At 46.4% G+C, this 71,534-nt stretch overlaps 1 protein-coding gene and 1 long non-coding RNA gene across 8 annotated transcripts; one reads left to right on the top strand and one right to left on the bottom strand.

The window, feature by feature from the left end:
* Nucleotides 1-14,618: 14,618 nt before the first annotated feature.
* Nucleotides 14,619-52,309, bottom strand: LOC122435954. The gene is made up of 3 exons (XR_006267750.1): nt 52,107-52,309; nt 35,188-35,239; nt 14,619-14,742 (listed from the first exon to the last, which is right to left on the bottom strand). It is a non-coding gene; the product is annotated as an uncharacterized LOC122435954 (long non-coding RNA).
* Nucleotides 20,500-69,246, top strand: RTL9 (retrotransposon Gag like 9). Of its 7 annotated transcripts, none has more exons than XM_043460051.1 (5): nt 31,550-31,600; nt 45,873-45,976; nt 58,067-58,220; nt 63,475-67,574; nt 68,122-69,246. In XM_043460051.1, the coding sequence occupies exons 4-5, from the start codon at nt 63,552-63,554 to the stop codon at nt 68,236-68,238; spliced, it is 4,140 nt and encodes a 1,379-aa protein (XP_043315986.1). In that variant the 5' UTR covers nt 31,550-31,600; nt 45,873-45,976; nt 58,067-58,220; nt 63,475-63,551; the 3' UTR covers nt 68,239-69,246. The 7 variants fall into 7 exon arrangements, with proteins under 7 accessions (XP_043315989.1, XP_043315994.1, XP_043315988.1 ...); XM_043460052.1 differs by lacking the exon at nt 31,550-31,600 and adding an exon at nt 43,902-43,977; XM_043460054.1 differs by lacking the exons at nt 31,550-31,600; nt 45,873-45,976 and adding an exon at nt 20,500-20,564.
* The last annotated feature ends 2,288 nt before the right edge of the window (nt 69,247-71,534 follow it).

Genomic DNA, 71,534 nt, shown 5'->3' with positions numbered 1-71,534 from the left:
GTTTGATAGGAAGGAAGGAAAAGACAGGCCATTGCAGGCCATGATTCCAACTGGAATGAACAGGCTGAGAAATGTAGGCACATCCTGTGTTTATTTGATTCCTGGCTCTTAGGGAAAGTTTTGTTTCACCAAGGACACTGAGTCAGCTTGTTTGTTTACCATAGAGCATTGGAAGTGTGTCTGTCCCCCAATTAATCATTCTTTGTTGCGTTTTTTTTTCCACTTGAACAAAACACAAACTTAACCCAATAGAGAAACACTGCAAGTTGGATGTGGCAGGATACTGCAATTTTACATTGATATATATATATATATATAAATATATATATATAAATCACGTGCCCACATTAAACAATCGTTTGAAAAGAAAATGATGGGATTTAAGATTCAACCAATGAGAGCTGTGTGCTCAGTCATGTCTGACTCTTTGAGACCCCGTGGATTGTAGCCCGAGAGGCTCCTCTGTCCAAGGGCTTATCCGGCAAGAATACTGGAGTGGGTTGCCATTTCCTTCTCCAGGGGATCTTCCTGACCCAGGGATGGAACTAGCGTCTCTTGCACCTCCTGCATTGGCAGGCAGATTCTTTACCACTAGTACCACCTGGGAAGCCCACAAGATTCAATTAATACTTGCTGAATTTCTACAAGGTGCATTAATATAGGCAAAACAGGGTCCCTTACACATCTCTGTGAAAACTTAAAAAAAAAAAGGGTCAATTCAGGTTAAAAATAGAATGTTTTTAAGTTTTCTGTTGCATTTTTATTTCAAAGTGCAAACAATATTTAATAGCATAAAATATATATATTCTAATATAAGATGAGCTATGTGATTGCATAGAAGAATGTCAAAAATCATCAGCACTCCTTTTAGCTAAAGTATTTGAAATACTGACCACCCCGTCCCCCGGGTCTCCCTACTCCTCTTTACTTGCCACTCATCCAGAGATGGGCCCCCAACTCAGCCCTCCCATCTCCCCAAGGGATTCTGCCTGCAGGAAGTTCCCCCAGCCCTGTAGACCAGCCCCACCCAACCCCCAACCCCAGTCCGACCTGCGTGGGCAGCAGGCATGGCCCCCAACAGCAGGGCCGTCAGGACCAGCGCTTCTCCGGTCTCCAGGATGGATCCACTGGCTCTGCCGGCGGAGCAGCAGCCACTTCTCCTAGGCTGCTCAGAAAGCCCATTCCCCATGGGAAGATGATGAGATTCCCTAGCAGATCCAGCCGGCCCGGGCGAGGCCCCTCAGACCCCAGGCCTCTAGGTTCAGCCTTCCAGCCTCAGCTCGCTATAAAGTGCCTTCTTTGTCTCCCTTTGTACCCCAGGTCCCAAAGACCCAGACCTGGGGTGGGAGACAGACCCTCCTGGTGAAAGGCTCGTCACTGCTCAGCTCTTGGACGTGCCAGCCAGGTATGGCTGAGCTCCTGCAGGCCTCCGCCCACCGTGGGCCCGGTGCCCACTGCCCCAGTCCTGTGGGTCCCCCCTGGGGTGCTGCCTGCCTGCCTCTCCCAGGAGCCTCAATTCCTGTTCCCCTCACTGCCTGGGCGGTCCGTGCTGACCAAGGTAGCCCAGCCAGTGCCATCTGCTCCTGTTCCATCACCCCGGGCCCTGGTGGCTCCACCTTGCCTTCACCCTCCCACTAAGCATGTTCTACTAACCCAGGTAGGTGGCAAGTGGAGGCGCCCAGCTTCAGTTGCCTCCAAGGGCAGAACATTAACTCCACCACGGTGGGCCTGCTGCACTCACCCCAACAAAAGCAATTCCAACCTCAAGTAAATAAATAAATAAAATATTTGAGAAGTAACAACTCAGAAGTAGCTTACATATATCTTCTCTTGAAATTAAATCTGTATATCTTGCAACTGGGTGAACTGAACATGCTCAAAATGTCTCAGGAGACCCCCTACTGCTGTAGACCCCCCAAAGCACAGGGCTGAAAAGAAGTAGTACAGGCTACCATACAGCATAATAGAGGTGTCTCTGTTGAGTTCTTGGATCATTGTCTAGATGCTGGAGGGGTTGAGCTGTATGGACTAAATTGGTCCCTCTAACCTAGCAGTCAAACTACCTTATCAGTCAAGGCAAGAAAGTGAACTTGGCTTTTCATCTAGATTTTGACCTTTATTCAAGATAGAAGCTTCGTAAGTCTCTCTTATAAATCCTTTTTATGGGCCTCTCTTTCCCATGGCTGTTGAAAGTTATTTACTCTTGAGCCAACCTCAGTGGTGAACAGCAGATGGCCGCCACTCTCCTCTCTTCACATTTGTCAACTGGAACTGAGTTATTCTGAGTAGTCTCAACTTCAAAAGAAGATTGGTTCACTCTCAAGTGGGAAGTGCAGAGAATCCCCATGAAGCTCTTTCCCTTCGTCTCTTGCCTTCTATAATCTTAAGTTATTTTCTATTGATCTGCAGTTCTAAAATGTGTGCTGAAAGCTTTGCTCTTCTGGGCTACTTTTCACTGTTTCTGCCAAGCTTTTCTGGGTTTGTTTTTGTAGAATGAAATCCTGTTGTTTGGCTTTCCACACATTCACACTGAGGCTGTGAATGTCCACTAACTCAATTCAGAGCTACAACTGAATAGTGTATTAAGTGCCCATGTGACTGCCTCATGGGCCCTGGTCTGCCGAATTCATGGGAAAGTCATTGTTTCCCCTAACCACCATGTTCAGGGGCACCCTTTCAGTCTATGGCAACCATGGGTTAATCAGCGCTGACTTAGACTCAATACTTTTCTGATAAGTGGTGTAATACTGATGATTTCTCCTCCACCTTTGTTGTTCTGTGTTATTCTAGACACATTTTCCTACATCATTATGGCAGCTTGGGCTCCAACTCCATGGCAGTGGCAGAACCATTTTAGGAATGTCTTCTGCCACATTTTCTCCTTTGTCCTACCCCTTCCTTTTTCAACTTGTCATTGTTTCCATATATTCTTCCGTAACAGAGGCACCCAAGTTGTTTAGTGAGAAGCCATCTATATACACAAAGCCATAACATGTGAATGCAAAGAAAATACTCTGAACTCTCTCAGGCCAAACACCCAGATGTTGGCAAGTAGTATATGGACCAAACAGACTAGTCATTGAACAATATCACCTCCTCCATTTTTATTCATCCGTATCTGTTGATATCATGCATATCCAGCCAGTTTTTACCCGTGATTTTGTCAGAGACTGAAAAAATATGGAAAATATTATGCTTCTCCTCTGATGACCAATTATCAATGAACTCTCTGTTCAGAAGAGCGACAGATAATGTTTCACTTAGACCAATAATACTGAATTAAGATGAAATTCCCATGGGAGTATGTTTTTACATTCTTGTGAATCACAGATGAGTTTATTATGATCCATACTAGTAGGAAAGAATGACAAATGAATTCATATTGATTATTCATTTAAAATAACATGTCTAAAAATGTATAGCATCACGTTAAATATCAGGCAATTAATCATCTACTAACTCTGAATGTGAGTGGAAGGAAATGGGGTCTAAAACCTGAAACTGTAGTGGAAGATTTAAGTGTTCAGTTTCCTACAAATGTTTTAATCTGTGTTTGATTGGAAATACATAGTCAGGTCATTTTGCTTGGAGTAGACAGAAAGTACCTACCTGTGAGTTACAGCAAAGTGACCTGATTGATGTACCAAGCCATTGATTTCTGTGACCCTCAGAGAGACTGAGAGGGGCCTGAGAACTCCGGCACCTTAAAAATACAGTCTTCTATGTTTTCCATGAAATTAAAAAGGCTGGGAAGTAATGAGGAGGAACAGTCAAAAAGATTTATGTCATGTGTGTACATGAGTGTGTGTGTGAGCTGGGGTGGGGTTTGTGGGTGCCTTAGAGAGCCCAGGCCTTGGTCTACCTTCTGCAACTTCTTTATGGGTGCCTGTGTTCGCAGGAAACTTGCTTCCTGGATTAAGACCACATTTGTGCTATTTGCACATTGCCCCTCTATTTCTGGGCCTGCCTCTGACAAGAGACCACATCTCCCATGGAAACAGGGAGACAGTAGAGAACCTAAAAGCTTGGCTTGAAGTCCACTGCCTGGGTTCAAACAGTGGTACCATCACTCACTAGCTGGATAATCTTTGCCAGTTTACTTCCTTGAACCTTACTTCCTTGCCAATAAAAAGGGCTAAAACAGTACATACTTCATAGTTGTGGTGAGGAATAAATGAATAAAGGCATGTAAACTGCTTATTCCAGTGCTTGATCTAGTGCCTGATGTAGATTTCTGGGAGAAATATCAATAACCTCAGATATGCAGATGACACCACCCTTATGGCAGAAAGTGAAGACGAACTAAAGAGCCTCTTGATGAAAATGAAAGAGGAAAAAAAAAAAAAGAAAATGAAAGAGGAGAGTGAAAAAGTTGGCTTAAAGCTCAACATTCAGAAAACTAAGATCATGGCATCCGGTCCCATCACTTCATGGCAAATAGATGGGGAAACAGTGGGAGACTTTATTTTTGGGGGCTCCAAAATCACTGCAGATAGTGACTGCAGCCATGAAATTAAAAGGCACTTACTCCTTGAAAGGAAAGTTATGACCAACCTAGACAGAATATTAAAAAGCAGAGACATTACTTTGCCAACAAAGGTCCATCTAGTTAAGGCTGTGGTTTGTCCAGTAGTTATGTATGGATGTGAGAGTTGGACTATAAAGAAACCTGAGCACCGAAGAATTGATGCTTTTGAACTGTGGTATTGGAGAAGACTCTTGAGAGTCCCTTGAACTGCAAGGAGATCCAATCAGTCCATCTTTAAAGGAGATCATTCCTGGGTGTTCATTGGAAGGATTGATGCTGAAGCTGAAACTCCAATACTTTGGCCACCTGATGTGAAGAGCTGACTCATCTGAAAAGACCCTGATGCTGGGAAAGATTGAGGGCAGGAGGAGAAGGGGACGACAGAGGATGAGATGGTTGGATGGCATCACCGACTCAATGGACGTGAGTCTGGGTAAACTCCAGAAGTTGGTGATGGACAGGGAGGTCTGGCAGTCCATGGGGTCTCAAAGAGTTGGACACGACTGAGCAACTGAACTGAACTGAACTGAACTGAACTGATCTAGAGCAGGCCCACATTCACTGTTGGCTCTCATGACCAATGACTTTGTACTAGATGTTTTATTTACATCCTCAAGCACCACAACTAGGTGAGGCAGATACTACCAGTCTTTATTTCCATCTTGCACGTGAGGAGGCTGAAGCTAAGTGAGATAAAGTCCCCCTGCCCCAAGGCCTCACCACTAGGAAGAACAGCAACCAGGCTTCCAGCCCCTCCCTCCCTGATTCCCAGAGCCCATGGTCTTCCCATGATGATCCCTACACCCACACTTCTAAAATTTCCTCTGCCTCATTAAGAGCACCAGCCAGCGCAAGACCCACCCGACTCCAGCATCTCTACAGTTTCCAGGTATATAGAAAATGGTAGAAGATTTTGAAATGTGCAAAGGAAATGACTGGATATCCTCTCAGTGCAATTCTGGAGGTTTTGGGGATTGTGTAGGTCCTGTGTCTCATGGAATACAATTGATTATTGCCATGAATATCGACCAGTTTTTCCTGTTTTACTTGCATTTGTAAATTCATTTTAGCATTCCTTCCCTGACTATAAATGTGTGTTGAATTCTCCTTTGCACCAATTGGGATGTCTTTCTGATTTCCTCCTGAATGACTTAAATCAAACCCTATACATGTGTTTATTTAAAACAAACATACAGGGAATTCCCCAGTGGTTATGACTCTCTGCTTTCACTGCTGAGAGCCAGGATTTGATTCCTGGTCAGGGAACTAAGATTCCACAAGCTGCGTGGAGGCTAAAATAATAATAATAATCAATACAAACAAACCAGGGCCAAGTCACATGGCTCTTGAAAAGGGGGATTTTTCTTCTAGGAATCATCCCTGTTCTCTGCTCATCCAGCCAACGGCCTACCCTAGCCTGAGAGGGGTTTGCCACAAAGCTACCCTTGGAGACAGTGGGAGTCAAGGGCAAGAATGCTGGTGGGAGGATGGGGAGACCTGCAGGATAGCTCTTGCATGTGAGTTGGACCACAGTGGGTGACATACTTAAGCTCTCCAAGCTTGTGTCCCTTCACATGGAAAGTGGAATCTGCAAACTGTAGGTCAAGGTGGCCTCTGGGACATTTTGCTTGGCCTTCAGGGAGAGCGGGCCATCCCTCAGTATGTCCAGTCAGCATATGCTGAGCAGTTGGGGCCTGCGTGTGATTCACTCAGCTGGCGGGGGCCCACTATCCCAGGCTCATAGTCCCAGATGCTGGTTTATTGGCTGGGCTTTCTGGATCTGGAACAGTGCTGGACCAAAGAGCCTGCTCCAGTCAGGTGCAACTTCTAGATAACTACTGGGATCTGGGCAAAGTATGTGGTCTGGAAGGCAGGGAATGTGTCAGGTTGCTTCAGGGGTGCTTTATTGGAATTAGTCTGAAACCTCTGGTGTGAGCTCAGAACTGGGTTTCCTTTTTGGGTGTCCTGTAAAATCCTAGTGCCCCCTGAGGCCAAAGGGTTTCCACCTCACTGGGGGCCTCTGGATTCTCCCTGGTGAAAACGTGCACTGGGTGTTTTGCCTCAGGGCCCATGCTCAAGGGGAGCCCTGAGCTCTGGATGATCAGGCTATGACTCAGAGATACTTCAACTCCTGTCCCTTTTCCCCACCTCCCATTCAGGCAGAGAACAAGCTCTTTTTTCTCCTCTCCCTCAGCAAGAGCAGTGCCTAGGTTTGGGAGAGCTTACCTTGTACCTGGAACCATGTAAGCACTTTCTTCACTAACCCTCACATGACCCCATGAGGGAGGTGCCATTTTGTCATGATTTTACAGAAGAAGCAATGGAAGCTCAGAGCATTGAGGTGATGTGCTCAAAGGTTACATTGGTAGTCAGTTTGTGGAGTCTGGATTCAAATACAGGTCTGTCTAACTTTTGAAATGCCTCCTTGCTCATGTGATTTCAATGACACAATCTTGGGCAAGTGTGAGGGAGAGGGACAGACAAGGGAAGGAAAGGGTAATTTGCTTGAGACTCCAGAGTGTCCCATGGAAGCCCCAGAATCTCCTTGGAGTTAGGATTGGGTGGGACTTAGTGAGTTGCTCAGGGCACTGGGAAAGCAGCCCACCCCAGCTTGCGGTGGTCCTCCCTAGCCATTGGCTATAGCAGCGCAGGTCACAAAAGAGGGCTCCAGTGCTCTTTTGGGGATCATGGAAGAATTCATCAGAAAGCACTCTGGGCTTTCAAGCAGAAAGTGGCATCAGAGGCATCAGAGACATCAGAAGCAGTTTAGAAAGAGTCTAGATAGATGAGGTGGACATTTGTCACTTTTTTCTGGCCACCTCATATTGAAAGCCTTTCCTCTGTTTGGGACCCCTGACCTGGTCTGTTTTGTGCCTCTTGTACCACCACTGCTGAGTCAAAACACAGGGTCTGCTAGCCAGGATTACTCCATTACACATTTATTGCTTGAATAACTGGGGTCAAACTCAGGTCTGACTCTAAAACACATGCTTTAAAAATTTATTATGAAATTTTCATACAGACAGAAGTAGCATAGTATACTACTACTATATATAAAATAGGTAAACAACAAGGACCTATTGCAATAGCACAGGGAACTATATTTAGTATCTTATCCTATAATGGAAGAAAATCTGAAAAAGAATGTATGTATGTACATGTAATTGAATTACTTTGCTGTACCCTTGAAACTAACACAACATTGTAAATTTACTCTTTGTTATTGTTGTTTAGTCACTCAGTCATGTCCGACTCTTGCAACCCCACGGACTGCAGCCCTCCAGGCTCCTCTGTCCATGGGATTTCCCAGGCAAGAATACTGGAGTGTGTTGCCAGTTCCTTCTTCAGGGGATCTTCCCAACCCAGGGATTGAACCTGCGTCTCCTGCACTGCAGGTGGATTCTTTACTGCTGAGTCACCTGGGAAGCTACTTTAATTTAAAAAAATAGGAGAAAGAAAAAAATTAGAATAATGTAAAATCCCTGTGTACCCATTACCAGATTCAATAGCTATCAAGATTATTTTCATGTTAGCTTTATTTATCTCTTTCTTTTTCTCTTTTCTTTAAGGCCTTGCCTTAATATTTGGAAGGAAATCCCAGGTGTTATATCATTTACCTCTACATACTTCATGACACATCTAAAAAAATTAGGGATATTTTTATATCCAATGACAATATTACCATTGCCCCTAACCAAACTAACAACAGCTTTAAAACCATGCTCTTGAGCACTACAGGCTAGCTTCTCCATTCTGCTTTCCCAGCCCCCAGCAGGAAGCATTTCTCAGGCATCTGCTCTGTTCCTCCTTGAAGCTGGAATTACAGTTTGATGTGTATTGGGTACTCACAACGTGTCCTCTTAGGCAAGCAGGGGGCCTAACTGCCCCCTCTCTGTTTCCTCCAAGGTGACGCAGTCAATTAGTAGCTGATGAATGAGACTCAAGCACTGCAGCTGGGTCTATACAGCCCCAAACACAGTTTGCAATGAGATGAAGTGAAGGGACCTCAGTCCTGGGGACAGTCCTGCATGGTTTCTGTTGCTGTTGAAATCCTGACACTCAGCCTCAAGCAAGTCCTTCGTCTGGAACAGTTTGATCATGACCCTTCAGGACTGCCTGATTGAGGGGCTCCGTGGGGCTCCTAGGGCTGTTCTCCTTCATCTGATTGGAATGTATCCGCCGCCTACAGCCAGGCCTGCCACAACCTGGAACTTCTCTCCTCTTCTTTCCCTGTTCTAGAGCTGACTCAGAGGAGGGTGGGGTGCTCATCTTTCTTCTCTTTCTAGGCTTTGACTTGCTCTCTGCCAAAGCAGAGGACTCAGAGCACCACAGGTCAAAACAGGGCAAATTCAAGAAGCAGTAAAACTAGCTCCGCTGCTTTTCTGTTCTTGCTCCCTTCTTTTTTCAGAGACTTTACTTAGGTGACCGGGCTCTCCTGAGCTTGACCTCCATTTCTAATTCCTCAAACCTCTTCCACTCCTCTTAATCTCCCACCCAGATTTCCCAGATAAATCTCTCAGAGCATTGCATTCCAAAATGAAAATTGACTAGTGCAGAGCAAGAATCCTGGCTGTGGGCCGGTGGAGGGTTGATCAGTCTGGTCCAACTGGGACAACAGGAGTGAATCACTGAGTATTTAAGGGAGAAGGAATTCAGTGCAGGGAATTGGTTACCCAGCTGATGAGAGAGCTTCAGTGCCAAGCCAAGGACAATGAGGCTGCCCAGAGATTAGCCACAGCAGGAAGCTCCTACACTAGAAGTGAGGGGGCTAGGTTGCTCGGTGGAAACTGGAGCCACAAGAGAGACACAGTTACCGTGGGGGACATCACATGAGGCAGGGAGGGAAGGAGAGAAATAGCTCAGCTTCTCTCTCCCTGCTTTCCAAGTCCTTCTTGTGCCTTCCATTGGCCAAACCCACCGGAACCTGGGAAACAGCCTGCAGGGGTCCACTCATCCCCCTCCCCTCTCTGTCCTCTCCTGCTACAGTATCAGCAGAGAAGGGAAGAGGAAGGGATGGATGTGGGCAAACAGGCCTGGGAACAGCAAGAAACTACTGATTGGTTATATATTCCTCCTTCCGCCCCCCACCTCCAATGTATTTGGATCTAACAGGGTCTATCTGGAAAAAGTGCTTTTACCCAAAGTCGACAAGAAAGAGGGTTGTAAGTAGGATGGTGGGAGTGGAGCTTGAACCTGCTTCCTTGACTAGCTACCTGCAAGTCTTATCCAGATTCTACCTGGTTCTCTTATTTCGCCTCCCCCTGCACGCACCCTTCTGCCCTCCTCCCACCCCTCCACCCCCACCCCCCAACACACACACACTCAGAGTCCAACAAAGATAGGCCACTTTGCTTTCTGGCAATGTGTGACACATTTATTAGATCCCAGGACCATGTAAAACCAACCTTCTTGCCTGCAGGATTTTGGCTTGGCAGCAAGGCTCTGAATTACAATGCTGTCAGGCTGGTGAACCTACTGGTATCACAGTCCAGAAAATATACCTCCTGATTCTCCAGGTGTTCAGCAAGTTCGAAGGTGAAGGTGAAGGGAGATGCCTGGAAGGGGCAAAAGAAAAGCACCGAACTACATGCTTTCCACCCTCTTTATCTCATTTCATCTTCACAGTCTCTCAAGGTAATTGCCCTTCTGCCTATTTTTTTTTTGAAAAATAAAAAAAAATTTAAACTTTGGAATAATTCTGGATTTATGCAACAGTTGCAAGGATAACCCAGTTTTCCCCGATGTTAACACCTTACATAACCATCTCAGGTCTGTTTTCACAAATGAGAAAATGGGAGCTCAGAGAGGTTAAGTGATTTGCCCAGGGTCACAGAGCAAGGACACAGCAGAAGAAACAGACATAAATCCAGGTCGCTCTTCTTGCCTTACACCTTTGGGTTGAATTATTTGTTTCCATCTCATTAGGTGGGAAGTCACTCTCTGATCCCGGAGCCCTTCACTTCACCTTGGAGTTGACTTGCAAACTTTTATCAGAAAGCACTTCTTCCACAGAGCCACAGAATGGTAGCACTAAAACGTATGTCTGAGGCCATTTAATGCAGGGAAGGCAAATAAACTTCATTTCACTTGCCAACTTTAACTGAGCAGTAGAGGCTATTTGGGATCCGGCATCGAGAATGATTCTGTTTGCTCCTCAGGAACGAGTGCTGTGATTGATTATTGATGCCTGTCTTGAATGTTGATTAGGAGACTGGAGGAGGTCATGTGATGCACTAGCCACCCTTCAGCAAATCTCCACATTTTACAGAGTGTCTGAGGTCAAGAGAGGAGACAGTGTCTTTGCCTCATTAGTGGTGCAGCTCAGAACAGAACCCAGGCTCCTGACTCAGAGTCTTGGGTTCTTTCTGCTTTACAATGGACGCAGAGTAACAATAATAATAACTACCACTTGATGAGTGTCTGCTCACTGCCAGGCATGAAGCACCTTCCAATTTCCATTCCTTACCTTCAATCTTCACAACAACCCTGTGAGGGTGGTATGCTGCTGCTGCTGCTGCTGCTAAGTCGCTTCAGTCGTGTCCGACTCTGTGCGACCCCATAGACGGCAGCCCACCAGGCTCCTCTGTCCCTGGGATTCTCCAGGCAAGAACACTGGAGTGGGTTGCCATTTCCTTCTCCAATGCATGCATGCATGCTAAGTTGCTTCAGTTGTGTCCGACTCTGTGCAACCCCATGGACAGCAGCCCACCAGGCTCCTCTGTCCAGGGAATTCTCTAGGCAAGAGTACTGGAGAAGAGTACTGGAGAAGCCATTTCCTTCTCCAGTGAGGGCGGTATATTTATCTCCAATGTACCTAGACTTGGGGAAGTTAAAAAAAAACTTGCCTAAGGCCCACAGCAAGCAAATACTAAAGCTGAAATTTAAACAGAGACCAGTCTGGTTCCAAAAGTGTAAAACCTGGGTTCCCACTTCCTACAGACATACTGTTGCATTTGCCCTCACAACGTATAGCAGGTGGAGATGACCCTGGTCACATTGACTTGGTTAGCACTAAACTATGCTTTAAAAAACCATCATTTTTGTTCTTACTAATTTTCTAAGAACATTTGCTTACAGGCCCTTAGCTAGATGGAACTGATTTGTTTGGGCTGTTTCATGTTAGATGTGTTAAAAATTGACATGTTAGGAGAGCTGACGTGAAAGGTGACCTGGTTCCCTTGCAAATAAATGATTAATATAACCTCATTGTGTGGCGAGACTGTATTACTGATTCTCTCACTCGGGAGGCTTAGAAAAACAACAGGTCAGACAATAATATCCATGCTAGCATCAGACGATAGTGTGGGATGACCATGGAGAGTCAGGGGGGGTCAGAAGATAATTAACAAAGAGGGAGCTCTATGGAGTCCAAAGAGAATTTAAAAAACGTTCCTTCTCTAACCTGACTATCTGAGATTATTAAATAACAAAGGCAATGAATAGGAGAGGGGGAAGAGGTGGGTTCATTCAAGTGATTCACTAAGATATTTTAAAGAAACTGACAGGGATCAAATTTCAAAAGGGAAGACATTCAATTCAAATGACCATGTTACAGCAACTCCACAGTGATTAGGGATAGATGATGTGTGGCTGTGGCCTACACACTTGGGGCAGCTATGACAATACTACACACCCAAGGTTTAGCAGGGTAGTGGAGAATTTCTTCTCTACGGCTATGAATACAAGTTAGAAAAATGCTTCTGTAAAACAGTATTATGTGCCACTGTATACATATCTTGTACGCCAGATATTACTGTCAATGTCAGGCTAAATTTTCAAATAGCATGGAAGTCTCCGTAATAGCAAATGCATCAATTATCCACTTATAGTCACTTCAGTGGCCAAATTATTCTAAATATGAGGAGTCCCTTCCTAGAGACCCCATTGTGACCTTATTTTTTATGGCCACGGGGTCTTTTCAAAATGTTTCATGCCCACGCCACACTGGTTGTTATAAATCTTGAATGTCATCTCTCTTGGCTCAGAGGTGTCACTCAAGAGTCCTCTACCCCATCTGACTCCTCCTCCAGGGTAATTTCTCACTAATCCTTGCTGTTCCAGCTCCATCTAAACCTGCCCTGTTCTGTTACTCAACATATGCTATTCTCTTCCCTTGGAATATACTTTCTTTTCCTGTCTGCCTAACAACTGCTACTTGTCCTTCAAGTTCTACCTCAGCTTTCTTCTTTGGGAAGGTTTCTCAGTACCCTCAGGAGTCTCCCCCGCCCTCTTGGATCTACCACTTTTATAATGTGTTCCATCAAGTGACTGGAGTATGTTGTATCTTTGCCCACTAGAATGTGAGTCCCTTGAGAACAAGGACTGTTATTTTTTTTTTTTTTTTCATGTCTGACTCTCCAGTATAGAAGGAGAGGTTCAGGGCTTGCATGTTGAATGAATGAATGAATGTCCCAATTATCTTCAGAAGCTATTTCCAGGGCTTTCAAATTGGGTCTCCCTTTTCTGCCAAGAGGTGGTGAGAACTGGCCAGATGGACTTGATACGTAATGAGTTCCTACTAAGTACCAGGCATTGTGCTGAACATTTTACATGCACGATCTCATGTCTGAAAGAGATGTTTTTAATGTCCATCTGTATTTTACAAATGTTGTTGCTGTTCAGTCACTAAGTCATGTCCCACTCTTTGCGACCCCATGGACTACAGCATGCCATGCTTCTCTGTCCTTCACTATGAGGAAATGTAAATTCAGAGTAGTGACTTGCCCAGGGTCATGTTGCTGGGACGTTGCAAAGCCATGATTTGAACCTAGGCTGTTGGTCTCCAGTGCCTTCTCTCCTTTTTGTGTATGGAGGGTGGGGCCTCTTCTGGGTAATTCAGTGATGGTGACATAAGTCAAGCTTGTCTTTGATGCCTTCAGGCTTGTAAGGTGTCTCAGGGACTCTGTGCCACAGTGTCACGCGCCCCTGTAGCCGCTACTATGGGGCCTGTCAGGTAGCCTATCCCATTGGGAGCTTTGTCCTTTCCCACTCCTCTGAGACTTTGACTTCTGGGCTATGCTAAACTTTTCCAGAGCACATGTTTACATGTTAATGGTGCACTCCCTGAATGCAATCTTTAACCCAGGGGAAAGCGGCCCCTGAGTAAGCTGTGGGGGGGCCTCTGGTTATGGGGAGCGGGGGTACAGGTTGTTCTGGGCATCTCTTTCAACAGACTCGTGGGGGCCCCCCACATTCCCAAGGTGGTTGGTGCCTCCCTCGGAGGGTTGAGAGCTCTGGAGTCAGAACAACGAGTGTTTAAATCTGGCTCCACCGTTCCAGGATGAATTGTGTCATTTGTCACAAATTACTTAACCTCATTGAGCCTCCCATTCCTCTTTTGTCATATGGATCTCATAATACTTCTCATCTCCTGGGGAGGTTGTGAGGATGACATGAGACAACACAGCAACTGTGTGTAGTACAAAATGTTGTTGTTGTTGTTTAACCGCTCAGTTGTGTCTGACTCTTTGTGACCCTATGGGCGATCCCATGGACTGTAGCCCGCCAGGCTCCTCTGTCCATCAGATTTTCCAGGCAAGAATACTGGAGTGGGTTGCCATTTCCTTCTCCAGGGGATCTTCCTGACCTAGGGATCGAACCCGCATCTACTGCACTGTAGGCAGTTCTTTACCACTGAGCCACCAGGGAAGCCTGTAGTACAAAATAAGCACTTGAAAAATGTGAACTCTTTCCTGAAATCTGTTTCTACTGGCTCCCCCACCCCCGCCCCTGCCATCTAGGTTTCCCTTCCCCTGTTGCTTCTTTCCTTGCCTCACCAACAGGCATCCTTTTGGAAGCTCTTCCCTTCCTTTCCCAGTGCCTCCCTCTGGTATCCTCAACCTTTGGAACAACCAGCCGTCAGAGTTCCTGGGGCTGATCCTGTTTCTGGATATTCTCTCCTGCTGTCTTGAGTGCACGAGCTGATTTGAATTCAGAAAGCAGAGTCCATTCATGCGAGGAGTGTCACCACAGTCCATCTTACATTCAAATGGTGAAGGCTGACTTGATGGCCCCACATCGTTATCTGATGGGTGTTGAGAAGGCCTCCCCCCTCCGACCCCAGAGACTTCCTTCTGACCTGTGAGTAATGCCACTATCTCTACCATCAGTGGACGATCCCTTTGAGTCCAACTGCCCTGGGTGGTCTGGGGATGGCTGGGCCAGGCAGGGTTGTTTTATGTATCTGAGTGCAGATTCCTTGATCAGAGCCTTTCCTGTCAGGGGGAAGGGAAGAAAAGGTTAGAGGGAGCTGACTCCCCAAGGAAGAGGAAAGCCAGGCAGGCAGGGGTAGGGCGTGGGGGGGGTGTGTGGGAAATCAGCTGATGGAAGGCTGTGTGTCCGACACAGTTTTGCCTAGGGTGGGCCCTGTGTGTTGCAACAGATGTGAACTTTGGAATCACCAAGGTTGGGAAGCCAGGCCTCAGAGGGAGTGGTTGGAGGCTGAGCTCATCCTGAAATGATGTGGGCTTAGATTCCCAGAGGGCAGAGAGGAGGACCAGGGAGGAGGTCATACTTTGGGGGGTATCTAAAGACAGAGAGTCTTGGTGTCCTTCAGCTCTACGTGTAGGTAACACCTGTGGATAGGTGGGTCTTAGTAGAAAATGCCCCCTGATGGGTGGGGATCTCCTTTTTCTGACTGCTAACAGGAGACTGAACTGAAGGACTACCCCCTTTCCTTTGAAAAGGAAACAACTTCTGAGGGTGTGGCAGGGTTTACTGGGTGTTCCCCCTAAAGGGAGGTTACCCCCTAAGTGAAGGTGCTTGGCTGGTAGCGGGTAACTGGTTGTTCCCTTAGCCCACAGAACAAGGCGCTCCAGTGCTCCTCCCTGTAGGCTTTTCACTTTATCTCTTGACAGGCACTGCCATCTACCACAGCAGGTATGAACACAGCTTAAAAAGGAAGGTCAAAGATGTCCCCTCAACCGCCTTCAGTGGTTCTGCCACACCCTGTGGACCCCACTGGAGGATGCTGATTCTGACATTTTGTGGCCTTGCCCATAGGGACCAAGGGATCAAGTATTTGAAATCATCATAACCATAACAAAAACCATTGGCTGACCATTTGGGATGCCTTACCAGGGGCTACTTTATTATAGGACCTGAATGTGGGCTTGACCTGAGGGATAATGAGGTTTTCCCACTGCTTCACACACACACACACACACACACACACACACACACACACACACACACACAGAGTCAAGTTCTTCGAAAACATGTCCACAGTCCTGAGGCCAAAGAGCACATTAGAGACACATGCTCTGCCTGCAGTCAAAAGTCCCCTGTCTTTCCCAAGTCCTGCTGCTAGACCCGATTCGGTGCACACAGATACACTTTCCCATATCCATCCTTCCCAAGCCCCAAAGCTCTGAAAACTGAGGGCCTTTTGTAACTTTAAGGTAAATTCATTTGGTAGCCAAACCTGTGCTGGCATGAGGCTATTTATAGTCTTCTTCTATCACACCCTGTGTGAATATTCATGTGTTTTTGCTCCCAAAATATTAATGTACTTGATTGCTGGATGCTGTCTCAGACCCCACTGGAAGTAACATAATATTCTGCTATAGGCCCCCTCTGGCTGTCTTAAAATTCAAAGCATTCCAAATTCCTTCTATTATAGAACCCACCCCACCGTCTTGTAATGATCTATTTAATGTCCCTGAACAACAACATTGGCCTGTGAACTTCTCCAGGACCCAGCACATGGTCCAACATGTGTTTGGGGCTCTCTCAGTGTTTTAGGACTGAAGAATAAATGGCCTTTAGTGTTGAAGGAGCTGCATTGTTGGGAAGTTCTTTCTTACATCTAACTTAAGTATCTCATGCTGCCATTCATGTACTGCATGCCATTGATAGCAAGGAAGAAACATCTGGTCAGCGCCTTCATTTTTTTTCTCTTGGGACTAAATCGTCCTTCTAATCCTAATACCTTTCACCTTTTCCCCTAGATCCTCTTTTCCAATCCCTTAATCATCTTCACGGCTATCTTCCAAAGCCTTTACAGGTTCTTTCATTCTGAAATTGTGGCCTAGCGCTTAGGACCTGGCTGCAAAGAGCTCGGCCATTATACGTAATAGGTCTCCCGTTTCTATGGTGAACATTTCCAATCAGTTTCATTTGGCTGGTCTAAGAAGCTTTGCCTTTTTTTTTTTTTTTTTTAGCTTTGCCTTTTAAAATACACTTACAGGGCAAACTCAAGGGGCCATGAATGATTTTCTCCCAAGTGTGCTGGTTGGTAAAAGGCAGGGAAAGCAGCACAATCTCACCAGAAGAAACTGTAATTACAGAAAGTTGAAAGTAACAGGTGACATATGTAATAGGAACCTGCATGCAAAAAGCACTGTTGATAATTACAGTGACCTCAACCTGCCATTTTTTACCTTGGGAGAACCAGCCTTGCTAGTGCGAGTGCCTTTTCTCTAACAAGGTTGCTGAAGGCCATTTCCTACCACTTATTTCCCACTAAATGCAGGGAGTGAGACTGACTTGGGCTGGGGTGATTGCAAAACCACTGGCTTAAGTTAAACTCCTCACTAATTAAGCCTGTTAGATTTCCTGTAACTCACGATTTTTCTTGGCAGAAGGAAAAACATTTGACTCAGAGGCAAAATGTATTGTATTAATAAGCAGGAAACAACAAAATACTACACATGGTAGCATTTTCAGAAGCAGATTCTGTCACCCGCATTCTGTTGGAACAGCCATCATGATCTCTCCTAATAACGCAAAGTGGGTTTTTTTGAGGGGGGTGGTGGTGGAAACTACATATTATGAGGGGAGATTCAGAGAGAAATTTTTTGCCAGTCAAATTAGAAAAATCTAATCAGGTGTGCCCGTTGCTGCTCCCAACCATGAGTCAGAGCCTTTTGTGGGGTTTTGCATTTTTTAGGAGGCGGTGATGGATTTTACATACAGGTCATTCTTTTTTAAAAGGTCACATTACAATGTGTCTATCCTTTCTCATGTTGTTATACCTCAGGGAAGGAGATGTAGGATGCCAAGTTGCAAAGGGAGATCGTAGAGAGGAATATTGAAATTGGATGACTGAGGACTCTCCGACAGGGGCCTCAGTGGGGGAAGGGAGATCCTTCTGGGCCAGTAGGTGGCACCTTAAAAGCCAGATTAGCCTGGGATGGGGGGAGAGGTGGGAGGGGGGTGCGGGGGGAGGAGCTGTCATGGGAATGCTTTCTCTACCTCCTCACGATCTTACCAGACCTGGCAGGCTCATCCCTGAGAATACTAGAGCTCCAGGGAGGAGAGGAGAACCTGCCTTCACTGCTAATGCGAGTGGCTAGAATTTTTCTCCAGAGTTTTGAGATGTCTTGGGCCAATGCATGTGATAGCCATTTTCTCTCTTTTAATGATTATAGTAAACTGCCTTTTTCAGGAACATTAACTATGATGGAGGCTTGATGCCAAGTGCTTTATGTAAGATATCTCTTTTAATCCTCACAATAATCCTTCAAAGACGATACTGTCATTACCTTCAATTTCCACAGGAGGAAACTGGCTCAGAGAGGTTAAGCAACTTGGGCAAGGTCACACAGCTTGTAAAGTGGCACAGCCAGAACTTAAACCCAGATCTGCTGGGCACAAGATCTAGTCCTGAAGCATTCAGTCTAAGTCCTTGTAAAGCCAAATAGCCACCTCAGTAAGCTCAACTGTCTTTTTCCCCCCCCACCAAATAGCAGAATATTTGGGTTGCTTGGCTTTGTGAGAATGTAATTTACAGCAACAGGCTTCCCAGGTGGCTCAGTGGTAAAGAATCTGCCTGCCAAGCAGGAGACATGGGTTCGATCCCTGGGTCAGGAAGATCCCCTGGAGAAGGAAATAGCAACCCATTCCAGTATTCTTGTTTGGGAAATCCCATGGACTGGTGGGCTACAGGCTATGGAGTTGGAAAAGAGCCAGACACAACTTAGCAACTAAACAACAATGATTACAGCAACTGAAGGATGTTCACCTACTCTGAAAGACCTAGCTGACGGGCTTTCTATTGCTTTGTCAGGGACTGGTTTTCCCCATCCCGCCACCACACTCCAATTGGATAGCAACCATCAAGGGAAGGTTCTAGACTGATTCTCTGCTTTCTATAGCCTGCACAGTGCCACACACATAGTACGTGCTCAATAAATATTAATCAATAAATGAATGTCTGGATGTTCCCTTCAGTAGTTTCTGGGTTCTTCAAGATCATTTGTTAATGCTAAGCAAACAGTTAGAACCTTCAAGATGTCTGTTGCCCTGATCTAACAGCTTGTACTGAGATGGCTTTTTAGTATCATCTCTGTACAGGAGCCGAACGTTCTATTTGACACATGGATGATTGATTGTGTTTTTCCCTTTTCCTCCAAAACCTCTGGCACCGTGCAGACACAGCTTAGGTGATTAACCATGCAGCCAACTTCGCCAGACACTGATTCAGACAAGAAAGTGGGTGCTGTATTTGAACGATAGTTCCTAATTAATCCCGCTCCCCAGTTCTGGTCTGCTCAATGACTCCTTCTCAGATAGTGTTTGTGAGATGAAACAGGATAGGGAAAAAAAAAATACTTAAAAAGCATTCTTTTGGCCTGGGTGAAGAGAGCGCTGAAGATTTTCCCAGCTTACTACTTCTCAGCAAATGCAACTTCAAGCCAGATGCAGACCCATCCTGCTCAGCCTCCTATAAACTTCTAACTTGGTCTGGAAGATAAAGTGGAAACATGCAGAATGGGAGAAGTAGAGTCAGCAGAAGCCAGTATGCAGTGTACTCCATGTGATTCCCAGAATAGGAACAATAACTATCATTTTCGGGTGGATTGCTGTGTGCCAGGCAGGCTACTAAACATCTTATAAGCATTCATTTCATTTCATCTCTCAAGGACACTGTGGAGGTAGGTACTATTATTATCGCCGTTTTTCCAAATGAACAAACTGCCGCTCAGAGAGTCTAAGTGAAGCTCCTCGAGTCGCCCAGAGTGGGGATGAAGGGGAACTGGGAGCTGAGGGAGGGGGACGGGGCTGACCTGCAGAGCTGAATGGCGGCCATCTGCAAGTAGTGGCACCCTTGGCATGGCATAGGCGACTCTGCTGCGGGTGCTGAGTTCAGCGGGGGCACCTGAAAGGAGTGGGAGCAACTTGTAATCCAGACAAGCGGTTGCCTTCGGTGGATTCAAACTAGCTGAACTGATCAAGAGGGCGTGAGGCTTGTGAGTCCCGGCAGACAGTGGTAGCAAGGACTGGACTCCATTCCTTGGGGGCAAGGGTGAAGGGGATGAGGATTTGGGGAGAAGCAGACAAAGCTCCAGTTCTATGGAAACAGACACTTAGCCTGATGACTCGAAACTGAGCCAATACTGCCCCCTAGGGGACTTTGGGGAAATGTGCCAGGTCATTTAGTGGACAAGAAATGGAGCTGCTTCACGTCTTGCACTGCCCAGGGGCTGTGCTGTGTGTGTTCAGTTGTGTCTGACTCTTTGCGACCCCATGGACTGTGGCCCGCCAGGCTCCTCTGTCCATGGGATTCTCCAGGCAAGAATACTGGATGGCGTTGCCATTCCCTTCTCCAGGGGATCTTCCCAATGACCCAGGTATTGAACCCGTGCCTCTTGCATCTCCTGTCTGGACAGACAGATTCTTTACCAGGACAGTCTTGCAAAATGAAGACTAGTCCAACATCCTATATGATTTTCGAATGTTCTGTTGGACTTCCGTGGAGGTGGAAACTTTTCTTATAATGATCAGAACGTGTACTGTAAATATTTTACATATATGCACAAAAAGTTTGGCTTTCCCGCCTCCATACACAGTTTTAATGAATCTTGTGTAAAGAGAGGGAAGATGGAACTTTGTTTTCTTCTCCCAGAGGCTTATTCACAGTCGTTCACCATTTCAAAAATCACGTGGTAACAGTAGTGATGTTGCTTTTGGAATTAGAGTCGTCTGTGCAACATCCCTTATCAGTTTGTGCCTGTAGCTGTTGCATTTTGTGGGGCTTCTCGATGAAGGCGCAAGTCTCTGCCTACTTCATCTAAGTCTTTCAGTGTCATCCTATGTAAGTATTTACATATTTAAATACATTGTAGTTGATTATGGATTATTTTCATTTCCTTTGTGTGGCAGGACACTTCTTGATCTTTTGGAACTTATGTGTGTATGCAGGTTATTATATCTATGATTTTAATTTCAGGATAATAAAAGGCTTCTCCAGTGGCTCAGTAGGTTCGATCCCTGTGTTGGGAAAATCCCCTGGAGCAGGGCATGGCAACCCACTCCAGTATTCTTGCCGGGAAAATCCCATGGACAGAGGAGCCTCACGGGCTATGGTCCATGGGGTTGTAAAGAGTCTACATGACTGAAGCAAGTGAGCACACCACAAAGGGGTACAACAAGAGACATTTCTGATAAAAAGAGAAGTTTCGATTCTGATATTTACTGTGCTAGCCTCTTGGCTTCCCGGGGGCCAAGACCATGTCTGTTTTGCTTCGATTTGGCCTAATTAACCTAGTGCCAGGTCAGAGTAGGTGCTTAGTAAATAATGGGCAACTGAAGAATGAATAATAAATGTGGACTCAAGCCTAGAGTCAGAGAGTCAGTGATCTAGGGCAGCAGAGTTGGGGGATAGTAGTGGCAGTAGATGGGGGCTCTTGATCACCGAAAGAGGGCTATGAAAGGAGGACCCTAATTCAGAGCTTTCCCCAAAGCTAGAGTGTCCTGATGTCAAGGAGCAGTGCGTCTTTTCATTTTATTTATTTATTAATTTTTGGCTGTGCTGGGTCTTCATTGCTATGTGAGCTTTCCTCTAGCTGTGGAGACTGGGGACTACTCTCTAGTTGTGGTGCGCTGGCTTCTCACTGCAGTGGCTTCTCTTGTTGCTGAACACAGGCTCTAGATGCATGGGCTTCAGTAGTTTTGGCTCCTGGGCTCGAACACACAGGCTCAGCAGTTGTACATGCAAGGCCCAGTGCTTCTTACAGGTCTCTGGGCCTGAATCATGCTTGGGTCCAGGGACTGGGCTCAGATGGTCCCAGTGGTGGAGAGAGAAGTATTTATGCCCTTACTTTCGGTACCAACCTCAAAAGCCATAAGACCTCACCAACTAAAAGAAGGCTATTCCCTAGCATGGCTGTACCTCTCTGCACTGCGTCACCTGGGCTGAGGTGGAGAGGACTCCAGGGAATGTGAGCCTCAAGTGTGGTCCCTAAAATACATCTATGTCCTCGGTGGGGGTCTCAGGCTGCCTTGAACTTCAGGCAGATCTAGTTCCCCATTTTCCTGTTGTTGCTACGGTTGCTTTTCTCTCTCCTAGCCTCCTTCGCCAACAATAAGAAGTGTACCTTTTCCTCGGGGGTTCTATGCTCAAAGTCTAACCAGTGGGTGGCGGAATGCTTCAGGGCTCCTGATGAGCAAGTGTCCCTGACTCTGTATGGGGTTGGGGAGGCGAAGGGGAGCATCCCTCTTAGAGATAAAAAAAATACAGAAATGCTGAGGGAGGTATCAAACCAGCTAACGTCAGAGGTTGAAGTGGCCTTGAGGTCATCTGATTCACTGGGTCAGAAACCTGCCTGGACAGCAGCATCACTGAGGGTTCTGTTGACATACAGATAGAGTGACCCCTAAAACTGAGATAATCTGATTCAGGATGCTGAGTTAGGGCTTGAAATCTGCACATCAGTAAGTATCACTGGTGATTCTGATGAGGAGCTTGGTGAGGGAGTCCACTCAGACTGATCTTCTCATTTTGCTGGAAAGTACCCGAGTACCAGAGAGGGGCAGTGACTTACCCCAGGTCACACAGCAAGTCATGGCAGAGTTGGGGCTAAAACTCGGGTCTCTTCCCACTGTGTTGGCGGTGGGAATATCTGGAGTCAGTGTGACGGGTTGGAGTGGTCCTTGGCATGGGAAGAACCCCTTTAAATCTCACTGCAGAGGCCGGCTACCCACCCTGCCTGTAGGTGGGGGACAGATCCGAGGCCACCAGGTTGTTTTGCATTATCACAAGCAGTAAATTTACTGCCGAGTTTTGGAGAGAAGCAACAAAATACCCATCAAGGTTAGTAGGACGATAAGAATGTGCTAATGTGTTTGGCTGTGTCTATCCACGGAAAGCCGAGCGAAATAATGGTGACAATTATCCACCTATTTTGTTCGAACACTTTTACCGAAAATCTCCTGGGAACTGAGGGAAAATATGATTTGAACAAAATATGTTGCCTCATGTAGCCAGAATGACACAACTCCCACTTCACATGTCTGTTTCCCTGGAGACCCTTCCTGCACGCCTGCCTCCTCGGGGTGAGACCATGTGCACATGGGAAATGTGGACGGGGAAGGAAAACCCTGTATAGGAGACAACCCATGAAATGGAATGTTAGGCCAAGTGCCGTGGAGGTGTGCGCCTTGTCCTTGGAAGATGACCTTTTAGATTCTAGGGCTGTTCTAGCCAGGTCTCAGAACAAACCCCAGAAGTCTCTAAACCACCAGCTTTGGCCCAATTTGAGGCAGCCCCCTCAGAAGGCTCCAAGGACAGCAGCTGCTCTGTCAGCCGCCGAATGGAAACAAAGCCAGATTTCTTTATTTAGAATAGACACTTTCTATTTGGATTCTTAAAGTAGCAAATCTATCTGTCCTCTGCCCCCAGTCCTCTGCAGCGCAAACTGCCTCACGTCAGGTAGCTAGCACAGATCAGCAAGTGTTTGCCTGTTGATAAGTTGCAGAGCCACTTCGGACCGCTGTTGCATGCCTATCTCTGAGCCAGTGGGCAGGGGCTTACTAGAAAGGGAAAGCGCCCTTGGCAGCAGACAGTGAATCCTGGCCCTGGTCAGGGAGGACGGATCCAGTGCAGTGATAGATGGAGCTGTGATGAGCTCCATCCCACATTGCTGCCATGGGAGTCAGCCACCCCTGGGACCTCACAGTACAGTCCTGCTTGATTCTGGCACTGCTAATTTGCTATGTGACCCTGAGCAAGGCTATTCCTTTCTGTGGACCTCGCTGGACCCTCCTGGGAAGAGGACACACCGTTTAATCCATGGTGCCATTTACTGTGACAAGTGGCCTGCCCCTGGAAAAAAAATCAAGCTTGAATTTCTGCCTCCCTCTTTATTTCTAAATAGATCAGCAAAGATGCCGATTTTCAAAAGAGAAACCATTGAAAGATCGGAAGAAAGCATAGGAAAATTAAAAAAAAAATGGAGGTGGGAAGTCTTTGCAAAGTAACAAAAAATCCTTAGGAGCTATAAAGAAAAAGAATGACAGATTTGCCTGGAAAAAAAAATTGAACACCTTTGCTATGGCAAAAGATATCTCATGCAAAGTTGAAAGACAAAGGACAAACCAGGATAAAGTCAAAGGCAGACAGAGGTTTATTATTCATAATGTTTCAAGAGCTCCATTATAGGATGTGTGCTCTTCTTTATATCACTCACCATGACCTGCAATTACATTATTTAATGATTTGCTTGTTATCTGTTTCCTCTACCTACGTGTTTGCTTCATGAAAGCTGGAAGCTTTGCTTATTCACTGCTATATTCCTAGTTCTAGTATCTGGCACACAGAAGGTGCTCAATAAATACTCACTGAAAGATTGAAGGAGGGAGCTTCTATAGATCAATGAGAACATGATGAATAGCCCACTAAAAACATAGTCAAAGAATAATGAACAGGGAATCCACAGAGGAAACACAAATGGTTTATGCCATATAAAAAGGTTCACAACCTCAGTAATAATTAAGTAATAATAATGCAAATTACAACAGTGTTGAGAGAGCTGAAATGTTTCTCACCTTTCAGACTGGCAGAAATTTAAAAGGTTGCTAAAATCCAGCATTTGTGGGGCTATGGTGAAATGGACACACATATTCATTTTTGGTGTGCATCTAAATTAGCACAATTCCTGGGGAGCAGCTTGAAATATTATTTGACCCAGCAAGGGTTCTTTTAGGGGTTTAGCCGTTTGAAATACTCCATGAATAAGGATCTTCATTTAAACATTATTTGTAAATAGTGAAAATTTGGAAATAACCTAAATGATGTCAGTGGAGGGCTGGTGTCATAATTTATAATTTATAAATAATTTATGTCCATGTCCAAATAGTGGCAGACTAAGTTTAATTATGCTAATGATTAAGAATTTGGGCTCTGTGGTCAGGTCACCTAGGTCTGACTTTCTCCTCTAGCCCTTGTGAGCTGTGTGACCTTGCCCAAGTTCCTAAACTTCTCTGTGCCTCAATGGTCTCATCTATAGCATGGGAATTGCAATAATAAAAACATTATCTCCTTCATAAAGTTGCGAAGATTAAATGAGATAACCCCTATGGCTTATGAAATATTTAGTACCTGGCACAGAGCATTCAATAATTACTACCTATTATTATCCCTACTACTACTGTAATGATGACAGTGACAATTTAGCCATAAATAAGGACAAGTGAGATCTTTATATATTGATATCCATAGCTAGATCTTTATATGGATATAATTTATATATGATTGATGTCTCCAATATAATATTGTGATAAAAGCAAGTTGCAGGAAAATCAGTATAATAGGATCTGATTTTCGTTAAGGATATTATTTGTTATTCATAGGAAAAAATCTGGAAGGATAGACAGATTGTTAACAGTGGTTACCTCTGGGGAAAGGAATGGGGGAGGTGGATTTTCACTTCAGTAATGATTAGAATTGCCTGAAACAAGCATGTGTTACTTTTATAATAAACAAAAGATGTAAAGGGGAAAAAGCTTCATTTGGAAGTCTGAGGACAGTTAATCCCACCAAGCCTCACATCCCCCCTTCCTTGGCTACAGCCCAAACGTGAGTCTCCCTGCCCATCATCTGTCCTCTCCCACACCGTCCCCATTCTGCTCTGCGCTCCCGTTCCCCGCCACCCCTGACTCCTCCATCTCACTATCACTGCCCTCTCCCACTCTTCTCTGTACCCTCTGGAAAGCCCACCCCACGGGAAACAATTCCCCCTTCACTCTAAATAAGCTCCGCAGAACACTGTTCTTTACCTCTGCGCCTGCAAGTGCTGAAACCTGAGTCTCCACGGAGGGGCTCACGGCTTTGCCTGCAGCGCCCTCTGGTGGACACTTCTCACACTCCTCTACCACAGACGCCCTAGGGCTGGGAGGTGGGGTCTGTGCTCTGGCTTCCCCTGTTTGCGTCCAGATCGTTACTCCTCCGCTTCAGCCAAGAACTCCTCCTTCTGAAGCCATCTGGCTACAGCACCCTCTTCTCTTTTCTCCTCTCCTCATCGACTCTTCTTTTTAGCCACCCATCCCCCTCACCCATTCAAGGAAGAGTTCGACATCTGGCTCACTGTCTTCTTCTCCACCCCAAGTCCTGACATCATCCTGGGTGAGTTGACATCCATGATCCATGTACAGGACACACCTCCATTCTAGCCATACCATGCTTCATCCTTCATCATCCGTCAGAATTGCTCCATCTCAGAGCCCCCACCATCCACCTCCTGCCCACCGACCTCAAAGCTCATCCTTTGCCTCAAGAGGTGTCCAGGTTCTTGAGTCACTTCACTCCCCCACCCCATTAGCCCTTCTGGCTTTCCTTCCTCCTCTCTCCATCCTTGAAAATGATGATGATGTTAAAAATAATAATTTAATATGTATGTGGCAGGCACATACTAGGCATCTTACATCATTTCAATAACCTCATGTAATTCTCGCAGTAACTTTATGAGACAGGGACTGTTGTTATTTTTTTTTTTTTTTAATGAGGTGACTGGGGCTCAGAGAGGTTGAGTGACTTTCCCAAAGTCTCCCAGCTAGTTCAGGACAGAGATGAGATTTGAAGCCAGCTCTGTTTGCCTAACTCCTGGAATGTATACTTCAGGATATTGCCTATATCCTGAACTCCCTTGCCCTGTGTCTTTCTGACACATCCACTAGGCAAAAACCCAAGCCTGGATAAATTTAACTGACAGCCTCCTCCTCTGTGCTTACACCCAGATGGAGGAACACTGCTGGAGAAAATCCCATCACTTTGTTGATTAGTCCCACTCAAAACTCATAGTTTCCAACCTCAGCTGGGCCCTCGACTTGGCTAAACAATCCTTCTAAGTAACTGTCCTGACAACGGCACTTTCAAACTTTCTCCACTGCCCTCTGGAGTCAGACTGATCTGGGTTAGAATCCTGTTTCGGCCACTTTCATGCTCCATACCGTGCCAGCCTTTAAGAAAGGGTGAGGTGGAAGACAAGGGAATGAGGGGAAGGGGAAGAAACATGTCTTGAGTGTCTTCTGGGTACCAGGCACTGTGCCAGGTGCTTTGCATGCAGTGTCTCATCTAGTCCTCCCAGCAGCTCCACAAGGGAGATACTATTTTTATCCTTGCTTTACAATAGAGCCTAAGGCACAGAGAGGTTAAGTCACCTGCTAAGGTGACACAGAGTGTAAGTGGAGAAGCCATCTCAGTCATTTAGACCCTCCTTATCTTGACTGATGACTCTGATAGCCTGCTAACCTGTCCCCCTGCTTTTCCCTAGCTCATATCCTTCCATCTAGCCTCCATTCTGTTGCTGGGACAGTCTTCCTCAGATGTGTATCCGACTGTGCTACTACCTTGCTTAAATTCAATCTTTCTGAAGCTTTCCCCATGGTTTTCACAATGAAACTGAAACCTTGACTCTTAATGAGTTGCCTGCCCCCACCCCTTTCCTTCCTCCCGTCCACTGCCATCTGCCTAAGATCCAGTCATTCTGTACTATTTTTGGCTACCTGATGACACTTTGTTTTCTCCTAACTTCATGTCTTTGCGTATGTTCTGCCTGGTCTCCCCCATTCCCACTCCTCCCCTTCCTGCCCACCTTTAATGCTTCTCTTCTGTGCAGTTCACAGCATTTATGCATTGATCACGGTGCACTCTAATTTCCTGCTGACTGGTCTGTTTCTCCCGCTAAACTGGGAGCTGCTTGAGGGCGGGGACTGTGATTTAGTCATCTCTGTCTTCGCGCTCCCCAGGGCGTAGCACCAGAGCCTGGTTCAATCCAGGTTTGTCGAATGGCTGACTGACAGAATGAATGGAGTGCATGAGGGAGGCAAAAGCCCTCACTTGGAAAGTTTAGTGACATGAGCTGTGTGGTATCTGGTTCTTGGCTGAAGCTACTGCAGTTTTTCCCTATGACTACAGTGCTGTAAAAATATGTCTGCACGTGGATAAAGACTGGAAGAGAACTTTCCAAAATTAAGAGTTGTGTTAGAGTGGTGAGTTGATGGATGCTTTTTTTTTTTTTCTCCTGTTTTCAAAATGTTCTTTAATGCTGCTTTTGGTGAGTTTTGATTCATTCTAATTCCGGTTCACACGGCCAGGAGTCTTGCCAGATTGGTTGGATTTGTTGGAATAAAATGAGAACTTTCAAGAATTTTCCAAGCTCCTGGGTTAAGGTATTTTTCCTCCCAAAGCTGGGCAGCAAACAAAGATGGCTTTTGTTTGCAGTAAAATACTCATTCCTTCAATTATTTTTTTGTCCTGCAAGGTGACTTCTGTAACTTTGGGTGAGGGGGGGTCAGGTTTACTGAATGGGGAAATGAATTGCCCATGTTCGTGGTTTGGAAATGACCAAAAATGTTTCCCTTTTCTGGCTCTTGAAAGAAAATGTTTAGGAGCTTCATTGGCAAAATGATGAAATTGTTCCTTTACTGTGGCAGGATTTCCAAAACTACATATTGTGTACTAACCCAGAAGAGGCAAAAAAAAAAAAAAATAATTGGGAAGTAGCACTCTCCAAGATTCAGATGATAAGCACTTTACCTTTGTTGGGTGCTAACCCACTCTGCTGGGTCATGTCGGGTGTTCAGGACTTTGGTGCTATCTCATTTAAAAGTAGAAACACCCTTTGGGGTGGGGACTATTAGTATCCTCACGTTAGAGGTGGTAAAACTGAGGTTCAACAAGAGTCAGGCATGAGACTGGGCTTGGAAGCCGGGTTCAGCTAGTTCCACACTTCAGCTAGGCTCAAACACTTGAACATCTTCCCTCTGGGCTGATCTTGCTACGGAGGGACAGAGGTACCCATTCATTTTTATTTAACAAAAGTTGTATGGTGTTTCCATATACAGGGCACATGGCAAATGCTTTACAAAGATTGGGCTTCCCTGGTGGCTCAGATGGTAAAGAATCTGCCTGCAATGCCTGCAATGCAGGGTTTGATCCCTGGGTCAGAAAGATCCCCCGGAGAAGGAAATAGCAACCCACTCCAGTATTCCTGCCTGAAGAATCTCATGGACAGAGGACCCTGGTGGGCTATAGTCCATAGGGTCGCAAATAATTGGACATTACTGAGCAACTAACACAACTTACAAAGATTAGCTCGTTTGATTTTTGTTGACAGCTCTGCGAGGAGGTACTATTACTGGCACCTTGAGACAGATGAGAAAACAGAAACACTGGGAGGCTAAATCACTTGCCTGGGATCAGAGATACAGTGTGGGCAGCCATGTTCTGGTTTCACTTTGCTGGGCAGCATGCTATTCCCCGGGCCCTGTCTACAAAGCTCTGGCTCAGAAACACTGAAGACATGGGCCTCTTTTTGTAGTTTGAAAACAGATTTGTATTTATTCTTTTTTTTTTTTTTTTGCAGTATTTTTCCTCAGTAAAGCTGTGTTTTCTTCCCAGGGATCTTGAGGTGGGAGGGATAAATACATACCTCTGTCCTTTTGGAGCAAGACTCACTTAGTGGCAAGGTAGTGAAATGGTTAGAGTTTTTCTGTGACACCAGTTAAACTCTGCTTGAAGCCCTTGTGATTTCAGAAGCTAACCTCTTTGAACCTCAGTTTCACCATCTCTGCTAAAGGGGAAGGGAACTTCTTCCTGACACCTTCACTTCCATCCATTTTTCAGTGTCTTGGGGGAAGAAGGGGGTTTCCTCAACCGTTAGACCCTGGATGGGTGAGGGACTTTTGAGGTGTCCCCTCAGGAGTCCAAGCCATCTCTTCTCATTCAGCAGAGACTTCAGGAGAGCATCTTTCCAAGGCAGTTTGCTCAGAGAGCAGACAGCGGGCTCTTCCCTACCTGGCTTGTTCTGCCAGGCTTGTCCCACTTCCTACCCAGCCACTCTGATTCAGTCCCCAGAGTCCTGTGAGAATGGCGGCAGCTCGGCTTGGAGGGAGGGGGAGTCGAAGGGGCAGCAGGCCCAACCCACCAGCTTGAAAGCTTCATTTGACAGGGGAGGAGGCACATGTGGTTTGGGTTTTCAATTCAATTCAACAATGATTTATTGTGGGCCTGCCAGCTGCAGAGGTTCTGGGCTAGGCTAGGCAGGGAGAGAGATGCAAAGATAAGTCAAATATTATCTGTGCCCTTAAAGGAGTTTTCTAGGTTGTAGCAGAGCATAAACCTGAATGAGCCATGTTTATGCGATGGGTCCTGTACTGAGGGGTTTACCTGCATAGAGCACATCTTTGAACCTCCCCAACAGGTTCTGTGATGGGCAGAGAAACTGTGCTTACTTTGTTGCACACATAAGGAAACTGGGCCTCAGAAAGGAAGTGACTGGCTGAAGGTCACACAGTTAGAAAGTGATGGAACCAGGCCTGGAACTTAGATGAATCTGGTTCCCAAGCTCACACACTCTTAACCATGATTTCACCCTGCTTCCCAGAGATGATGAAGATGATGACAACGAGTAGCTCTCACTGAGCTCCCTTGACCAAATCTTGTACTGACTGGGCTGCAGATATTATTTTATTGGCACCTTCCAATATCCCATTGAGGTGGGTTGTTAACCCCTTTTCCATAAGAGAAAACAGGTTGTTAGGGAAGTGATGGAGTTGGGCTTTGAACCTAGGTTATTCCAGTCTGCCAACCTATAGCCTGAAAGAGGTAGACACGGGCTGTCATGGGGGTTCAGGGATGAGGCAGAGATTTGACCTTAAAGGGTGAGTTGGGGTTTTGAAAGGTAGGGTTGGGAGAGAGCACCTCATGGTCAGAAGGGATATTATGAACAAAGAGATGAACTGTGGGGCATTTTGATCATGAAGGCTGCAGGTTCATCCAGTTTGTGGGCAGTGTACCCTGGGTATAGAGGAGCAATGGGAAGGAAACCGAATACCCTTGAGGGTGTTCAAATTTTGTCAAGTTGAAGTTCTTGTTTTTCAGTTAAGAGCAGCTCCTCCACCCAAAAGGCTTTTCAAATGATACTATCATGTAACCAATTAGCAAAGGCACAGGAGACTCTCACTGTGTATACTCCTGGGCTGAGAGCGGGGAAGAAGACTGAAGAAAGCAATGTGGTTCCTCCAGTGTGTGCCGAGGGACCCTGTGTGGTTGGAGAGTCAAGATATGCACACCAGAAAAAGCAGCAGTCAGCCCAGGCAATTTGTGATCAGGGCCAAATGATTCTTCCCAACTGTCAAATTTCCAAGAACATGAAGGTTGGGGGGAGTTGAGGACGGGGTGGAGGCGGGGGGTGGCTGCAAAGGGAGGCTTCATGAGGAAAGTGTTTGGGCTTTGAGAGGTATCTTAATAGGCTGGATGGAGAGGAAGGCTGGCAAACTTAAGACCAGGTAGAGCTACTAGTGTTGCTGGCATGGAGGGCTCTGTGTAGGCCTCCCTTCCTCGAACCACGGCTGCCCCCATCTCTGTCTTGACCTCCAGGAGTTTATTAGGGAAGATGGGACTGTACTCAGTCAGAGACAACCCGTGGGGGCTGGGAAACAAGGCCGGGTACCCGATATTTCTGATCCTCCAATTTTCTACACTTAGCCTCAATTCCTGGCAGCTCCCCCAGCTGCTGAATTGTGTGTGTATGTGTGAGCGGTATTTTAAATTAAGCAGTGAGTGCTTTCAGCTCATCATAAACATGCTAAAAAGCTTCAGCCACGGCCTGAGCCCACCCCCGCCCCTTACACTCAGGCGGCAGCTGGGGCCACTCGACCCTGCACTCTAATGCGTGTTGCCTATGACTCACCAACGAAAAAGACTATATGTTTCAGTCTTTCTGGGTAGCTGATTCCTAGTTGTGGTGGGAAATCTCAGTCCGATTTTGGAAGGCAGTGGGCCTCAGCCCCGCCCTGCAGACTGACAATTCTACAACATATGGAGCGCCTACTGTGTGCAAGGCATTGTGGGTAAGTCCATTAATCTCTCTGGGCTTTCCATGCCCTCATTCAGAATGCATTGACTAATTCTGCCTGCTTTACCTCCCTACTGGGGCTGCATGTCTCAGCCATGCTGTTCTTCTGATTTCTGGAACATTCCCAAGGTCTTTTCCTGCCCCAGGGCCTTTGTGCATGCTATTCCTTCTGCCTGGACTGCCTTGCTCTTGCTTTTGACATGGGAGGCTTCTTCTTAACCTTTCAGTCTTGGCTCAAGAGTCACCTCTTGAGATGTGCCTTCTCCAACCACCTCCAGTTAATTCCCTCCTAATATTCCTCTTATTGGCTATAGCTCCTTAATCCCACTTACCTCTCTGTGTAATTCTGTTTCTATGTATCTATTTAGAATCTGTCTTTCCTGTTGGAATGTAAACTCCAGGAGGACAGGGACCTTGTCTTTATCACTTGGCAATGTGTTCTTCTCATCTAGGTGGGTGCTTGGCACATAGTAGGCTGACATAAACAAAACCATCTGGGAAATATTTTCTCCCTGAGGTTTTTGCCAGACATATGGTTGCTGAGGAAAAAAATCATGACAGAACTGTGTCATTCCAAATGGAAAAAAAAAAAAAACAGGCTAAAGGGAGGAGTTTGTTGAAAGCAGTTTTGTTTTAGAAACCAGTCCTTGGAGTCTCATCACTAGACACAGTCTTACGAAAGTTAAACAAAAGGAATAGAAAGCATAGGAAACTAACTTTTTACTGGGGGCTTCCTGTACACCAGGAGCTTTTCTAAGTGTTCTACAGAGATTATCTCATTTAATCCTCATAATAACCCAATGATGTCAATTCTATTATTAGCTGCCCCATTTTACAGATGAGGGAGTTGAGGCCCTGAGATATTAAGCAAAGTGCCCAAGGTCATGTATCTAGCGAAAGACAGAACCAAAAGTTGAACCCAAGGTGATCTGAGGCTGGGAACTGAATCATGCATGCCCCGGTGCAGCCCCCAAGCTACCCTGCCACAGCTCTGATCGGCTATCATTCCCACTAGACTGGGAGCTTCTCAAGTTCAAGGACTCTGTCTTCTTCATTTTTGCTTCCCCTATGTCTAGAATAGAACCTGTTCCAAAACAGGTACCAATCAATATTTGTTGAGTAAATGAGTAAGGGAGGGAGTGAATCCCTGTTCTTTTATTTTCTCAGGCACAGGCTTATGGGCTCATGTTTATTTCCCTGGCTTGCATTAAAATGTAGCACTGGCGACAAGGTGTGTTCTGATGTGAGAGGTCCCTCTCCCTGTGGGATACAGGGGGAACTGGTGCTGACTGAGCAACCTCAGCACAGCGTTTCTAGAGCAAGGCGCTTGATTGTAAGAGTTTCATTTTGTCGTCCATCTAAAAAGTAGCTGGACCTGTTTAGGACTAAAACAAACTTTCAGTTTTCCAATCTGATCTCAAATCCTTTGCAGAAGGAGGCAGAGTGAGGGGGAGGAGGAGGGGAGAGTTATAAATAAACAAATACCCACAAACCCGCTGGTTTTTTAAACAGAATTTGCTTCAATCAGCGCTGCGCCACATTTTCCCAACTGGCCTCCGTTATGAGAACAAGTGGGAACTTTCATACTGAATGGCTTTCTTTTTTTCCCTGATCAGATGAATGGTAGAAGTTTTGGCTTGGGAGGCAAATTTCAAACCCTCAGAGCGCAGTTTGCTGCCCTACTGTGCCCGGTCCATCACACACAGTGCCCTTCACAGCCTACCTAGTCATCACATCTGCTGCTTCAGCCCTCCAAAATAATTGGGTCATTGTTTTATTACACCACTGAGAGAGCTGCGAGTCTGTTAGGATTATGTCATTGACATTTGCGTGAAAAGGCAATCATGATATGCTGGTCATTTCACACAGCTGGGAATGCAACTCTGTTGTAATTGTGTGAGGTTCTCATCCAACCCCTCTGACTTCGTGTCACAGCCCAACAAGTGTCAGTGGATCGCCCTGATGTCTGTCACCTTCCAGGGGTTTTCTCGCCCTTCCAAAGACTAAGCAGGATCTAACTCTTTTCAGGCACTTGGACTTTTTGGCTTGTAGGGACAGAGGGCTGAAGGTGAGAGATGCCTGCTTTTCCTGCGTGTGGAGGTGTACACTCTAGTGGCGGGATGCTGTAATACAATGTCATTTGTTCACTGACTGCTGATTGGACCCAAGGACAGTTTTGGCCAGAGAACAAATGATGGCTAACGTTGTCTGTGGGGGAGGACTATTTAGACAATTTATGAATCAGAGTTTTGTGGTGAATTCTATTGTGTGTTCCTTTCAGTAGGACCTGTGCTTTGCTTGCAGTTGTCAGTGTGCTTAAATGCGGGTCTCTGTGAGTGTCATTCAAGCCTATTTGCACTTATCAACAGGTATTAATGATGGCAGAGCATATCAGTTGCAAACAAGGAAATGACTAGCACTGATTATTGAAGTATACACAGAGCCCAAATTTCATGTGCCAATTCTGCTGTTGCAACTCACTGATCTTTTTTCCCCACTAGTGTTCTAGCTGAAGTTTTATGGTGTGTGGCCATTAACGTACTCTTCGAAGGAATCTGTTATCGACCCCTGTCCATCCCTCTTCTGGTCCCTGTCCTTGCCGAGCCCGCCCTTCCCAGCCACCTTGAGGTGTGAGAGGTACAGGCAGCCCAATAAGGTAGTCAGCTGAAGAGATACAGTGGCTTACATGCAAATCTCCTAATCCCCTTTGCCATGATTATAAAGAACTCAGGTTCCTAAATTTTTCTTGGCAGCTGATTCCAAGTGCCTCTGGGCGCTTTGGTATTTGTACTGTTTTCCTGGTTCCTGCTTTTGATCTTACACTGCAGTTTCCCTTTCTGTAAAATGGGGCTCTTGCTGCGATCAAATGAGAGAAGTTACCCAGAGCTGGCACGGTGCCTGATGGGGAGAGAGTAAGTGCTCAAGCAATAGTCCTTGCCGTCTCCTTTTCCCTGTCCTGGCTTCTTCCGGTTCTGTTTGCTGTACCTCTGATATTGGCCCTGGACCATGGCCTGTTCCCTCCCCTGACTGGCAAGCCAGGTCCTCCACTCCTCAGACAATCAAAACCCCCTTTTCTGGCGGCTTTTTTTCTGTAGTCCTTAACCTGTCCCCATGCGGCACTCAGTGTAACCACGGGCAGACCTCTGCCAGCTGCTGTCATTAACCTGTTGAATTCTGGCAGGGAAGAATCAGCTTCCAGACAGGAATTTGCATGTTGGGGCCAGACACAAGGCCAGGAGGCCAAATCATATTTAGTTGCCTCCTCCAGTTGTGAGCCAGTCACCCACATTCTGGTTACAACCAGATGTTTCACACCCATGACTGCAATACCACCCAAACGGTTGCTAGCACAGAGTGGTTTTCACCATCAGAAACCTGTGTGTTACTTCTCAAATTTCTTAAACCAGCTACCACACCTGGGTACTTTTCCCTTGAAAATGATCGCCTTGTTGGGCGTCTTGTAGGAATTTTAATTTGGAAGCGCTGGGACTGCTTATGCTCTTTACAAAGGGGTCCCTGATTACTTTCATTGTCAGGGAGTTAAAATATTGGAGAAGATAATGAGATCTTCCCCAGGCTCACCTGCTTTTTGGAAATGCTCCTCAGTTGCCTTGGCCAACAGCCAATCCAAACACTAAAAAAAGAGAAAGAGAGAATGCAGGAATCCCGAATGCCATTCTTGGTGCAAGCCCAAACAAGAACAGGGTGGGGGGTGTGGGCACCACAGAAAGTGGAGAATAGGTAGTTTTTGCATCCTAGGCTGGGAGCTGATCTCTGCCAGCCGCCCCTCCCCCAACATGTCCGGTCTCTCCTCAACTCATAAAGAGGACATGATGGTGACATCATGACAGCAGACTCCTCTGCCAGAGTCAGTCACTCAGCCCAAGAAGTTTTCCAGTGTGGCAGGTCACCTCAGAGCCAAGAGTAAAAGGTCTATCCAGTGAGTTCTCTGCCATGATTGGGTTTCAACTGCTTAGACTTTTTTCTTCTGCTTTGGCTTCAATGGTTATTGGTGTATGTGCTTCTGTGCATTTGGGAGGGGCTGACATGACCAACTGTTCTGTGTGTAGGTGTCAAATTTGTACTTTTCAACACTTTATCCCATTCTCAGAGACCCTCTCAGTTCCTGCAACTGCAAGGTTGTGCTGTGAAACCGGCTTCTTTCTCTGCATTCACTGGGAATGGTTTATTCTGATAACGTTAAATTCCCATTGTTTCCAACATGAGGTATTACATCCGAAGAGACAGGTGGTTAAGTGTTTAACCAGCTCTTACTGGGAATTCTCTCTTCCTCCTCCAGATCTCTTGTAGATGCTAAAAGGTGTCTGGAGTTTCTTTCATGCCATTTTATTGAAAATTCATATTCACTAATTCCAACAGATTTTTTGAGTCGTTATGTGTGAGGTACTGTACTATGATATGCTTTATATCCCATATCTTATTTCATCCTCACCACAAAGCAGTAAGGGAAGTACTGTCATTATCTTATTTTGACAAACAAAGAGACAGGCTCAGGGAACATAATGCAAGATCACACAATCTATATGTGGGGAGGCAGGATTCAAACCCAGGCTTATCTGATGCAACGGCACTATACTGCCTCCACATAGCATATTTCAGGCCTCTCACAGCCTTTGAGAACAAAACGAATCCTTGACGAAAATGCCCTCCTCTACATTTCGCTAATCGTTACAATTACTACTGCTATTACTACTGCCACCGCTGCTATGGTTACTGGTGCTATTATCATTTTCCCAGCACAGGCATGTGCTTTATACCTAGCTGCCAGTTGTAGAGTTCAAGCCTAGGCTCATATGAGTCCAGTACACCCATCCCACTTATTTTTTTTATAATATATTTATTTGGCATCAGGTCTTTGTTGTGGCATACAGGATCTGCGTTGCAGTGCTCAGGCTCTCTAGTTGTGGCACATAGGCTCAGTAGTTGCAGTGTGCGGGCTTAGCTGCCCTGCTGCATGTGGGTTCTTAGTTACCCAGCCAAGGATTGAACCTGCATCCCCTGCATTGGAAGGTGGATTCTTAACCACTGGACCGCCAAGGAAGTCCCCGCCATTCCATCTTTTTGCACTGCTTGGAATAACACCCAGAAGATGGAAGACATACACTCCTCAGGTAGGTTACTGACTGCTGGCTCAACTATCAACATTCACCCAGTGGTTAGTGAGCATGTCAGATGAATGATATATAGCTCCTGCCCTTGAGTTGCTTGTAAGACCTTCTAGGTAGACAGATATGGGAAGCATTCATTTAAATGCATTAAATTTACCTGTGGTAGAAAGCAAACATGATCTGTAATTCATATGCTAGACTATGTGTAAATGGGAACTGTAAAGGGCTTGAAAGCGACTGGACTAGTTTAATAGTAAGAATAAGGAACAGGAAGACTCTGAAACTAACTAGCTACCTGTGCCCTTAACCTCTCTGGGCTTCTGTTTCCCCAGCCAGGGCCCCAAAGTAATAGTCATAGATTAGGTACTTGACTGTGCACCAGGCACCATCCTAAGTGGTCTCCATGTAGTCTTGAAGACCATTATTCTCACGTTCCCTTCTCTGGAGCTCAGGCTCAGAGACTGTAGGCAATATGCTTTAGGTCACATAGCTCTTCAGTGGCTGATTGTGTCTATCTCTAGAATCATCCCAGGCCACTTACTTGCATCGCCTCCCTTACCTCCTGACTGAACTCCAAGGCAAGTGTGCTCTACTCTGTTGCCTTTAAATGAAAATTAAAATCAAGGAGAGTCTTGTTCAGTGGAGCCAAGAGGATAAACATTCGAAATAGCAATTAGTAGGTAGAAATGTTGCCAGGAAGAGCTATACAAAAGCACAGAAAGACACCCAAGGGAGTTAACAATGTTGGGGGCGCGACGGCGGTTGCACATTGATGTTTAATTGGATCCCTGCCAGCCCTTACCTTCCTCTTTCACCTTCCTGCTGTGTAATTTCTCAGGTTTCTCTAGAGAGCACACCCCACCTAGGGGTAGCCAGAGCCACCACAGGAGGGCACCAGGCCAGGACTGTCAAGCCTAGGGCAGTTGGGCTCTGGGCTGGAAACCATAAATAACAACTTTAATGAAAGGCAGCTTTGGCCAAGAGCCCTGTCATTTCTTAAGAGATTCTGGGCCTCTTCTATGGACCTAGTTACTTGAGAAAGGTCCTGCCATAGTATATATAACAACAAGGATAATGGTATAACAGTTGCCCTTTAGTGAACATTTACTATGGGCCAGGCCCTTGCTGAACACTTCCAGACGCTAACTCATTTAACCCTTGAGTAGCCCTATGAAAACAAGTGTTATGGTTTCTGTCCTTTTCTATAGGAGGTGTCAGGCTCATAGAGGCTAAGTAACTTGCTCAAGTTCATAGCAAGTGGGAGCTAGAATTTGAAGCCTGGAGCATCTGGTTTGGGAGCTAGAGCTCTTAATTCCTGTATTTAATAAATGTCTGTTAAAGGAATAAACAGATGAATGAATGGACAAATGTATTAATTCATTTCACTTTACTTTAACAAACATTTATTGAGTGCCCTGTGTCAGCCCCTAGGCTGGGCATTGAGGATTCCAATGTTAAACATTTAAACACAGGCACACCCACTCCATGGCCCCTGTGCAGGAGCTCACAAAAGAGCTCTCTAATGTGGCATGATTTCTTCTGGGGAAAAGTAATTCAACTTTCTTGAACAGCAGTTTTTAATGATGCTATTAAATTTAACCCAAAGCAGGGGTTGTGCACCGGGTAGCGAAGAGTTTCAAATGAGAAAGTGTCTTTGATTAATCATCGATTCAGCCAGAGAATGGTTACTATCAGAAATGGAGCTACAACTCCGATCACATTAACTAACTCTTCTTCCATCTATCATGTCTATATGCTGTCGAACTCTCCCATGGTACAAAAATTATCTGTACTCTAATGGACAATTATCCCATCCATCATCTCCTGGCCCTGCTGATTGCTGGCACTCTACTTGCCCACGGAAGGGAGTTATAAGTAGTCACGACCGATGATGCACTGGAAAATTGCTTATTTTTACACATTTCAAATCCATGCAGAATGAATGTTTTTGCAGGCTGCCCTTTAAGCTACATTTGCTTTCCTGGTTATATAAGAGCGGGTTATGAATTCTTTACCTGTATGTGAAATGTGGCCACTGTGAACATTTCAAAACCCCTCTAGGCAGCAACCCTATAAATATTAAAATAACAGATGAAACACACCTGGGGTTATAGCAGAGGCGCACACCCTGTACCTGGGGCTTGGGCAGCTAGTCAGTCATGTCAGGGTGATCACTATCTTTCTTTTCTTTTCCAGGCATTTTGAAGAGAATCCCAAGTTGATTAGGGTCGAGGTAATGACTCATGATGTTGAAAGCACGGGTTAAGTGGACAGTGAGAAATGCCTGTTAAATTCTCTGAAACGATTACTATGAGATTTGAGGACAGAAATGCCCCGCTCCCCAACCGCCCATCCCAAGTCTGGTAATACCTCTAACTTTTGATTGCAGTAACCAACATGCCCAGTGCAATCAGACTCACCAGTTGCCCAAGGCAAAAAGCCTAGAGTTGTTTTTCCCACATCTTTATTTTTCACCTCTATGTTCAGCCAGTCAATAAGCCCTGCCAAGCTTACTTCCTAAGCATTCCTCAAATCTGACCCATTTTCTCCATTTCTCCTGCCAGTGCTTTAGTTCATGACTTCCTCACAGTCTTCTCTTGCCTTGATTCCTTCAGTAGCTTCCTGTTTCCTCACCTCTCATTTTCCCCTCAGTGACAATTCTCCTCAAAGTGGCCTGAGCTATCTTTCCAAGAGGCAAGTTAGACCATTTCCCACCCCCTCCTCCATTCAGGTGGTAAAGAATCTGCCTGCAATGTGGGAGACCAGGGTTCAATCCCTGGGTAGGGAAGATCATCTGGAGAAGGGAATGGCAACCCACTCCAGTATTCTTGCCTGGAGAATTCCAGGGACAGCGGAGCCTGGTGGGCTACAGTCCATGGGGTCACAAAGAGTTGGACATGATTGGGTGACTAACACTTTCTTTTCTTTCCTCCACTGAAGTGTAACTCAATTTACAATACCTGAGACCAGAAGCTCTCAAAGTGTGGTCATGGGGCCAGCAGCCACAGCATTTCTGAAAACCTGTTAGAGTAGGTACTTCTTAGAGACCTACTGAATGAGAAACTCGAGGTACACCACCCCCATTTGGGTCCGACAAGCCCTCCTGGTGATGCTGATGAGTGCTCAGATTTAGACCTCCCGCCCTAAAGTCCTGGTTCACAATTCTGCTTGCACATTAGTATAAACCTGGGGCGCTTTTAAACATTCCAACGCCTCCCCCTTGGGCTTATTAAATCTGAGTCCCTGGGAGTGGGAGCTATTCATCCGTGTTTTTTAAGAGTTCCCCAGGTGATTTCAGTTTGCAGTCAAAGCTGATGACTACTGTTCTTCAAGATGAAGTCCCAACTCTTCAGTCCTGTCTCCCCGCGCTCCTCCTATCCTCCTTCTAGAATCATAGGGAATCATTTACAGTTCTCTGAGGCCACAATCTCTTACCTCTGAGTATCTGCACATATCTCCCCCCTTCCCGCCCCTCCCTCTCCCTCCTGATGCCTTGTCTACAACACAGAGATCAGAAGACACCTCTACAGAAGAGCCTTCCCTGATCCCCCGCCTCCCCGTCTGGGTGAGATGCCTCTCCCCTGAACTCCCGCAGCATCCACATCACAGTACTTTCCCCATCATCTCTTTATTCTCTGCTTAGTTGTCTGCTTCCCCTAGCAGCCTGAGAATAGGGACTCTGAGGACAGTGCCTGGCACATAGTAGATGTGGCATGATTTTACATATTCTATGCCCTCTTCCTGGGTTGCTTGCCTGTGCCTTGTCCATGGGGTGAATTTCTACTCCACCTTCAACATACAGCTCAGATATCGCACCTTGGTAGAAATCTCTGAATTCCCTGTCTGGGTTAAGGACTCTTTCTCTGGGTTCCCACAACACTCTCACCTTAATCTGATCCTGGCCCTTAGCACATGGGGTAGTCATGGTCTGTTTACTTATCTGTCTCCTTGCTGGGAGCAGCTTGAGGTCAGGGGTGGGGCCGTGTGCATCCCCAAATCGCAGCCCCTAGCACCATGCCTAGCACATCTCATGTGCTCAGTAAACATCTGGAGAATGGATAACTGAGTAAAGTGAAGACCGTTTCCTTCTCCATGTCTGCTGTCACTATTCCTGTCTGGACCATGGTTGCTTTATTGCAGTAGTCCCCTGACTAATCCTCATCTCTGCTTTCTCCAGTCCATCTGTTACCTGCCTCCCCCACCACCACCCACCCAATTCCCCACGTGGCTTTCTAAAACCACAGTCACCACATCGCTCTTGGACTCAAACACTTACAGTGATTCCTCATTGTCTGCAGAGCAGATATCGGAGTGGCATTCAAGGTCCTTCCCACCAGCGCCCCTGTCTTTCCTGCCATACCTCTCCTCATTGCCCTATATATAGGACTGGCTATAGCATTTGCGGGTGGGATCTGGGGCAAAATGAAAATGTAGAGTCCCATTGTAAAAAATTTATTCAGATGTTCAAGACAGCAACAGCAGCACATTCGACCAAGCATGGCGGGGCCCTGTGAGTGCCAGGATCCTGTGCTTGGACAGGCCTGCCCCTGCATGTGGCCGGTGTGCTAGCCAGATGAACTCACTGTTCCCTCAACTACTGTGTGGGCTCATTTTCTCCGTAATGTTGGTCAGGCTGTTCCCATCTTCTCTACTGCTGTCACCACTCCAAAGCTCCTCTTCCCCACAGATTTGCCTCTTCCCTGTCCTTTGGGGACCTCCTACCATTTCAGACCACAGTAGTTTCTACCACACAACCTGAGAGCCGTGATTATTTTTCTGTATGTAGTCATGTCTCTGTACTGACTTTTAAGCTACTTGAGGGCATAGATACTCTTGTGTTCATCTTGGCAGTTTCTATAGATCTAACACAGTGCTTCGTACTCATCTCAGTCAGTTGACTGGCTCAGGGAAAATATGGCCCAGCTCCAGTAACCAAGTGTGCCAAAAAACAGTAGACACTGAGAACCTGACTTGAGTCCCTCGTGATTAGCTGTGTAATATTGAAAGAGTCACTTCCTTCAAAGCCCTAGCTTTGCCCTCTACAAAAGATAATACTTTAATTATTTTCTGCTAGTATCTTGTCCTCTGCTAATGTTTTCAAAATCCTCTTTTGTTTTTTAATGCACCTAAAATTTTTAAAAATACATATTTTATATCACATAATTGCAATATCTGAATCTTGAGGATCTGATTCTGTTTCTGTTTTTACTGGCTTCATGGTATGCTTTGTAGTAATTTTGGATTATGAGTTCATGTTCAGCCAGACTCTATTGATGGGAATCCGGAATCAGATGGAAGGTGTGTTCCTCCGGTAAGAATCTGTGTTTGCTTCTTCAAGGTGCTTCAGGGCATTGTTAACCCAGCAATACTTTGAGTGAACTATTTATTCCCAAACACAAGAGCTGTGCCTTATTTGTCTATATGATCCAAGCTTACCTTGTAGATGCTCAATGTGGATTTGTTGATTGAATGGATGAATGAATAAGACCTCAATGAGTTTTTTCGGAAGCCCAATAAGAACTATAACCTCTGGTGCTAACAAAGGACAGTAGGTGCATTAGGAAAATAATTACTAACATTTATTGAGTACTTATTATGTGCCAGGTATCATTCTTAGTGCACCATGTGTATTAATTCATTTGATTCTCACTATAACTCTGTGAGGTAGGTACTATTGTTGTCTTCATTTTACAGAGGAGGCTCAGACAGGCTGAGTAACTTGGCCAAGGTCACACAGCTAGTGAATGATGGAACTCAGATATGAACCCAGAGATACATCTCCCCCCGCCACTGGAGATACATTTAACCACCATCTTATACTGAAGGAGGGAGGAATAGTCATGATAGTATCAGTAAGAGTAGAAAATTTCCATACTGTTGGAGGGACCTCAGGAGTCATCCAGGCCACACCAGGCATGGAGGGAAACATGGCATAATCTTGTATCGTCAGTTAACCCTTGTATGTAGGCTTCCCTGCCCCAGCTAGAATAGGAGCAGTTTGAAGGCAGGAACCATGGTTTACAACTCATTGAAATGTTTCAAAGATATTTGCTGAATGAACAAATGAATTTAAAATTCATTTAAGAGTAAACACATGAATCCTTTAAATAAAGTATATCACATGTTACATGTCAGACAAACTGGCGATGAAGATTTCACTTTACTTTAAAATTTGAAAATGCCTAGATGTGATCATAACACAGTCCGGTACAGTCACACCTTACATTTGTCTCAGTGCATGCCACTTAGGAGCCTTTGAGAAAGAAGGAAGAAACTTGGATTCTGCCATCATAGGCCCTGCGGCTGTCAGGAACCAAAGGCCACTGTATTTGTAACCCATCCCTTTGGCCGCTATCCAAATCTAGGAGGGCCTGAAGGAAAGAGGGGCTTTATTTTCTCTTGTCCTTGCCAAGGCTAGGAAAGAATTTGAGTGTGGACTCTCAGTAAACATTCTGGGTCTTCCCTCCAGCACTGGTCTGAAGGAATGAAATCCCCAGTCTCTACCAATCTTGGTTCAATATTTACCTGGGGGTTTGCAGTGAGCCTAGGGACAGGATTCCAGAATGAAGAGGAATGGAGTGAGGGGAGGGTGTGTGTGTGTGTGTGTGTGTGTGTGTGTGTGTGTGTGTGTGTGTGTGTGTGTGTGTGTGTGTGTGTGTGTGTGTGTGTGTGTGTGTGTGTGTGTGTAATGGTAGGCGTGTGTGTGTGTGTGTGTGTGTGTGTGTGTGTGTGGAATGGTAGGCGTGGGGTGGGTGGTACCAGGTTGCAAGGCAATGAGAGTGAGGTCTGGACAGAAAGTGTTGGAGAAGAAATGACTCCTTAGTACGTACTGGTACATACTGGTTCCTTCCCAGGACTTCCCCTTGCTGAAACAACTTGCCTGATCCCCATGTTAGAAGCTCAGATTGAGGCAGTTAGCCACCCAGGTTCCCAGCTTGACTTTGCTTATGGGTGTGTGTGGGGGGGGTGATGATTTAAGAGGGTGAAGAGAGGCTCTGGGAATAGGAGTTTGCCCCATGACTGTGCTGATATATTCATTGCCTCTATCCTGCTAGTGGACACACAGCAAGCCTCTCCCTCTCCTACTTCCTGGACAGACCAGGACTCACTGCTAGAAAACCCTTGGGGACGTCATTGCCAAAGAATGTAATATGGAGCCCGTTGGATCTGAGGAGCACGAGCAACATTCAGGCAGCTGGCAGGGTCTTGGCTGGAAAGAGATATGGAAGTTAGGAGCATGCAGGTGAGAGCGGAAATTGCCCAAAGGGAGTACATAGAAAGAAAAGCAGAGAAAAGGGCTTGCGGAGGTATTACGGTCTGTGAGGTGGGGACAGGACGTGCGAGTCATAGGTTTGAAGAGCCTTCGTGTATTCATCCATCCATCCATTCACTCAACGTTTACTGAGCTTTGTGTCAGATACCAAGTTTGACGAGGAAGTTGGGGATTCAAGAGGGAGAAGGGTTAAGAGGGGATCCCTGGGTGGATTCAGATGAAGGAGAAGGGAGGGGCGGAGTTGCTGGGCTCTCTCCTGCTAGGAGAGCAGGTCTGTTAACACAAAGCTGCTCCCCCACCCCCGCACCTCCTCCGGTCTACCCATCCGCACAAGAGGAGGAGCCACACGGCTGCTTCCTACCGCCCTGTCCCCCTTCCGCGTTCTTTCTAAGCACTTAACTGTGGCGCCAGCAGCACCCCTACTGAGAGCTCAGGCAATCCCCAGGGGCGGGTTGGTGGGGGCGGTGCGGGGAGGGATGACAGTTGGGAAAAAAAGAGCCGGATGGAGAAGGAGCTGTCTGTCTGTCTGTAATTAGCTCCAGCTGCTGTTGCGCGGCAGCGCTGGGGGCGTCGGGAGTGTGAATGCATGCGGATGAACCTGCGTGCGTGGCTCCTCATTGCTATCACTATTTTTCACCGTCTTGTGCGCTGGCTTCAGCCTCGCAGCTCTGCAACCTCTCCTGTCCCCGAAGGTCCCAAAGGACAGAGTGTTCTACAGGCAGCACCAGCTTGAATCACTAACGCTGCTAAGCAGGAGGACAACAAATATAGGCCCCCATATGTCCTGGATACACGAGCCCCTGCTCTCTCCCTCCACCCCCGCTTCCTGAATGTTTCCTACTGACTGAAGCCCAGCACTTGAAATTAACAACACCTTAACTTCTGGCAAAGAGCTTTCACAGCTGTCAGGCTGTGCCTCCTCAGACAGCCAGAGGGGCAGCATTTTACAGGTGAGGACCCCGAGACCCAGGCAAGCAGGGAGATTGGCGCAGGGTCACCTGGCCAGCTGGGGGCAAAGCTGTGTCTGGGATGCAGGTGGCTGGTTCCCGGCAGGGCGCTGCCAAGAGGGCTGATACCGGGTGGCGCCGGCTGCTGCTCTCTGTGCTCCCTAGAATCTGGAAATCATGACTCTAAGACCTGCCTCAGCAACTGATGAAATCTAGGACCTCTGAGGCTGAGTCCAGACTAAGAGCTTATTTAGAGCCTGCCGCGTGCCCACCACGGAGCCAGTGCTTTTGGTGGCCTGAAACAGGGGTCCAGCATAGCCCCTGCCCTTAGAGAGATGACAACCTGAATGGAGAGACTGAGCTTAGACACCAAGTCCAAAGGGAATCGCAAGGGCTTCTCTCTTTTCTGCTAACCAGTCTGCTACCAGGGACCATGACTCAGAGACCCCTGCACTCACCTCCCTCCTGACCCAGCCCTGTGGAATGATGGGTAGCAAGGGCTAAGGGTGAAGGATAGGGAAGATGGGGGAAGAAAGGCAAAACTAGGGTTCCTGCTAGGTGTCAGGCACAGTGTGCCTGATACATATTATGCATATGTCATCTAAATGACATCTATATCTTTATACATAAACACATGCATACCTAACCTGACTCTCATCCACATAGAGAGTTTAAGACAGTGTCTGGTAGGTACTAATAGGAAGCACCTAGAGGATGCTAACTATTCTTCCTTCTTATCATTGCCATCTCCTTTATCATTATCTACATTATCTCAGTTAATCCTTCTAGCTCTGGGAGGTAGCAACTATTCTTTTCCTGCTGGACCTAAAAATAAGGAAGCCAGGAGTTTACTGTATTCAACCCTGGGGAGCGGGTACTGGGAATGCAAATGAGAACCCAATATCTTTGTATTGGTAGCCTTTGGGGAACTCTCCATCTCGCAGGACTAATGGGGCGCACATAAATACTCATGGTCCAGCTGTGCTGTGGTCGAATGGAGCAGCATCACCCGGGCACTGATGGTAAGTGATCTGGTATCCAGAAGTTAGGTGGGCTTTTCAGATGAAGGACATTTGAGCTGAATTTTGAGGGATGGAGGGTTTGGCCAGGAGGAGCAGTGGAGGGAGGGGAAGGACATTTGGGCAGAGGGAGCAGTATTTGCATGAAAGAGCTTGTTCCAGAGGGTGGGAGGATGGTTGGGGCGGCGTGGAGGCTTGGTGGTAGGGGTGGTTGGGGTGGGGGTGGTGCGCGATTGGCAGCAGCAGAGGGGGCGGAAAGGTGGTTGGGAGCAGCTTATACTAGGCTTTGTTGGCCAGGCTGAGTTTTGCACCTTGTTCTGTGAGCAAAGGGGCTCAAAGCAGTTTGGACCGATTGGGAGGCCATCTCAAGGCATGAAGTGGCAGGAGCTCTGGCTCAGGAGTGTGCAGTGGGAGCAGGAGACCATTCCAGGGACATGTCACAGAAACCACAGGGCTAGCGTTGTGGAGTGTTGAGGTGAGAGAAAAGGTGACAATGACCGTGAGCTTCCAGCTCGGGCCCCTGGTGTTGCTGTTAACAGAGACAGGGTTGGCAGGGGCATGAGTGGGGACAGGTGACAAGTTCAGTGGGACTCGTAGGGTGTGGGATGCCAGTGGGACTTAGTGGACACATCCAGCAGGGAGTGGGGTGAGAACTGAGGGCTGAGAGCCCACCAGGGTCCAAGCGGCATTAGTTGACCCTGTGGGACTGGATGGAGTATCTCTTGTCCCGTTTACTCCTACAGGACAAGGGCTGGGGACAGAGCCAGGGGAGCCCCAGCATGAAAGGGGTGTGACGGCGGGGACACTGGCCCAGGGCAAGAAGACATAGCCCCTTCCAGAAACCCTGTCCCTTCTCCTCGGGACCAGTGTCCCTTTTCCATGGCTATGCTCCCACCAGTGAAGGGAGGTGCTCTGTGTGCAGAACTCATGTCACACAGGGGCGAGCCATGGAAAGGACAATCACTTCAGCTTTTGGGTTCTTTGGTGGGGGCGTGTCTTCTGATGAAATCCAATAAATGAACCACCAGGGATTTGGGACAGAAAGGACAAGTACAAGGGCTACATGATGACAGCTGGAGCATTCAGTGCAAACAACCGAGTCTTTAGTGCTGCGGAACTGGAAGCGCATTCACGAGGGCATTTCTAAAGATCTACTCTGTGCAAACTGCCATGGGTCTCCTAGGAGCCTTAAAGCTTCAATTAGACCTAGCGGGTCCCCTAACCAAATCCCATAATACCATACATCTAAAGCCCCAGGTTAGCCACAAAAGTTTCAGTTATACTCTGAATGTAAGAGACTCCAAACTGCCATCTTGACAGCTATTTGATTTATTGTTAAATTCCTGGGACCGTATCAGTAGTGGTTCTGAACACTTTACTCACATGAACTCACTTATTCCTCATGAATATTATAGACCCTGTTTATGTGTGTGTGTGTGTTAGTAGCTCAGTCGTGTCCGACTCTTTGTGACCCCATGGACTGTAGCCCACCAGCCTCTTCTGTCCATGGAATTCTCCAGGCAGGAATGGGGTGCCATTTCCTCCAGGGGATCTTCCCAAGCCAGGGATCAAACCCACATCTCTTGTATTGCAGGTGGATTCTTTACCGTCTGAACCACCAGGGAAGCATATATATATATATATATATATATATATATATATATATATATAATATGCTTATATATATTATATATATTTTATATAATTAATAATAACAGTATATAATATTAATAGTAACAATCATAGCATATCATGTTTCCTGAGAACTTAATGTAGGCCCAGCATGGTTCTAAACACATTAGATGAAATAATTCCTAATTCCACATGCACAACACTGTGAGGGGGTGTTATTACTATCTCTATTTTACAGGTAAAGAAACAAATCACAGAAAGATTAAGTTGTTCAAGGTCATACAGCTTATAGGAGGCTTGGGTTGTGAGTCAGATTCTACCAGTGTGGCTTCAGCATGCTAGTAACCACCCAAGGCCTTCTGCATGCATGCATGCTAAGTTGCTTCAGTTGTGTCCAACTCTTTGCGACCCTATGGACCCTATGGAGCCCGCCAGGCTCCTCTGTCCATGGGATTCTCCAGGAAAGAATACTGGAGTGGGTTTTCATGCCCTCCTCCAGGGGATCTTCCCCACCCAGGGATCGAATCTGCATCTCCTGCATTGCAGGCAGATTCTTTACTACTAGTGCCACCTGGGAAGCACCAGGCCTTCTAGAGCCTCTAGTAGCTCAGAACACCTCTAGATAAGAGTACATTTAGCACTTCAGATTGGTAGCATCACTGATTTTGATCTGCAGTTCAGATATTTAAAACTGCTCCGGGTCTTTGTGGAAAAAAACCTAGGAGCTGCTGCCTGAATGAGAAGTCAGGATTCAGAAGACATTTACACATGCTCTCCTGGGTAAGAGAGTCAGGATGGAGGCTGGGGCTGGTTATAGGAATCAGAGTCCAGTGATCTGCCTCCCCATCCCCTGCCCTCATTCCACAAGATGGAGCGCCATGTTTCTTAAGGTGTGGCTCAAGGAACGCTTTTTAAACATGCAGATTCCAGGGATGAACCCCAAGCCCAGACACTCTGTATCTCTTTGGAGATTATAGATGGAATATGCATTTGAGCCAACTCCTGGACTGAAGTAGTTCCACAACCAGTCTCACTTAAGTCTCTAAGACGATGGAAGCCTGTCTTCTAATTCTACAGGTACCCAAAGTGTGCCTAGGGGGGCTTCATCCACAGCCCCCTTGCCAAGCAGAATCAGGGAGGGCTCGAACGCAGAGAGCACGCTGAGGGCATGTCTGCACAGAAAGCAGGGCTTTTTTGCCACCACACCCCTTGAAAGAGAGTGAATCCTCTGGAGAGGGTGGGGAGGGGGAAGAGAGGAAGTGAAGGAAAGCCTCTTGAAGCTGAAGCACCCTGGGGCCCAGATAAGGGGATGTCCTGAAGAGGGAGGGAGGATGGGAGACAGGGTGTTGGGGGTGCACGATGGTGGGTCAGCAGCCACAGGATCAGAGACTCACAGTGGGAATGGCCATGGCTAGGTATCGATGCTGCAGTTGCAGTCAGCTTTACAGGAACCAGAGATTCAAAATTTTAGGTGGGACTCCTTTCCTTTTGTTGAGTGCTTGGAGTGGCTTGAATGGTAAAGAATCTTCCTGCAATGCAAGAAACCTGGGTTTGATCCCTGAGTCAGCAAGATCCCCTGGAGAAGGGAATGGCAACCCACTCCAATATTCTTCCCTGGAGAATCCCCATAGACAGAAGAGCCTGGTGGGCTACAGTCCATGGGGTTGCTAAGAGTTGGACACGACTGAGACTCTGTACTCTCTAGGGAGCTTCACCCTTCTGGACCCCACCTTCCCAGAAATAACTCCATCTCACCACTAGGAAAGGAGTAGCAAAGCTCAGTCTGTGGTCGAGGAAAGCCAAGAAAATGATTGCGTGGATCCCTAATGCTGAATCTGTCTAGTTATCTAGCTGGGGGATGGGGTGGATATAAAATCAGTGAGAGGAAAGGCTTGGGAATGCTCTCATGTGGTGGGACTGGGACGCAAAGGAGAAGAGGGCTACTTTAAGGAAATGGTAACCCTAATGGTGGTAGATGTGTCCTGGACGGGACTACCTGCTGCTCTAACCCATTCTCAGATGATGGTTCATACAATAGAGAGCTGGAAATCTTAATCGTGGCTGATTTTTGTGAAATATTTACTTTGTACCTGGCACTATGCTGGACCTTACACGCATCACCTCATTTCACAACACTCTGATAGATCATACTAATATTGTGCCCATTTTACAGATGAGGTTGAGAGAGGTTAAATGACTTACCCAAGGCCAAGCAGCTAGGGAGTGGCAGAGCCAGGATTTCAGCCCAGGTAGTCTTACTCCCAAACCCTGTTTATTAGGCCCTAGGAAGGGTGTAGGGATATGGGGATGCCTTCCCCTGGGCCTGTGGTTCTACATGAGCAACCTTCTTTGCATCTGACAGCTTCTGGTGAATAAGGTGAGTGACTGTATTTATCATGAATTCCCTTGGGTATGAGTTCCCAATCGAAGGAACAGGTGAGGCAGAGGCAACAAGGCTAAGTCCCTATGCCATCCGCTCCTTTGATCCACCCTCTTGGGCTGGAGAAATGCCAGTGCTGAGGGGTCCCAGAGTATTTGATCTGTTTGATTCTTTGTACCGAGGCCTCTTCACATTTTGGAGTCCCTAGTTCAGTGGCTCAGGCAACTGAGCCCGGGGGTGCCCGTGCAGGGAACCCTTCTATCTCCTATCCCACTCTAGCAGATGAGCTCCTTCCTCTTCCCTGTCCCCAGGTTCATTAAATGCATCTTTGTCCTGTTACCCAAATTCTGCATCTTGCCTTAGTAAGTTGTCTTGTAATTCACTTTCACGAGAACTTTCCCTTTTTGCCAATGGACTTTCTTGGTCCTTTTGGCCTTGACCTAGGTCCTGCTTCCAGACTCCTGCTCTGAGGTTTATCTCTGTACCTACAGTAATCTCTTGTTCCTGCTCTCTCTTCTCCCTGCTATCAGAGTTGCCCTCAGGATGGGATGCATCCAGGTGAGGCTTAACAGATTGACCGGCATTTTAACTGGTGTTAAAGCCCCATGTCAAAGGAATTATGGACTTAAGAATTTTCAAGCCCTTGGAAGGGGACAGGGAGAGATTTGGAAGGGCAAGGGAATGTTCTTAATACTCCTGGAATGCCATGAAGTAGACATCAAATTCAGGCTACCACCAAGCCAGAAGTTGGCTTATTTTTTTTAGAATCCATCACATCGAATGAACTCCCTCCTCTCACTCACCACTCAAAGTTTTGACTAAAAAGTCTTCCAGATAATGAACTTCTATGATGCAAGCATCATTTTCTCAGAGCTCTGTTGGAAGGACTGCGAAGCTCCACGAGTTACCAAAGACCACACAAACAGGCAGTAGTAGTCAAAGCAAAGCCAAATTCCTCCCGAGACTAGTTTCTTTCTATAACCTGAGAACGAATCCAATCTCCACCCGAGACAGGGTGATTTTCCTCTTTTCATTTATCTGGCTCTGACATGAGCCCTCTTCTCCTCTAATCTTCCTCAGACTCTTAGCAGAATACAAATAAGAAGCTGCTGATTTTGCCAGTCTGAGAAATTGAAAGTAGTCAGTTTTGCTTTTTCTCTGCCAAAGACAGTGTTCCTTCTGTGCTGCTATATGGGGGAAAAAGGGCAAGACCTTCTGACCTTGTTATGTTCCTATTCATGACCCATCAAGTCATTATGAAAGCCTAGAGGGACACTGTTTTTAGTATGGATCCTGGTAAGTTTATCCAGATAATTTCCTATCAAAAGCATCCCTCACACTCGCCTCCAAACATGTCCTGTGCCCTAAGAATGATTTGGTCTTGGTGTCGGGGCAGGTAACAGGGCTGGGCTCTGTCATCCAGGACTCTTTGGAGCCCTCGTTTGAGCTGCTTCAGGGACTGACAAATTGGCCAGAGACTATGTCCAGTGTCTCAGGAAAGCAGTAAATAAAAGCTCCTCCTTTCCTGGGGAGCCCATGTCTATTTTGGTCTCTCTTTCCATCAAACTGGGAAGATGTTGAAAAGGGCCATCTTGCTGCAGAGCAGGGAGCATGAAGTGTGGTGGCTGTGTTTCTAACTGGGCTGACCATCAACCTGAGCCTCACTGCCCTTTTCAACACGGAGGAGTTGCTAAATTCTATTTCAACTCTCCTGCTTACATCTTTCCCTGTTTCAGCAATTTGCTTTGTAAAAGATGGAGAAGCTAGCAGTGACTGTACCCATAACAGCAGCTGAGGTCACATTTAAGAAATTCAAATGCTCAGGGTGTGCTTCTCGCATTAAGTCCAACTCAAGCCATTGGATGTGCACAGCACTGCTCAACAGAAGACCCCCGAAGGCTGTGTGGCATTTCTGGTATGCTGGGGGTTTGGGAAAGAACGAAAAGGCATTTTCATTTTCCGAACTCAGAGGCACTTCAGGGGGTGGGGGAGGGTGTCAGGAATTCTTCCAAAGTCATGGGCCTGCCCACACCTGACTCAGATATTGATGACCTTCCCCAGGCCCTTCCCTCCCCACCCCAAAAAAAGACAGTATGAGTGACAATGAGCCCCGTTACTTACAGGTGCAGAGGATTTTCGGATAGGAAAATGGAGAAGGCAGGTTCCTGAACGTCTGCTGAGTCAGTTGCATCAGCTTAGGAAGTGATGATTGTAAAAATAAGATATTTGGAAAATCTTGTCGCCCTCTCCCCTTGGTTTTTCAGTCCATATCCAAACTCAGACCACCCCCTCTACCTCCCCAGGACATCCGTCTTTCCTGGCTGCCTGGCGCCTCCATGCCCCTTCTCGTGAGGGTGCTGGCAGCCACACTGCCTCTTGGAGCCTGTGGCCCAGCAAGGTAGTCAGGCTCCTGGGATTAGGCTGGCAAGAATGACTGTCCTCCAAACGATCAGCCCGGAGAAAGAGAGAGAGCAAGCAAACCCGAAAACAGGTCCAGGATGGAGAGCTCCTAGTGCTGAGCGTGTTTCTGGCGTATTCCGAAAGTGGCATCCACAGCAGAGAAAGTGTCCCAAAATAGCTCAGGCTGCCAATGCCTCGCTGAAACCTGAGAAAGAATTGCTGAATTCAAAGATCTGGGTCGCTGTGGGTGTGTGATCAAAGTGCGAATTTGTTGGTAGGAGGAACTCGAGCCATGAGCTTAGGAGAGACACGAGGTCACCTGGGGCATGGCCTGCCTTCTCTCTTCCAACTTGGTTAAGTGGCTGGTGGTGTCAGAAAGCTCCCCTGTGCAGAGTCGGGAGCTGGCAGGAGTTCCTGGGGACGCTGTTCTCATTCCCAAGTCTCTGATGCACCGACAGTATGAAATAGCAGTGTTCTATTTTCTGCATTTCCAACATGGGAACTGATACTGTTCAAAGGTTTCTTTAAGATGCTGCTCCATAACTGATGAAATTCCCCTTCCAGTAGATTTTTCATTTCTTTTGACCTTTGGCAAAATAAATGTCAGCTCCTAAAAATCAACAGAGAAAGGCAAACAGTAGGGTCTCTGTGATTTTCTTGGGATTTGAGAAATCTCTGATGGTGTGTATACAATGCTGCCTATGGTACTGGGAAGGCTGAGGTCCACTCAGACACATGGTCTCATTTTGATATTTGCAAGATCTTGGGACATTTTTCTTTCATCAAGTGTGTTGAAATTTTAGGATTGTCTGCAGAGAGTGTGGGTCAGTATGTGAAAAGTATAGCACACATCTCCCTTGGATCAGCCTTGGGGTTTAAGAAGAAAAAAGCAGAGCATTTGGTTTCTGGCTCTAGATCTGCCTGTCTTTTGCTGAGTGATCTGGGACAAGTCACTTCTCTTTGCTGGATCTCAGGGTAAAATGAAGACAGTAATCCCCATTTTAATCCTAACCCAATGGTGTCTGAATCTGCAACTCTCTGGACTGTAGCCCACCAGGCTCCTCCATCCGTGGAATTTTCCAGGCAAGAATACTGGAGTGGGTTGCCATGACCTCATCGATGTGATCTTCCCAACCCAGGAATCAAACCCATGTCTCTTGTGTCTCTTCCAATGGCAGGTGGGTGCTTTATCACTAGCACCACCGGGGAAACCCCAGTGGTATCAGTACTGAAGATTAACGCCAAGGGTCACAAGAATGCTACTAGGGGGAGGGCTTGTCACTCTCAGTATTTGACAGCAGGCTTCAGTTCCTTAGGGGACCCTGACTGGTAGCCTGTATCAACACGCCTACAGTGAGCCAGTACATACCGCAGCACTAGGGGCTTCATGCCCAGGGGTCAATGTATGTCCAGTTCCAAGCTGTAGGACTTTCGATCAGTTGCTTAGTGCCCAGGAGTTCAGTTTTCCCATATGTCAAGTGGGTATACAAATTAATAATAATACAGGTCTACAATCCTTTATCTGAAACCATTGAGACTACATATGTTCTGGATTTCACGAGTTTTTTTTTAGATTTTAGTAAAGCAATATGTTGGTACATATAACATATATAACACCACTTGTGGAATCTGGGGCAAGTATTCTGTCATCAATCACACTAATATTTCTCAATGGGATAAATGAATAGCCTAGGCTTCCCTGGTGGCTCAGACAGTAAAGAATCTGCCTGAGATGCAGGAGACTGAGGTTCAATACCTGGGTTGGGAAGATCCCCTGGAGAAGGGAATGGCAACCCACTCCAGTATTCTTGCCTGGAGAATTCCATGGACAGAGGAGCCTGGTGGACTACAGTCTATGGGGTTGCAAAAATTCGAACATGACTGACTGAGCGAATAGCACACAAAACAATTCAGGCCCAGTTTGGCTACCATATGCGCTTGCCACAAAATTTCAGTTTTCAGAATCCTTTGGATGTCAAAAAACCAGGTAAGAAATTGTGGACAATGAAAGAAGCTAATGTTTCTTTGGGCTTCTCTGGTGGCTCAGCAGTAAAGAATCCACCTGTCAGTGCAGGAGACCTGGGTTCAATCCCTGGGTCAGGAAGATCTCCTTGAGAAGGAAATGGCAGCTCACTCCAGTGTTCTTGCCTGGGAAATCCCATGGACAGAGGAGCCTGGCAGGCTACAGTCCATGGGGTTGCAAAGAGTTGGCACGACTTAGCTACTAAACAATGTTTCTTTAGTGTGTGCCATGTGCAAGGTATGGTTCTAAGTAGTTTGTACACATTAACTGATTTAGTTGGGCCAATAACCCTATGAGGTGGGCATTACTATTATCACTATCATGCCCATTTTACAGATGAAGAAACTGAGGCTCAGAGAGGTTAAATCACCTGAGCAGAGTCCCAAAGTCAGTGAGGGACAAAACTGGGATTCTAACCCAGACAGTTCAGCCTAAGAATCTGTGCTCTTAACCATCTTCTGTACAAACTCGATGGGGTTAAAATGAGGCTTCAAAGGCCCACAGGGGCCAAGCAAGTCACTGTGAAAAAGTCAGTGGCTGGTGGGTACTGAGGCAAAATAGTGAGCCAGTGGTCCATCTACAAGGAGCAGCTTACCCAGCTCCACCTGACTGTTCCCATCTCAGAACCAGGATCTGAGTCTTTCTGTTTCTCCCACATTATATAGGTGAAATCTCCTGACTTTCAAATGTTAGGAGTGCTTTTAAAAATGGCAAAAACAAATACGTGTAAATCTATGGCTGATTCATATCAATGTATGACAAAACCCACTGGAAAAAAAATAAATAAAGGAAATCAGTTCTGAAAAAAAAAATGGCAAAAACATTGTAGGGGTCAAATAAAATCCGTCTACAGTCTGAATCCAGCCTGTGGCTGCTAGTTTACAGACTCTGTGATGAGGGAATAGATGTGAAAAAGCTTTGAAAACTGAAGAACGTGTTCTAAGACACAGACAGTCTCATTCTTAGGGTTATTTTTTTTTTCCTTTACCGTGTCTAGTTTTTTGAAAACTGGTATTCCTGGCCTAATGGAGATGAAAAGTTGGAATTAAATAGAGACTTCAGTGAACTTGAATGCTTCATTCCTTTGGCAGGCTGGATAAATGAGAAGCCTAGGTGTACTGGATGGGCTAAGCCTCAGAATTCCTGCCACACCCACAGGCCCCTTCTAAAGAGTTTCCATCCGCAGACCCTAGCCGAAGGAAGGAGCAGTTTCTTATGAATAGGTGGCTATGTTTGGTACCCACGTGACCCTGCTTCCCCCTGCCAATAGCTGACTGAGCCAGGAGAGGGCATCTGATCCAAGAGCAGTCACTCTGTAGGCTAGCAAGTTGCCTAGGAGGGAACGTGGGATGAAAACTTTGCCCAACAAGCACAGTGGTGACTAAATTTGGACCAATGAGAGTCTCTCGCTTGGGGAGCTTGAATACCAGACCTAGAAAGGGTGAGCAGTAGGCAACAGGGGCCGAATGCAGGCAGCAGGGCTCACAAATAAGCAGGCCCAGGAGGGATGACTGAGCTTCAGCTAGGTGCCAGACACTTGACACACGTTTTGTGTTTAAAACATTGAAAGATCCTGTGAGGTAGGTACCGTTGTTATCCCTGTTTTACAGACCAAATAACTGAGGTCAGTGCTGGGAGTTGGAATCCTGGTTTATGTGATATTAAATTCAGGATGGAGGGGACACATGTATACCTGTGGCTGATTCATATTGATGTATGGCAGAAACCATCACAATATTGTGAAGCAGTTATCCTCCAATTAAAATGAATTAATTAATTAAAAATAATATTCAGGGTGTCCAGACCCCTAAGCCAGCTGTTCTTAAACTCTAGAGGGTTTCAGAATCACTTGGGTCAAAATGCAGATTCCTTGGCCTCCCTCTGGACCTACTGAGTCTGACTCTCTAAATGTGGAGCCCCACCTCCCAGCTCAGCATCTGCATTTTAACAGTCCTCACAGAGGAATGACTGATGCAAAGGGCTTCCCAACCACATTTAGAGAAATGCAGTTTGAGGGAGTATGGCAGGTACTGTAAACTGCTCTGCCTTCACCTTCAGAAATAAGGTCAAGGTCAACAGATGAGGTCAAAGTCCAATTGACACTCTGTTGGAAATAGGGCCGATTCTACAAATAAGAGGACATCAGTCTGTCCTCTTTTCCAATTCCAGAAGTATCCACTGACACCAGTTACCTGAGGAAAGATGGCAGGTCTGAGATGAAGGCTCAGCACTTTGTAGAGAAAAACCTACCTGTTTTTCAGCAAGCAGAGCCCATAGCAGCCACGCCGTCGCTAAGCATTTTCCACGAAGAGCACACACTGCAGAGACTTCCTATATTGGCAGCGAAGAACAGGAGAGAAAATGCCCAAAGGCAGAGACATAGATTATAAACCATGGGATTTAAAAATGTAAATCTACTTCCTAGGCCAAACATAGAGATTCTCCTCAGCACTAGAATAGTTGTGTAAAAGATCCATCTGTGCTCTTCTTCACACCATTGATGAGAGGGTCGAACAGGATGGGACCAAGGCTTCTAGATTGTTGTAGAACCCCAGCCTGGCTATAGTATTGAGCCAACTGAGCATTCATTTGCCTTTAGGAACTCTCCCTGGAGAGACAAGTAATAATCTGAAGGCTGCTTGGAGTGTCTCAAGTCAGAAACTGGTTTGTGAGCCAAATGCCTAATGGCATCAGGCAAATATTCCTACAAGACAGTCGGGTGATCCAAGGGATGGCAAAAGTCAAATGCGCTGGCCAAATTCTGCCCAGCAGGGCTTGAATTTGCACTTGGCAAGTTCTGTTTCTCTCATGTTCCTTTATGTGCACACTTTATTTATGTATGTTAATATCCTCACTTAGGCTAAGGTCAAACTCTGTTCTTCCCAGTTCTGGCCAGAAAGATTTCCTGTCTTACAGGTATCTGATCTTATCTTTGTTGATATTTTCACTGTGAGGGATTCCCTAAAGAAGGTCCTTGGATAAGTGCCCATCCTCCAGGAAAATTATTTCAGTCCTCGGGTGCAATGAGAAAGCCTGAGGACGATGTAGCCAGTGTTTCGTAAAGCAAAACCTATTTCATTGAAAGAGCTGTCCCTTATCCTGAGATTGTTTGCTTCTCTTTTTGTGTTTAAAGAAAATCCTTTCTAGGAAATGATAGTTTGGGGTTGTTTTGTCTTGCTTGTTCCTTTACTTGGAAAAATAAAAACCTGGCAACCTACTGTCAGTCTTCCCAGGTTTTTGGTTTGTGATAGCTGCTAGTCTTGGGAACCTGGTTTAATTTCACTTCTGCTAGAACCTCTAGGTACCTTCTATCACCACTTCCATCCTAAGTGCTTATAAATTACCTGCTTCATAATTTGTGGCAGAATCTCTCCAAGGATTGACATCAAGCTTACAGCTCTGGAGTTTACAGTATACTGGTCTGTAGTTTCCTTCTTTAAGAAAATTGGGATGCTGCCCATGTGCAGTCCTTTGATATCCCTCCTGTTCTCTCCGATTGCACAGGACAGCAGCTAATGCAAGGCAGTTCCATTTGCTCTTCTTAAAATGTTCTTTTCCCTATAGAGTTGGACATGCATATACATGTTGTTTGGGGAATTTGCAGCACATCCAATGAAAGTGTAATTCCCAACTAACAGTCAAATCTTTCTCTTTGGAGCTACCCAGAACACACCTACCCTCTCTTCCATATGACAGCCCTTCAGAGACTCGAAGACAGTGTGTGACTCTCCTTTGAGTTAAGAGCACCAGCTGAGTCAGACAGTCGCGAGTGACAAGCCCAGCTTCACCCCGTCTCGGCTGTGGGAGCCCAGGTGAGTTACTTGATTTTATTTTCTCTCCATTTGGTTTTTTCTTTAAAGCTGATTTATAAAATGAGGGTAAAAAAACCCCACCTCATTGGTTCATTGTGTGATAAATGATGTGATATAAAGTTGATTTATAAAATGAGGGTAAAAAAAACCCACTTCATTGGTTCGTTGTGTGATAAATGATGTGATATATGTAAAGAGCTTAACCCAGTGCCTGGCAGAGTGAGGATCCCATGAATGTGAGCTCTTTCCCCTTTGATTTATAAAGAGCCAGGTGGACATTTTAAGCATCAGGGCTATTGGAGAAGTGGGGTGAGCAACGGGGTGAGGGAGGTGGCAGACCCTCAGGTAGATCAGGTCTTCCTCTGCCCTGAGATTGTCTCTTTTCTGTTATCCTGATGCTTGCTTGCTAGTGCCGGGGGAGAGGCTATCATGCAGAATCTCAGGAAAAGTTTATTTTCAAGAGCTGGAGAGCTCTTTGTTGACATATTGAACTGTCTCTTGTTTATTCTTATTTCCCTGAGCAGCTAGTCCAAACTCAATTACCTTTTGTGAGGCAGCAGGCATGTGACACTTTCTACTAGCTGTATTGATCAGTGTAGACTGGGCCAGACGTGAGAGATCTGAGATGCTAAGCAGCAGTTTCTGGGCTTTTCCTTCCTTAGTAGGCCTCCCCTTTCTGTGTCTATAGAAACACTGGCACAAACAAAATGAAAATCTGGGATCCAAATGGCCTGAGCCTGCAAGCACCCCTGCTAGGTAGCCACCTTAGAAGACAGCTGATGATTAATGGTCACAGTGAACCAGAACTTGAACTCCTGGAGTGTCCAGAGTCAGAGTGGTTTTCTAACAGGAGCTCTTTGCGCACCCTGGGTTTTGCAAGCAATTGCATGATATGAACTCCAAATGCCATTGCAGCTAGAAAAAGTTTGGAAGGAGACACACCCAACTGTGAACAGACAGAGGAATGGAACTTGAGGGGATGGGGTGGGGTGGGGTAGGTACAGGACTGGCTTTATCTGTAGGTAGGATTTCAAGTTTTTATCCTGAGAATATATTCCCAGATTACTTGTGTAATTCTTAGGCATAAATAAAAGTAGAAAAATAAGAAATTGGATTTTTTAAAAATAATAATAATAAGTAAAAGTAAGCCATTAGAGACAGTTTTTAGAGGTCACTACTGACCAAGGATCTCAGTGATACAAGAATTAAGCCTGTTGGAGGAGAAAGGTTACTTGGGTGGGGAGATGTTGGGGGCCCTTAGAGAGAGGAAAGGAGAGGGCTAGAGATAGAACTGTAGAGGAACATACCTTTCAAAAGAAAGAAAAATATTTTTTTTCTTCTAATACAATAATATTTATATGGACAGATGAGAAAATACAACTAAGAAAAACGAAAGTAAAAATTCTCTTTAATCCAGTCACTCAGGTATGGTCACTGTTAACATTTGGGTATACATCTTTCCAAACTGTATTTTTTTCTATGCAAAAATATACATATTTATTTTATAAAAATCAGATAATCATTTTCACTGGACACTGCAGATGTACAATGATTTGTTTAATCATTCAGTGGGTTGGGTTCTGACACTGGCATTTAGCTATGTGACCTTGGGAAAGTTAACTAATCTCTCTGTGCCTCATCTGAAAATGAGAGGGATAATACCTACCTCAAAGGGCTGCTGTGAGCAGCAAATGAGATTTTGCATGTATAGTGCTTAGCATAGCGCCTGGCACAGTAAACATTAGCTGTTATTATTAAGTATAACAATAATAATAATTGTTGTTGTTGGGTTCCCTGTGAGTACTTTTTTGGTTTAGGGTAGGGGGAGAGTGACTGGAAGTTTTCTCTTTGAGTAGTATACTACAGTGAGTTCTGGAGTCAAACGGAGCTGTATGGTTTTGGTCATGTCAGTTCACTTTGCCGAGACTCAGTTTTCTTATCTGTAAACTGAGAATTAAAAACACCTAGCTTACAGGATAGATGTTGGGATCAAATGAGAGAATGCGTGTAAAACCCTCAGTGTAGTTCTTGGCATGTAGCAAGAGTTCCAAGTCAGTTGGTATTGTTATTATTACTATTATTATTATCACAACTAGTGGGGGTAGGAAGAGCATGGTGGCACTTGGGGAGTGTTTCTAATCACTAGTCTGTTTACAAAAAGAGGAAATTAGTCTGATTCTGGAATCAGACTAACTTGGGCTCATATCAGGGCTTTGCCATGTGCTGGCTGTATGATGCTGGTTACAATTTCTCCAAGCACCTCTCACCATTTGTGAAAGAATATATTACACACACACACACACACACACACACATATAATAAAACTGAATCACTGCTATACACCTGAAATTAACATAACATTATAAATCAATTGTACTTCAGTAAAAAATAAAATTGAAAAAAAGAAAATGAAGGAAAAAATTTCTAAAGCATAAAGTAAATGGGAATGGAGTCAGTGCCTATCTTGCAGGTGTGGCTACAAGGTGTGAAGGATATAAAACAAGTGTAGTGCTTAGCCTGAGTGCCCAGGTATTGTTGGGTGATAATTATCTTTGGTTGTTGGAGCATGGGGAGGTTTATAACAAGCTGAATGCCTCTCCCCAACCCCTAGATTCTGAGTCCCTGGGGTACTTCAACTTCACCAAAAGGTTTTGCCCTATTCGGGGCTCAGGGACCATTTCTGCCCTTAGTATAAGGGTTGGAGGGCTCCTGATTCAGAAGGCTGTGGCAAACCTTCCTGTTAATTCTACCCTGATCTTGTGCCCCAGTTCTAGAAAGCAGGCTGAAGTCCTGCTTCTATGAACAAGCTCTCACCTGGTATGCTTAAGATTGGCATGCTTTTCTTGCCAGCTGTCTGGATGCCCTGGAGCCTCATTGTTGAATTCTAACCCTATGGCGGGGTAGCTGGTTGCCTGATTTCCCCCCGAGTCTCTGACACTAGTGCCAGTTGCTTTTTAATTGTCACCATTGCTGGGCTCTCTTAAGCCCCATGGCCCATCCTTCCAAACCCTGGCTTACCCACACCTGAACCCATTCTTCTCTGCTCCACTCAGCCTCCAGCCCTGTTCCCTCTATCCCCTGCCTGCTCTTCCACAGCCCACTGGTGGTAACGCCTGGCTCCCACGACCCTGGTGACCGCTCAGCCACAGAGAGCACGTCTCATTTCCTGAGCTAAGACCCTTTCGGTCTCATCTCTTTACTTGTGTGACTCTCCTCTTTCCTTTGGGATGGGCAGAGATGGGCAGAGTGGGCTGGTGCAGCTATTGGGGGCAAGGGGGAGAAGGGTGGAGTTGCATAGGCCAAGTGCTAAACCGGAGCTTCTGGAGGGCTGTCAAGTGAAACGCGGCCAGAGGCAAATGTCAGAGCCTATATAGAGGCAGGAATCTGGGACCAGAGAGACAGAGCAAGCACTAGCAAGTCAGGAGCAGTGGGGCGGGTGGGCGGGTGGGCAGGCTGGCTGGCTGGCGGGCAGGAGGGGGGCGTGGCAGGGGATAGCTAAGGGAGATTGCAGAGAACAGCTGCTGGTACTGGGTCTTACTTTAATGAACTGGCTGGGCATGGGGCATAAGTAAATTGGCCAGACCAAAACAACTAGGGGCGCAAAGGACTTACTCCCTCTCTTCTCCCTGACTGGCAAGGTAAGATCTTTCCGGGTTTTGCCTGGTGGGAAACTGTGGCATGTTCAGGGATTTTTCTGAAGATGTGGTAGGTGGGGGTGGTCATCTACAGCTGCCCATTTAACCCATCTTTCCCATTGCACCAATTATTAGAGTAACCACGGTCCTAGCATGAGTCCAGTATTTCAGATAAGGTGGATCATTATAGCACAGCAGAGAAGAGTTAGGGGGTCTCTGGAGTTGGGTGGGCCTGGGAATCCAAGTGACTGCAGGCAAATTATGAAGGCTCTCTGGACCTTAGTTTTCTCCTTTGTAAGATGAGGATTTTGAGGATGACTTGTCACTGAGGATGACCAAAACCTCTCAGTGTTGCTGTGTGTGGGGACCAAGTAAGACAGTGCATGTAAAGTGCCCAGTAGGGTGCTTGCCAGTCATCATATGCTCAAGAAATGTTGAGCATTTGGCACTTCTGTTGCTAGCATTCTCAATATTATTATGGAGGCATGCTGCACCAGATTGATGAGTTTTGTGACATTGTTCCAAATGAGCAAGTGTTCCATTGGGGGCATGAGCAGGCTGAGGGGACATGTCAACATTGTGTAATGTGTGTGTTAGTTTCCAAGTTCTGTGCCAAGAAGCCCCATTGGAGGCTGCTTATGGAAGTAGGCCAGAGGGGTGAGGCTCTGGGCTTTCCCACTCACCCTTACCCAGTTGTCAGAGAAGCTTGAAGTTTGTACTTCCTATAGACTGAGCTTCAAGTGAACCGTGATCTAGGACATCAGATAGGTAACTGAATGTAGCCTTAGGGATGCTAAAGGATAGACAACCCCAAGGAGTAAGTGATAGTCAAAGACAAACAGTTTCTAGTATTTCAGTGATCTTATTCTAACCCCAACCCCAACTAATCTGAGCGCACTGGTAAAATGGGAATAATGCTACTATTGTAAGATTCCAATGCGTAATGCTTATGCATCCTGGTACACTGTAGACACTAAAGTGTACTGCCTTGAACACTTGAGCAGTAAGTGGTAGTAATAGTGGTGATTTTTGTTATTAAAAATCAAAATGTTAATAAATAGGATTTTCAGTTTGTGGAATGCTACTCTCATTGATCAGTTAAATGCCTTCCTTTTCCTGAGGAAGACATTTAGGGCCATTAGAGTAGTAAAATGGGGATTAAAGCACTAGCAGGACTCAATGAGCACGAGGAACTGATAGTTATCCTCGGGCGAAGGGTGTTCTCACCCAGGCCCTTGGCTGGCTTGCTAGTGCTGTGATGGGAGACCGCATAGCTCAGGAACCGGCACTTCTCACAATTTTCCAGAAGGTGGTGCTGCTGTTTCATTTCAACCAGGACCTCCCAGGCTCTGGGCTGCTGAAGTTGCCAGTGTTGATAGCTTTTATAAAACTGAGAGTGTGTGTTGTGTGACTGAGCCGGTTGGTTTGAAAAGGATAGGGGTGGAAAGGATAGTTGCTCCAGCTTCAAATTTGTTTAATGCCATACAGCTTCTTTAACCTGAGAGGCCCATCTCTGATGCCACAGAGCCATAAGAGATCTCCATCACGAATCATTTGTCTATTTCCCCATCTTCTTGATATTGTCTTTTTTGACTGCTAAACTTGTTTCCTGTTTACAGATTTTCTTGCCACTTGGGCTTCAGCAGAACCCCTGATATAATTGCTTCAGAGGTTCTCTACACACTGTCCTTTGACCATGGCAGATACATCAATACCCTTAAATTCACGGCAGTTCAGCAATGTGCTGAGGGAGGAAAATGGCGACACCCAAAATAGGGAGACGACCTTCTCTGGACCAACGCTAGAGAACAGAGCAGAGGGCCAAATTCTGCCTTCTAGTGTCCAGTCTATGGCCTCAACTTCAGCATCAGACCCTGGAGGGATGTCCACACAGCTGATGACATCCCCAGCCTTTGACACCATGGCCACGCCTCTAATGGGAACAGCAAACTCTGGAGTTGTGTCCTCACCGCTCCTGTCAGACTCTGGGGCACTGTCCCCATTGTTAATGCCAACTTCGGATTCAGAGGCGCTGTCCCCATTGTTGATGCCAACCTCAGACTCTGGGATGCTGTCCCCATTGCTAATGCCAGCCTCAGATTCTGGAACATTGTCTCCATTGCTTTCCACTTCAGAGTATGGATTAATGTCCCCAGGGCTGATGACGATTCCTGACTTTGGAACAATGTCCACAGCACTAACGGCAACACCGGATTCTGAAGACATATCACCATTGGCAATGTCAGCCTCATCCTCTGAAGCAATGGCCACACCACTGATGCTAGCCCCAGATTCTGGAGAGCTCTCCCCACTGCTAATGCCAGATGTTAACCCCGGAGAGATGTCCACACAGCCAGGGCCAGCTTCAGGCTTTGAAGGAATGTCACCATTGCAAATTACAGATGAAGACACTGAAGCAATGTCCAAAGTGCTAATGACTGCCCTGGTCTCTGGAGAGATCTCTTCACTGCTCATGTCAGACACAGACTCAGAAGCGATCTCCTCACTGATAATGTCAGCCCTAACTTCTGAAGCGATGCCCACCCAACTAACGAGCACCCAAGATTCTGGGGACATGTCCACCCAGCTAATGTCAGGCCCAGACTCTGGAGTAGAGTCTTCACCACTAATGACAGCTCCAGGCTCCAGAGCCATATCCTCACCGCTCCTGTCAGTCCCCGAGGCTGGAGAAATGCCCACCTTGTCAAAGCCAGCCCCAGATGCTGAGGCAGTGTCCCCACTGCTAATGATGGCTCTAAGCTCTGGAGGGATGCCCACCCAACTGATGCCAGCCCAAAGCTCTGGAGCTATGTCCTCACAGTTAACACAAAATCTAGATTCTCAGATTGTGCCTACTCCACCAATGAGAGCAACAGCCTCCGGGGAGATGTCTGCATCGTCAGCAAGAGCCTCAGATTCTGGAGCAAGGTCGACACTGCAAATGAGAACCCCAGCCTCTGGCAATATGTCCACGCTGCTAAAGACAGTCCCGGACTCTGCAGCACTGTCCACCCCACTGATGTCTACAACCTCTGGAGCCATGTCCACAGAGCCAATGCCAACCGCAGCCTCTAGAGGAATGTCCACACACTTAACAACGACTCAAACTTCTGGAGCCACATCCACAGGCTTTATGAAAGCCCCAGCCAGTGGGGCAAAGTCGACACCACGAATGAGAGCTCCAGCCTCGGGGGCAATGTCCATCCCATCCAGCACAGCCCCCATCTCTGAAACAGTATCTGTGCTACAAATGACCACCCCAGCCTCTGGGTCAGTGTCCACACTGCGAATAAGAGCGCCTGTCTCTGGAGCAACATCTAGGTCACAAAGGAGAGCCACAGCCTCGAGAGTGACAGCCGGACTACAAATGCGAGCTTCTGGAGCCATGTCCACCCCACAGATGACAGCCAAAGCCTCTGGATCCATGTCCTCACTATTAACGAGAGACACAGCCCCGGGAGTGATGTCCGTGCCACCGATGAAAGCTACGGCCTCAGGAGCATTGTCCAAGCCACTAACAACATCCAAAGCCTCAGAAACAATGTTCATGCAGCAAATGACAACCGCAGCTTCTGGAGAGATCTCCACAATGCTAATGAGAGACATAGCTTCTGGAGCCATGTCCATGCCACAGATGACAGACGCTGCGTCTGCCGGGATGTCCACACCACTAATGAGAGCCCCAGCCTCTGGAGACGTGTCCACACCACAAATGACAGCCGCAGCCTCTGGAAGCATGTCCATGCCCCTAATGAGAGCCCCGGGCCCTGGAGCCATGCCCACAGTGCTAATGAGATCCACAGTCTCTGGAAAGATGCCCAGTCAGCCAATAGGCACTCAAGACTTTGGGGGGATGTCCATGTCATTCAAAAGATTCATGACCTCTGGAGGGATGTCCACGTTGCAGATGCGAGCCCCAGCCTCTGAAGTGATGTCCACACCAAAAATTAGAGCCCCGAGGTTTGGGGCAGTATCCACACCCCTGATAAGAGCCTCAAACCCTGGAGAGGTGTCCACACTTCTCACAAGAGCTTCGTCCTCCGGAGAGATGTCCTCAGCACTAACGAGACCCCCAACTTCTGGGGAGACAGCCACCACCTCTCTGAGAGCCCCAGCTTATGGAACAATGTCTCCTCTGCAAAGAACAACCACAGCCTCTGGCATGATGTCCACGCCACAAATGAGGGCTCCAATCTCTGGGCCGATATCCACACCATTCATGAGATCCACGGCCTCTGGAGTGATGTCCACGCCTCAGATGACAGCCGTGGCCTCTGGAGGGGTGTCCATGCCATTGTTGAGGGCCCCAACCTCTGGAGCAACATCTGCACCGCAGATGCTCACAGCAGCATCTGCAGAGGTGTGCACACTATCCATGCGAGCCCCCAGCTTGGGAGTGATGTCCCCGCCATTATTAAGGGCTCCAGTCTCTGGAATTATGTGCACACCCCCAAGGAGACCCTCAGTCTCTGAAGATATGTCCACAGAGTTCATGAGAGCTCCAACCTCTGGAAAGATGGCCACTGCACAAACCACAGCCATGGCCTCGGGAGGGATGCCCAAGCCATTCATGAGAGCCGTGGCCTCTGGAGTAACACCCATGCCACTGATGTCTGCCATGGCTTCTGGAGAGACATCCAAGCCACTAATGAAAAGCCTGTCATCTGGGGCAATGTCCACACTGCAAACAAGAGTTGTGAGTTCTGGATCTACGTCCTTGCCACAAACGACATACGCAGCCTCAGGAAAGATGTCCACACCGCCGATGAGAGTCTCGGCTTCCGGAGCCACATCCACACCACTTATGAGAGCCTCAGCTTCTGGAATGATGTCCATGCCACTTCTGAGACCCATATCCCCTGGGGGGATGTCCATGCCACTAATGAGGGCCACAGTCCCAGGAGCCATGTCCACATCCCAAATGGCAGCCGCAGCCCCTGGAATGATGTCTACCCTGGGAATCAAAGCCACAGACTCTGGGGAAACATCTGCCCCTCGCATCAATGTCACAGCCTCTGGATCAAAGTCCACACCACATGCAACGACCACCCCCCGCAAAACAGTAAAGCCACCACCAGATGAAGTCCCATCTTTTGGCATGCTGACCCCAGCACTCTGTTACCTCTTAGAAGAACAGGAAGCAGCCCGGGGTTCATGCCCTGTGGAAGAGGAGGTGGAGATTGATGAGGAGAAGCAAATGAAGGGATTTTTGAATGATTCAGAGAAAATGGCCTTTCTGGTGTCTCTTCATCTGGGGGCAGCAGAGAGGTGGTCCATCTTGCAGATGGAGGTAGGAAACCCCCTCACCAGTGAAGATAAATCTTTCCTGAGAAGATCCCAGGGCTTATATGACTCCCTGTCTGAAATTGACATCCTCAGTGCGATTCTCTGCCATCCCAAGCAGGGCCAGAAGTCGGTCAGGCAGTATGCCACTGACTTCCTTCTGCTGGCCCGACATTTGTCTTGGTCCGATGCCATTCTGCGGACCAGGTTCCTGGAAGGACTCTCTGAAGCTGTTGCCACCAAAATGGGCCGGATCTTCCTGAAGGTGGCTGGCAGCCTAAAGGAGCTGATAGATAGGTCTCTCTATACCGAGTGCCAGCTGGCGGGAGAGAAGAATTCCCGAGGCAGCTCCAGCCAGGTTCTGACATCACCCTGTAAGCGGAATAGCGAGGAGGCAATGGAGAATGAACTGAACCCCCAGCAGCAGACTGAGGAGGTAATGATGGGGAAATACACTCAAGGTTTCTGAATAGAAAATTGAAGGCACCCTGCTCCTTTGTGTAGACTAAGGAAGAGGCTGGGGGAAGCATTGAGCTCCTAGACCATAAGCCCCAACCTAGAATTTTGTCAGTGGGCCTGGTTAGGCCCTTATTTTGGGCATATTAACCCAAACTCCATTAACTTTGTGGAGCCTTGCCCTACCCAAGATACTCAGGGCATGGGGGTGGTTAAAGAAGATTTATCTTCTGAGGGAACTGGTTGGGCTCAGTCCCAACTCTCTACTGCTGATTCCAGGTCCAGTTCTAAAAGAGGGGTCATGTTTTGGAGGCTGGGTCCCACATACAGCCACATGTGTTGTAGACCCAGGTCACTAGGGAATTTGGCCAGTCTAGTCCTTGGTCACACTTTTTATACAAATAAGGTACATTGGCCAAGTTTCTTGATATGCTAAGTGATTGAGATTATCCAGGTAAAACCCCACTTGTCATAGTAAGCATGGCTCTTACATTTGCTGTTTTTGTTTTTTTTTTTCTCACTCCCAGCACCAGCATGTTCCCAAACGCTGTTATTACCTGAAAGAGCATGAAGACCCTCAGGAGGGTCTGCACGACCACCTTCGAAAGAGCACAGGCCATCAGAAGGCCCCCACTAACAAGTAATGCTACCTGGACTCTTCTCCTGTGATATCCAACTTGGCTGCTAACTTGAGGACTGGTTCCTAGACTCATTCCATGCAATTACATCATTAAAACTTGTGGCCTTTCCCCCTTCAGCACCCCCTCCAGGTGCATCCCACCCTATCCCCCACTTGGTTGACTTGACCTTCTCTTTCACCCCACATGCCTTTGACCTGCCCCAGCAATCAGAACGTGGACTTCAAGAATGTTCGTTGTATGAGGTTCTGAACTCCCATTACCAACAAGGACAGTACTAGTTCCTGGTCCAGGGAGAAGTCTAGGCAGGAGAAACTATGTCCTACCTCAAAAACACCTTAGAGTGTCTTGCCACATGTCATCAGGCAAACTTGAGGAAGCCCTGGTCCCATTTCACCTGGCAGGGGAGCCCATAAGGAGAGTGATGCCCACTCCAATACCATCCTTTTCATCCAGTATACTTGTCCCTATAATGCCCCAACTCATAGCACTTAAATTTGGTCTCCAAGGCCCTTGTCCTGTTTATAGTCTCCATCCTGAACCATTCGTTTTGACCCATGGTAACAATCTTAGTAATAGCTAATGTTTATTGTTTATGTACTATGTGACAGGTAGTGGGCTAAACTCTTGACAAGCATCATCTCACTACATTCTTACCATAACCCAACTTGTTCTTCTGTTGTCAACTTCTGAAGTCTTGATCTATTGTCAGTGGCCATTGTCTTGTCCCTCAGTGTGAAATTTCTAGCTCTGACCTTTGGGTGACCTCCTCAGTTGTTAATTGCCCTCACTCCCCTTGGCTATTGTGCTTTGTGGCCAGCACTCTTGATAAAGATCTTGGTCTTTAAACAGGCTTAGATAGAACATAATGTGAGCAGTGTTTGCCTTAATGTGGTGGGATTATGGGTGTTTTAATGTTCTTCTTTTTACTTCTCTCTACTTTCCAGATTCTCTACAGTAAGCATGTATTACATTTGTAATCGTTAAAGTAAATAAAGTTCATTTATGAAAAAAAGAATTAACTGTGGCTAACAGAATTTGATTTATTGAGTCCTTCATTCAGTCAATATTTATTATCTAACATGTGTCAGCCACTATTTTGGGGACAGACAGATAAGAACATTGATCAAACGAAAACTTCATTCCAATGGAAGAGGGAGACAGACAATAAGTAAGAAAACACATAAGTAAGATAGGTAGAAATCGTGGTGAAGGCTATAAAGACAGGAAATAAAGATAATGGGGAATTTGATACTAACAGCAAATTTATTTATTCAATAATAGTCCGTGTAATTGGGTTACTCAAAGATCTTTTAAAAACAGTAGGAGTGACATGATTAGAAACACATTTTAGAAAACTAACTTGGACAGAGGAGCCTGGCAGGCTACAGTCCATGGGGTCGCAAAGAGGTGGACATGACCCAGTGCCTGAGCACGGCAGCAAGCACTGCAATAGTACAGGTGACTGACTCTTCAGATGACTCAATCTAAGGTCAGGGCAGTGGGGATGAAAAGAGGCACAGAGACCAAATCATCTCTGAGGGTTTAAGTCTGCTGCTCCATTACCCTAAACATTGGATCTGATTCCAGGAAGAGGAAAATGATTCTCAGAAAAAACAAAGATTAGCAGACAAATTGGCAGCCCCATGGTGATATAGAGAAGAATCTGGCTCTGTGGGCTGCCTGTGTATGCATCAGTCACCAGTGCTGTTGCCTCAGGCCTGGGGGTGGGGCAGGGGAGGAAGAGGGTTCAACTGGTTGGGAAACCAAAATTCTAAGTAGTGGGGCTCTGGGGACCCAGTTTTCCTCTCTTATCTGATCCTGTTGGCTCACACCTGGTCCAGTCCAGGCCAGAGTGAATTTTTGGATCTCCATGTTCAGCCAGAGTTGCTCTTAGCTCAGGGAAAGGGCTGTTGACTTTCTTGAAAAAGAAATTGATGATATAGAATCACAATTTGTGTCTGGAACCTATATAGGGGAAGGCACATGTCTTAAAAATGAAAACTAATTTCCCAATCACCATGATAATGCAGAACGATCGCAAGTCTCTGCTTCATTTCTCGCCCCAGTCATTCTTTTCCCCTTGGCTTTTGCCACTCCTGTCCCTTAAGCTAATGTCACTAGAGATAAATGGAATAAATGAAGCCTGATCATACCCTGTATAATTGTGAGGGATTTGATTTAGGTCATACCTCAATGGTCTAGTGGTTTCCCCTACTTTCTTCAATTTAAGTCTGAATTTGGCAATAAGAAGTCCATGATCTGAGCCACAGTCAGCTCCCGGTCTTGTTTTTGCTGACTGTATAGAGCTTCTCCATCTTTGGCTGCAAAGAATATAATCAATCTGATTTCAGTATAGACCATCTGGTGATGTCTATGTGTAGAATCTTCTCTTGTGTTGTTGGAAGTGGGTGTTTGCTATGACCAGTGTGTTCTCTTGACAAAACTCTATTAGCCTTTGCCTGCTTCATTCTGTACTCCAAGGCCAAATTTGCCTGTTACTCCAGGTGTTTCTTGACTTCCCACTTTTGCATTCCAGTCCCCTATAATGAAAAGGACATCTTTTTTGGGTGTTAGTTCTAGAAGGTCTTGTAGGTCTTCATAGAACCATTCAACTTCAGCTTCTTCAGCATTATTGGTCCAGGCATAGTCTTGGATTACCATGATATTGAATGGTTTGCCTTGGAAACAAGCAGAGATCATTCTGTCATTTTTGAGATTGCATACAAGTATTGCGTTTCTGACTCTTTTGTTGACTATGAGGGCTACTCCATTTCTTCTAAGGGATTCTTGCCCACAGTAGTAGATATAATGGTCATCTGAGTTAAATTCACCCATTCCAGTCCATTTTAGTTCGCTGATTCCTAAAGTGTCTATGTTCACTCTTGCCATTTCCTGTTTGGCCACTTCAATTTGCCTTGATTCATGGACCTAACATTCCAGGTTCCTATGCAATATTGCTCTTTACAGCATCGGACTTTGCTTCTATCATCAGTCACATCCACAATTGGGTGTTGTTTTTGCTTTGGCTCTGTCTCTTCATTCTTTCTGGAGTTATTTCTCCACTGATCTCCAGTAGCATATTGGGTACCTACCGACCTGGGGAGTTCATCTTTCAGTGTCCTATCTTTTTGCTTTTTCATACTGTTCATGGGGTTCTCAAGGCAAGAATACTGATGTGGTTTGCCATTCCATTCTCCAGTGGGTCACATTTTGTCAGAACTCTCCACCATGACCCATCTGTCTTGGATGGCCCTACACGGCATGGCTCATAGTTTCATTGAGTTAGACAAGGCTGTGGT

This window comes from Cervus canadensis, chromosome X (genome assembly GCF_019320065.1).
Source record: "Cervus canadensis isolate Bull #8, Minnesota chromosome X, ASM1932006v1, whole genome shotgun sequence".
NCBI classification, from domain to species: Eukaryota; Metazoa; Chordata; class Mammalia; order Artiodactyla; family Cervidae; genus Cervus; species Cervus canadensis.
This window is presented reverse-complemented; position numbering and strand designations above follow the sequence as displayed.

Coding starts and splice junctions, on each gene's coding strand:
- RTL9 (XM_043460054.1), top strand. CDS start 63,552: ATGGCAGATACATCAATACCCTTAAATTCACGGCAGTTCAGCAATGTG. Junction 67,575..68,121: donor CCCAGCAGCAGACTGAGGAG/GTAATGATGGGG, acceptor TCTCACTCCCAG/CACCAGCATGTTCCCAAACG.